Genomic DNA, 72,089 nt, shown 5'->3' with positions numbered 1-72,089 from the left:
GACGTATTAGCTTGAAAGTATGAAAATGAGCTTTTTCTGCTTCTGTTAGTTCTTTGGCATGCCACCGGCCTGTTCGCAGGCACTCCTTTACTATGGGTATCAGCATGTCCGCAGCTGTGGCGTCCACAAGTTGAGCGAGGGAGACATGCTTTGGAAGTGCATTGTTGACTAAGAAATTAACGTATTGGTTTGCTTTTATGGACTGTCTTTCTATTTGAGCTGGTAGTGGATATCTGGAAAGAAAGTCAGCAGGGTTGTTTTCCTTCCCGGGGCGGTGTATGATCTTGAAGGAATATTCTTGTAGACGCAGGCCCCATCTGGCGATTCGGGGTGGCATTTTGGCAGTAGGTTTGCCGTATATTGTGGTCAGGGCTTGGTGATCAGTTACGACTGTGAAAGGGCGGCCATATAGGAAAAGGTGGTAGTGCTCACACGCCCATACCACTGCGAGACTTTCCTTTTCAGGTTGTGAGTACGCGCATTCTGCCTTTGATAGGCTCCGACTGGCATATGCTACAATACGCTTGGGTGAGTTGGGTGGTGCTCCTGGTCTGGATTGAGCTAAAATGGCACCCAGGCCTACGGGACTGGCGTCCACTGTGAGTTCCGTGTCGTAATCGGGGTCATAGTATGCCATGGATGAAGCTGATGATATGCGTCTTTTAATTTCCTGGAATGCTGTTTCGCATTCTGTTGTCCATTCAAATTCTTGGTTTTTGCCGGTGAGGACTCTTAGTGGGGTGCTCACTGACGCGAAGTCTTGAATATATCTCGTGCAGTAGCTCGCCATGCCCAGAAATGATCGTATGCCCGATGATGAGGTGGGAGTGGGTGGATTCCACCAGGGCCTGTACCTTCTCTAGATCTGGACGCATGCCCTTGTTGGAAAATATATGTCCAAAGAACTTGAGTGTGGACTTGTTGATCTCACATTTTTCCGAATTGAGCGTGAGGTTTGCATTTTCTAGCGCCATGCAGACCCTTCTTAATGTGTCATCATGGCTTTCTTGGGATGTGCCGAAGATGAGAATGTCATCACTGTAATTTAAACAGTGTGGAATGTGTTTGATTATCTGATGTATCTCATTTTGAAAAATCTCGGCCGCAGACGATACTCCGAAACTTAGTCTCTTGTATCTGAAGAGTCCTAGGTGGGTCGAGAATGTGGTTATATAGCGTGATGACGGGTGAAGTTCGAGCTGATGATAGCCTTTATTCAGGTCAAGTTTCGAGAAGATGGTGGCACCATGCAGAAGGTGTATCATGTCCGTCATGCGTGGAGCTAGATGTCGCTCTCTTTCAATAGCTACATTCGGGGCACGCATGTCTACGCAGATGCGTATTTTGGAGGTGCCATCTTTCTTGGGTACTGGGACTATTGGTGAAACCCATGGAGTCGGGCCTGACGCTGGTTCGATTATGTCTTGTTGGAGTAGTGAGTGAATCTCATCTTCTACTTGCCGTTGTATGTTGAGGGGAATGCCCCGGTAATGTTGTGCGATGGGTTTTATTTGTTGGTTGATATGTAGTTTGATTTGCTTGCCCTTTAGGCACCCCAATCCTTTGAAGAGTGAGGGAAATATCTTCTGTATCATGTCTTTGGCGCTGGAGGTATATGCAGACATGATCTGATACATGATGCTAATGAGACCCATTTGTATTGCCGTGCGGAAGCTTAGGATGCTCCCACCTGGAACTTCCCCTTTGATTACATATATTTTTACTTTCTGGCTCTTCTCCTTGTATTGACAGCGAGCGTTGAACATTCCTATGCAGTCTAGTGGTCTGTTGGACCCATAAGGGTATATCAGCGTGTCAGCTTTCTTCAAGTCTTTCTTGACTTCTAGCGACTTGTATATTATGTCGTTGATGACATTCACAGTGGCACCTGTGTCAATCAGAAATTCTAGATTCTGGCCGTTTAGTTGGAGTAGCAGGGTCGGACTGTATTCCGCCGCTGTGGCATTCCCAATAGCATGTACGTATGCCCGTTTTCTGTCTCCACTGGAGGAGGATGACCTGGTTGTCTGTCTGTCGTGAGGCGAATCATCCACGTATCTGATCCTTTGTCTTGTTTTGCGGTGTGGGGAGTGGCGCCTGCTTTCTCGGTGGCCAGACGTTTCTCTCTCTCTCCTCTCTTCTCGCCTCCTCGAGGATGGCGCATATTCCTTGGCTGAGCTGTGAGAGCGCCTCCTCTCATGCGTGGAGACTCGATGTGAGTATTTGCGCGGGCTTTCCCGCCTGGAGCGTCCACCTTCTTGTCTTCCGGCTTCTCTTGTGCTTCCTGAGCCTTGGAGGAATTTGATGTTTCGGCATACGGACTGGAAGTGGTTTTCCCCTCCGCATTTGTCACACTGATGTCCAATAGCAGGGCATGGGCCTACATGGGGAAAACGGAACCCGCAACGGTAGCATTTCTTCTGTTCAGACGGGCCAACGGGCGTGCGGATGGGGCAGAGGGACGCTGACTTGGCATTTTGCGTGATGGAGATGTTGCCCAAAGACTCAGTTTGTAGGGTTAGTGCAGCGTCTGCTCTTGCAATTTGAAGGATCTCTTCCAACGTCCTGCTCTTTTGTAACAATTTTCTGCGAAAGTCCGGGGAACCGCACCCAGCAATGGCCTGCGATTTTAGTGCTTCTTCAGTGGAGTATTTGTCAAAGTCGCAATATTTGGCTCTTTTCCTTAGCCTCATGATAAAATTATCCATACTTTCGTCTTTGTCTTGTGTGGTTGCGTGGAAGACGTGTCTCTCGTAGTCGACATTCCGTAGGGGTGCGAAGTACGCATTTAATGAGTCAATTATGCCTTGAAATGAGTTAGTGTTGGCCTCAGGCATTTCGAATACGATGTCCCGCACCATGGGACCCAGGGAGTGAAGCAGGATGGCTCTCAAGCGGCGTTCTTCTCTCACGCCAGAGGCATCGATATAGATGTGGAGTTCTTGTAACCAGCGAGCCCACCGGGGTGCCAGGCTGTTGGTGTCAGTCATGTCAAAGTGCGGGACTGCTTGTAGCTGCAAAGATTCAGAGGAGTTATCTTCTGCCTTGTTGGCTGCTCTCGGTGTGGAGCTGGCTTGGGGGCTCTGTAGGCCGCTATCCGTATTGTCTGCCGACATGTTTGGTGAAGCGGCTGGGCTGCGCTGTTCATGAGTGCGTGCGGAGGCGCTGCGCTGTTGTGGGTCTCTACTCAATGGAGTGTCATGTGCTGAGGGTCCACCTCCACTTCCTTCACCAATGCGGCCTCGCCGGCTGAAGTTAGGGGCTAACGGTGACCTGGCCTGCATGGAGCTTCAATGAACGGTAGGTGGCCCTTAGCTGTTGCACTGCGGGGCTTTCTCCTGCAGCGTGTGGTGAAACGGGAGCTTTCTTTCCCCCGCCTTTGATGTTGGACGCGGCGCCGTTGATCCAGATGATGTGCGGCCGTGTCAGCTGCTGCAGCGTATTATCACGGCCCGCACGCGACGCTGGGGCTGCCAGCGGGTGGGTCGTCCTCGTCGCCAATGTTGAGTTCTTACGAACTCGTAGCTCAATCAAATGAGCTCGGCAGTGATTAGCCCTGCGCGTAATATAAACATGGGAGCGCAATCGATGTCAAGTAAATGAGACGCGGGAGCCGGGGTCAGGAGAAACTACTTTCTTTATTCCCGGCGCCAAACTAAACTACGGAGGCGGTAACCCCGCCTCCTCATTCCGTGTCCCAACGTCACCACGTTCACTAACACAGAGAACGGACATGAAACAACGAATAAACAAAACAGGTGCATAGAAAGAGGACGCAACATCGTTGTCACGGAATCCTAGTAAAATACAGTATTTAATGCTAGCGCTTCAGTGCGCATGTTTTTGAGACTAGTGTTTTCGCTGTAATTAGATTGGATCCTTTAAAACAGTCGTGACGACCGTCTTGGAGAAGTGTCTGCGGCCGTCATGCGCATGCTCAGGATCTAGTGACGTGTTCCCAAACGATTTTGTTTCCTTGCGCTTTCAAAAAGCACACGATTACCTAATTCTTTATATGTGATTCCCATGGACAGAAATGAAAAGGTAACTTTGTTCAATCTGGTTCAAGTTGTTAGTAAGAAACAAGGAAGGAAAAGTTCAAGGGGAAATTTTATGAACTCATTTGCAAAAAGTCACTAATGAACTCAGTTTCAGAGGAGTATTAGAAACTATTAAATCTGAATGAAAATCTTTCTGCTCCGCAGACAGAGACTGCTTTAGGTGCTCTGAAAAGAGAGTTACAAATTCCCTGAGGAGTGATAAAACTGCTTCTTTGTTCAGTGAGACTTTCAGTACCACAGAAAGAGACTTATTCAACTGTTTTGGGGTAAGAGAGTCTTTCATCAACCATAGAGGGATAACTTCTTCCTTTTGAACTGAGTTGTTGATATGGAGAAGAAAAAGGGACTAAAACTCTCATTCCTTACATCACCACAGATGTCACATATGAAGAACTAAGCAATAAAGTTACCAGCTAAAAGGAGTTTGGAATTTCATCCTGTCTTCCAGATTCTCAGGAAGACTGTACAGGTATTTTTGACTACAAGATTTAGGTGGTTGGGGTTTCCGGTAAGGGGGGCGCTGTTGAGCAGCCGACAAGATGGCTGCCTAGCTACAGAGCTCTGCGACCCACTGACTCCCATCTGCAAACAACGGCGGAATCCGCTCATTTCCACCCCGAAAAACCACACCGGATGGCTCCCCTATCCACGGGACTCACATTGTGAAAAAACCGCTGCCCGCGGTTCAGTTGCAGCTGAGATAGACTCGACCACGCGGCCGGCCCTGCGCGCCCACTGTGCCTGCCTTCTGAATCCTCGAACGCCGCCGAGCCGGGGAGAGAAACCTGCGGGTGGGCCTAACGTGCTGACGCCGTGGGACCGTACTGCCGCCTCAGGACACTTGCTGGCGCTCCCTATAATTGCCGCGAACGAGCCTCCCGAGATACCGTCGCCGTGGGCCTGTGCTGCCACCACAGGACACCAGCTGGAGCTTCTCCAATCTGCCACCGCGGGCTCTGCCGACTGCGGGCGGCAACGGTGAGTGCCCTGGGGGGTGTGCTGGTGCGCTTCCGCCCCTCTGCTGCCTTGCCGGTGCTCCCGCGGCCCGGCTTCATCCTCGGGGCAGCTTCGGCCTGCTCCCCTTCCCCCCTCTTCCCCGGTGCACTTGCCGGCCCCCCGTGGGCGCGGCAGAGATCTACGGCGGATGGCGCCTGGGCCCCGGACCGTTGAGGCGGCACTGACCGCGGCCTGCCCCCTGTCCCAGCGCGGTTCGCCGCTCTTGCACGGGCCGGGCCCTCAACTCCTGTTCCGCTCACAGGGACGGTGGCTGCGCTCAGGCCCCGTCGCCGGTGAGTGTGGAGTGAGACACAAGGGCAACAAAGTCTCCTCAGCCCTCCCCCACTAGTGGGGTGGGAGCACCAAAACTTTCCAAAATAAAGGAGGGAGAAAGAAAAAGAATAAAATAAAACAAATAAACTAAAATAAATAAAGAGAAGGGGAAAACCGAAGGCACAGCTGGCAGTCCCATGCCATCCCAAGTGGCTGTTTCATACACCAGAAGGCTACTCTCTTGCGGGGACTCCATGAGGGGGCACCATGAGGGGTGAGACACCCTGCTCCATCAGCGCCTGAAGCTTGCTGCAACAACGTTTCTTTGCACTGGTGGCCCCCCTACACCCACCCCATCCACTGCTATTAGCCCAGAGAGTCCAAATACCATCAAATGCGGTCCTGCTGCACAGGAACCCACCTGACTCCCCCCAGCTATCTCCACCCATTGTGCCTACGTCTGTCACGGAGCACCTGCTGATCCCAGTATCACACAGCCCCCCCATGGGCCAGCCCCTCCACACAGCGCATCCGGTACTACTGCCCAGCCCTGCGCTGGCGACTACCAACTGGTTGGGGCAAATACCTGTAAGACCAGGCGCTAATTGCCTGCATGCCAAAGCCACTGGCCTGCTGCCAACCCACACTGCTGTACTCCGGTACCACATTCACCACTAAACCTGCCCAGCTGGGAGCTTCTCCCCATTATAACAATGTCAAACAAAGCACGGGGAGCTAACAAGGTAGGCGCCATGGATACATTCACCAAGGTGGCGCCCAGGGCAGACCATGCGTCGCTCTCCATAGTACACGAAGATGGCGATACCCTGCCGGACCCACCTCAGCCCGACCTAACCATAATGATTGAGTCCATGGCCAAAAAACTTTGCAGCCTTTCATGAAAAACTGGACGATATAAACGCTAATGTAGCCTCCCTGAGAGCCAAACTGGACCAACATGGGGCAAAATCACAGAGGGAGAGCAAAGGATAGGAGCCAACGAAGATAGTGTTCACACCTTACAGAGCACGGTCGCTAAGCTCGTCCGCGACATGAAATAGGTCAAAGTTAAGTGCGGTGACCTCGAATCGAGGTCGCAAAGAAACACCATTTGCATAGTAGGGGTTCCCGAATCTGCTCTAAAGGGTCGCATTGAACCCGCGGTCGAACAACTTCTTAGAGACCTCCTTGATAACCCTGCACTATCACCGTTCTTCACTGTGGAGAGGGCACATCGCTCACTGGCACCCCGACCTAAACCAGGAGACTTCCCCAGACCAATAATTGCGAAACTGCTCAGCTACAAGGACGGAGACCATATACTTTGCTTGGCCAGAGATAAGGGGGAACTTAGGCTGGACTCATAAACCATTAGGATCTTCCCTGACCTCTCTGTGGGGGTACAGATGGAGCGTCGTCAGTTTGGAGGAGTTAAAAAGATGTTAAGAGAAAGGAAAATCGAGTACGCAATGCTCTTCCCGGCTCACCTAAAATTCACCCACCGCAACAAGCTATACTTCTTTACGGTCCCGGACGAGGCAGTCAAATTCATCGAGGCACATATCCCGCTAGCGGATCCTACGGATGAACCAATGAACGTCGACTGAAATCTTGCCTGCACGACCCTACTTGAGGCCGCGCCAGCTATGCCGCATCCACAGACTGCCCCCCTTGGGGGCGAACTGGCCCCCCCTCCTCTGCACTATTCGGGGCCTATCACAGCCCCATCCGCTATATCCAAGAGCATGATATGTAGCGGGGGGTACATCTCTAAAGTGCCTGGCGGGAATGGCACACACTGCGCCAGAACCTTGATACCTTAGCCTATCTGTTAGACACCAGACTATCCAATAATTGTGCATTTCCTATGATCTAATAACATACTTGCCTTTTTTGTAACCCTAAGTTTCATCAGCCGTTCAAAATATCAATGATGAACCAGCATAACATGCGTTAACAATGTGGGTCAGAGGCAGCGGTAGCCCCCAATGCAGCTGCAATGCCTTCTAAGGCGAAGTGTTTAGGGTTAAGCCCCTGTTGGGCTATTAGTCTAGCGTTGCCAAGTTGGGAATGGCACGCAGTTGGTTGCTTAGGGGGTGGGTATTATTACACTGCTAGTTTTTTCCGGGCGGTGAGGGTGTGGGGTGGTGAAGTTGGGGAATGTTATATAGAAATCGGCAGGGAAGGAATGACAGGTTTCGAAGTGAGATGTATCCACGCCACAGCAGCACATGTGTTGGTGAACAGTCACAAATCCGCTTGCTCCTTCAGTTGGGATGTCCCATAAAAATGTCAGCATGGCTATTAAAATGATGACATGGAATATTCGGGGGTTGACGAATTTCACAAAGTCCCGTAGGATCACAGCATATGCACAAAGACACGGGATCAAGGTGCTCCTGTTGCAAGAGACACACGCTCAAACTCCTGTCATCCAACATTGCACAGTCCTGGGGTCCCAACAGATTTTATACCCAATTCTCCACTCAATCCAGAGGAGTCCTGACTCTCATCCACAAATCGGTAAAATTCACACTCTACACAGCCCACATCGACACAGAGGGCAGATATGTGATCCTCCACTGCACCCTGGCTAACGAGGAATGCTTACTCTTGAATTCATACGGCCCTAACACCGATTCCCCCGAATGTATTGATGCCGTGACCGCCATCCTCATGCGATATGTGGAAGTTCCCACTATATGGGGGGGATATGAATCTCATACTTGACAATGTCCTAGATAGAACAACCACGACCCGCAGGGTCGCGTCCCGAGCCGCCAAACGACTCCTCACACATATGAACTCCCTGAATCTACATGATGTGTGGAGAACGCTTCATCCCCAAGACAGAGATTACACCTTCTACTCCACAGTACATGACAGCTCTTCAAGAATAGACATGTTCTTACTGTCGGGGAGCCAAGTGGGCAGGGTGTTAGATGTTAAGATACTCGCACACACGCTCTCTGATCATTCCCCCGTGCTGTTACAGATCCAACTGGGTAATACCCTGGCTGCTCGCCCCGCCTGCGCTTTAAGTCCGAGGCTCTGTCTGACATTGCTTTTAAAGCTGATATACTATCAGACATAAACACCTTTTTCGAGAATAACAACACGCAGGACACACCCTAGGAGACACGTTGGGAGGCATTTAAAGTGTACATCAGGGGGATGTGCATCTCGAGGGAGGCCGGGGTTCTCAAAGCCATAAGACAGGACCTACACTGCTCCGAAACAAAGCTCAAAATTCTAGAACAGCAGCATGCTTCCGTGCCAGCCCCGGCAATCCTAGCAAAAATCAGAACAGAACTGGAAGCGTTTGAATCCCACGCCCTGAGCGAGGCGTGATACCTCACTTGCCCAGTGGCTGCTCGATGGTATGGTGAGGGGGACAGACCCAGTAGAACCCTAGCCAAATTAGTACGAGTGGAGGGAGGCAGGTCCAGAATAGATAGTATCCTAGACGAACAGGGCTAACAACACTGGTCTGATCAAGCCATAATTGACACTTTCACTGGCTTCTATGCCAGTCTCTATGGCCCCCAACCAGAACACGATGCTCACGACCTAGACGACCTGCTAGAACGCATCCCCATGACCCTCATTTCCCAGAACACCAAAGAACAACTTAATGCTCTGTTCACCCTGGAGGAGATAGTCCAGGTAATCTCTGACCTTCCAAAAAATAAAGCTCCGGGTCCTGATGGGCTCACGGCGGAGTTCTATCGGGAACACGTTGCCATTCTAGCTCCCATATTGCACGGGGTCTGGACTGAATCTCTCTGGTTAGCCTCCCTTCCCCCCCTCCTTCAGGGAAGCCCTGATCACTGTCCTCCCCAAGCCAGGGAAACCCCTAGACGAATGTGGTTCCTATAGGCCCTTATCGCTTATAAACACGGACATGAAAATCTTGGCTAAAATAATTGCGAATAGATTCCTTCCATTTATGCCCCACCTGATCCACGCAGATCAAAGTGGATTTGTTCCAGGCCGTTCTACTACACTCAATATCCGCCGATTATTCAATGTAATGTCCAGAATTGACCCGAAGGCGAATGCAGTGGTGGTCATGCTAGATGCCCAGAAGGCGTTTGACATGGTTTCATGGAAATACCTATGGGCCGTGCTGGAAAAAATGGGAATAGGTCCAAACATGATTTCTTACATAAAACTGATATACACTGATCCAATGGCCAGGGTGCTTGTCAACTCCATCGTCTCCTCTCCCTTTGCGCTACAAAGGGGTACCCGCCAGGGATGCCCATTCTCCCCCATCCTTTTTGCACTCGCCATCGAACCCATGGCAGACCACGTTAGGGACCAACACACCCGCAAAGGTATTTGTCTACAGGATACGCCTGAAATCATCTAATTGTATGCTGATGACGTACTCCTATATGTCAGAAACCCCTCCACAAATCTGGACCCGATCATCCGAGACATTACAAAAATAGGGACGTACTCTGGCTTAACCATCAACTACTCTAAATCCGAAATATTCCCCCTCACTCCGGCGACCCAGCAACCAAGCTGTGAATTCTCCCTACGTTGATCCCCAGGGGGCATCAAATACCTGGGGGTACAAGTATCACTAACCAAATCCTCCCTACTGGCGGATAATTACGAGACAGCAGCACAGCACATTGAATCCAAGTTGCTCAAATGGTGCACTCTCCCTCTGTCCCTGGCGGGCAGACTGTCACTAATAAGAATGATTCCGGTCCCTAAGCTTCTCTATATCTTTGGAAACGTTCCAGTGTGGCCCGGGAAGCAATATTTTAAGAGGCTCCACGCGGCGTGTGCCCAATTCCTTTGGCATTCCGGTGCAGTATGCAAAAAGTGGCTACATATGACCCCTCCCTACGAAAAAGGGGGTTTCGCAGCCCCAGACCTAACCCTGTACTGGTTTGTGGCACAGGCCCAACACGCCACGCACTGGTACGCACACTTGAACCCTCCTCCTCACGTCAAATTGGAGAAATTGGCAAGGGATGGGACCAACATCATGAACCTGTTGCTACACCACACGTTCCAGACAGATGCCCCAGCAGACCCCATAGCCACCACGATTAGAGCATGGAACAGAATTTTGAGCCCGACACAAGGGCACTACCCATACTATAAATGGCTACCCATTCGACAATTCCCAGGACTCTCCCCTACGCACGACCATCATTTAATTCAACATTCGGAGGCCCCGGGGTATCGAGCACTGACTGACCTATACCCCGACGGTAAATTCATCACCCCCCAAACATGGCGGCCCGAGCACTCTAACTCGGCGATTGAGCTACAACAATACTTCAGACTTAGAGCGGGGGTCCGTGCACTATGGGCATCCTACCCAGACGAGCCCCCAGACTCACCTGAACTCCAGTACATAGCAAACTCCACAGGTGGCAGGGGCATAGTGTCCTCTTTATACAAAATGCAGCTGGTAAACGTGAGGATGCATCCCTCAAACCACGGGAAGCTTGGGCCAGAGACCTGGAAATGGAAATCACTGATGGTATGTGGAACAAAATGTGTGCGCATACGCGCAAAGTCTCCCTTAGTGCCAGATTCTGCTGCATACAATATAAACTACTCAACAGACTCTATTACACCCCGCACAGAGTAGCGAACTTTACACACACCCTGAACCACACATGCCCGAAATGTACCTCTGAAGAGGCAGATCACATGTATATGTTTTGGTCCTGTACGGCGCTGAGGGCGTTCTGGCTGGCAGTAGCGAAAGCGCTCACAGAGATAATTGGGTCCCCAGTAGACCTTGACTCGTTGGCCCCACTATTTGGTATATGGTCTGGTGAAAATGAAAAAAAAGTCTAAATTTTTAAATGTAAGTGCTATTGTTGCAAAAAGATGTATTTTACAAGGTTGGAAGTGCCGCTCCCCCCCCCCACCTTCGAGATGTGGTTGAAAGCCCTTACCTGGGTACAAAGGAGTATATCGGATCCCTGCCCACGCCATCTCGTCCAAAGAATGTATGGACAGAATTCTGCAGTTATTTGAACAACAGAGACTAAACTGAGTGGAGCTCCACCCCCCGGCCGGGTCCACCCAGCGTATCACCATAAGTACCAAGCACCTTGGCCTCCCCTCGTGTTGTCAACACCCCCCCCGCTCTTGAGATCTCACTAAAACTACATGATGTAATGCCCAAATGCGACATTTTGATTGCTATGTATGCCCATGCAAGATGTGATATACATGTCTTAACTTTTCTGCCAATAAACAAAAGTTAAAAAAAAAAAAAAGATTTAGGTGCTTGGGAACATAGAAGAAGGAAGACATTCATTTCTTGTTTTCTATCCTATGCAGGTGGAGCTAGGCTGATTGGAGAGGAAGCGGCGACCAATGTTGTGTTGTTTATTTTATCCACTTTCCCCTTTCCCTTTGGGATGTGGTGATTCCTGCAGTGACATTTAGTGGGGAACTGCACATTATGGAGGGACTGTGGGGCTCAGCAGCTTCTGCGGATCAAGCAACAGGACCGGATAAGTTCTCCAAAAGAATCCACGATGTCAGCATCCAAAATCATCCAGAGCAGCACCCATTACGCCTTTGACCATGCACACAAGAGTCTAGGCTTGCCCACACCGAACACAACATAATGGAGCCATGCATGCGAACATTTGACCAGATACCACAATCCACAAACATAACATAACCAGCTGCACTTCTACCCAACTCCTGCACCATAACACAGTAATACATGGAAACATGTAACAGTTAGCAGAATACACAAACATACCACAGCCTCGAGCACCCCTACCCATTTCCATTCAGTAAGTATTGTCACTGCCAACCAAACCGCAAAATGTTCACAACATTGGCCCCACTCCCACCAATCTGCACAAAGCAGAGTATCCAAGCACCTAGAAGATCCACTTCAACCCTACCCTCTTCAATACTGACAGTATTCCAACACTGCGCCTAGTCGCCACACTGCAGGACTTATCACTGCACCATCTCCAGCCATACACCGAAAACTGCAGGCTGTTCTAACAATGACCACACCCATGGAACCAACAATGTACGCAGGTAAGCACACGTCTGGTGCTCTATCAAGTCTAAAATGTGCTCCACAACCATTCTTTATAGGTCACCACCCTCGGACTGATGCAGAGTCCAAACTGCATTGCTGCGGTGGGTGTGTTCACAGCCTTGCCTCTTGGGTGCATGGCCTACAGCCTTTGGCCATGCACCCAAGAGTCTAGGCCTTGGACACACCCACTGCAACCTAATGCAACCATGCATGCCAACATGCGACCAAGTACCACAATCCACAATCCACAAACGTACCACAGCCACCGGCACTCCTACCCAACCTCTGCACTGTGATACAGCTATACATGGAAACATGCAACAGTTAGAAGAATCTACAAACATAACACAGCCTCTGGCACCCCTACCCACTTTCATTCACATACTATGTTGTTACTGCAAATTGAACCAAAAACATTTTCACAACAGTGGCCCTGGTCCCTACACTCTATTCAGTGCACAAAAACAATACTTCACAGTGCAATACAGAGCACTCCGCGCAATGGACACTACCCAAGCCCATAAAATATTCAGTTCAACCCTATCAACTGCTATGCACACACTATTAGAACATTGCACCCAGTTCATACACTGCAGTATCCAAGCCCATAGAAGATGCACTTGACCCCTACCCTCTTCTATACTGACAGCATTCCAACACTGCACCCAGTGGGCACACTACAGGACTTGTCACTGCACCATCTCCAGCCATACACCGAAAACTGTAGGATGTTCTAACAATGACCACACCCATGGAACCAACAATATTACCATGTCCGCTCACTTCTGGTGCTCCCATCGAACCAACAATGTATGCAATGCTGACAAACCACACACATAAGGCAACAATGTCAAACCTACTTGCAACCAGGGCCCATAGTTGTCGGTGCAAGATCTCCAGCCATGCATGAAAGGGGCTACGGCTTACCACACGCAACACAACATAGGACACGCTATGTTACAATTTTTGTAATGTTCAATGCACTCCCCTTCTGCAATTGAGCTAGCACCAGTCACCACGGTAAGAGGTCGCGGCACGAGCTACCGTGCTGTAACGAAGGCTGCCTGCATTCCCCACACATGGTAGCCACCTGTGGAGTGACCCGCGAATTGCCTCAGTACACACGGATACTGCAGGCACACCACCGTCTTCTTCCACCTAATAACGTATCTCAGATTAACCAATTCTCATTCCCCCACCCTTTCTATCCCTTCTTCCCACCACCACATGGCGTAAAGTATGTTTGCCAGGCCCTTTCGCCACTGCAATGTCCTCCGATACACCATGGCAGCGTTTCCCATAAATGTTTACGCACAGCATGCTTCCCTTCAGCCAACCACCAGTCGCGTCCAATGTTTGCTGACGACATGGCGTACTGCAAGCCAATGAGACTTTTGTCTGCGCAGCGAACAGGAAAATGGGTCCGCGGAGCGGAGCCAGATATCACTGCTTTTTTTATACGTACATTTCAATTCTTTTCAAGAAAAGTACTGGTCGAATTTCCACCAAACACACAAAAGCACGCTTTCGGAACCAAGCCCCCACTCCTGCCGCACATTTGGTTAAAATCCGTCCAGCCGTTCGGCCTGTAGGCGTGCACAAAATATTTGCCCATTCAGTCTATTGAAAAAATAAATGTTTGGGACCACCCCTATAACTTTTCCCCCCCTCCACGAAACCTCTCCCAACTTTCCCAAAAAATTCAGAGCGGGCCATATACTGCATAGTTTGGTAATGCTTGGTCCAGGGGGAGCAAAATTATAAGCCGCCCAAAAAGTCGTCTTCCTATGGGTTTAGCAACTTAACCATAACTGCACAGCCGCTACCGCGGGCTGTGTGATATATGTGTATACATATATTGTGATGAACCAGGAATGTCCCTGCTATAGGAAGTATTTACCTTCCTCAACTAAACCTAATGGTCTGTCTGATGTCAAGCTGTCCAAAGCAAAATGTCCTGTGTCCGAAATCCTATTCTGGCCCTCACATTCTAAAAGTAACTCTAATGTGCTAAGACCATTGTCCTTGGCTTGAAAAGTGCACAAATGTTCAAGTTCAGCAAAACGTACAACTCCAACAATAAGGCTTCCACTGAGATGGTGTTCAAAGTTCCTGGGAATATCTCTCTTCCCTAGGTTTCTTTCCAGCAAAACAAAAGTTCTGAAAATATAACCAAGTTCTTTCTAGCTCAAGAAGATAGCTCTCTCTTCCTGATATTTACAATTTGACTTTGCCTGGTATACTCTGCTGCCAGGACTTTGTTACATAGTTCACTCAATTCACAATCCCGAAGGGCATGGATCTTCCTTAGGATTCTTTGTCTCATGAAACACCTTGTGTACTCCCCTGCCAGGTTCTTTAGTCACACAATTTAGGTGTGAGTCCCAGTCTCGCAAATGCCGGGACTTAGTTACAAAGGATTCACAAGTCTCTTAATTTCAGGTATGGATCTTAGACTTTGTCATGCTTTTAATATCCAGTTCAACCCTTTCTTAATAACTTCTGTACGGCTTGCCGCTCGCTCCCATGGTGCGCATCACTTGCCATGAAGAGCCCCGGCATGCCACCTTTCCCAGCTGGTCTCACCGGTAATGCGCAGCAGCTTCGGTGTCCTTCGCAAGCTTCCGTGGTATCTGCAACACTCTGGTAGTTCAGGGGAGCATTCCATCCCTTCTCTGGTCTTTGCTTGGCTTCCGTGGTCCAAAGGCAGTGTTCTGCTATCACTGCCCGTGCAATGCAAGGGCTCCAGTTCTCCCATTTCTCCTTCTTGGCGGGACCGGCAGACCTTCTGCGTCACGCAGCTCTGTCTGCTCCTCTTTCTTTTGCGTGCCTCGCATGCAGCTGAGCTCTCAGCAAGCCGTTTCTCCTTCCAACAGGAGCTGCCTGCTCCTGTCAGCTTCTGCGGCTACATCAGCTGTTGGGGATTTAAACATCCCGCCACAGTGCCACTCCTTCCACCAACTAGAGAGCAGTGTGGGCTTCTGTGCTTTAATTATCATCATAAATCCGTTCCTCCTCCTCGTCCCAGTATCTTTAAAGGAGTTATGTATATGAGATTGATGGTCAGTCTTTGTCATTACAACATATTGTGGGATGCCATCAGCAAGTCTTGTGGGAGGTTGAAGGGGGTCACCACAATATGCCATTAAGGAATGGAGGAGACATCACTAAAAGGGGCAGAGGTCAAAACAAAAAAGGGGAATCCCACCTGGATTATTGCGGATGTTAAACGTACTTCACGAGAATACCAACATTCAAGTCCGACTAAACCAGAGTGGGGTTTTGTCTCGCCGTATTGGAACAACACGTGACGTCAGGCAGGGGTGCGTTTTAGCACCTTGCCTTTTTAATCTCTATATGGCAGTCATAGGAGACTACTTGGAGCCTGTTGCTTTTGTTACTCCAAAGATTAACAATGTTAGGCATGTTTGTATGGCATATGCTGATGATTTTCTTATTTTTGATGGTACCCAGATAGGTCTCCAGCGTCTGACTGCATGATTTATACCTTTTGTTAACACACATGCCAACAAAATTAGACCAAAATTATACAGTCTACTAGACTGAAGAAAGGTACCACATTCTTTGTTGGTGGGTGAGGCGTGTCCCGCTATAGAAGGTAGTAAGTCTCATATTTGGTTTTTTGTCATCACCTCGAAACCTAGGAAAAAGCAACTCGGGGAGTGGATGAAAGAGCGCACCTTTGCCCGGTCAAATCAACTAATCTGAGTAGACACCAGATATGGCAAATATTCGGGGGTGCTGTTGCGCGGCTGTAGAAATGGCCACCTGAGAGAGCTCGATCTCTGTGACACTGCATATCCTGCGTTATCCTGCTCCATTCAGCCCGCCGAACTGTGTGAATACCTGCCTTGTACGGGTGAGATTGCGCCGCCCACGAGGATACATTTCCCATGCCTCCCTCTTGCCAATTTCTGTATGAGTGCTCTTGTGGCCTGAGCTCCCGGCAACGACGACGGGCGTGGGGCTGCTTGCTGCTTGGAACTGGTGCTCCTACGTCATCATGCCCAGGACTCTGTGGCGGCCAGACCTCCGGGACGCATAGGACCACCACCTGCAGAGGGACTTCTGTGACAGCGGAGGGGTCTCCTCCCTGCCGACATCTTGACTTGTGCGTTGCAGTTCCGGACCTGAGGTGAAAGAGTGACGCAGGAAGCACAACTTTACTGCTCCTGTTCTGGTGGTTTGGCGATGGCCCCGGCCCCTGCAGGCAGCCATTCCGGAGCATAGGCAGCCCGCCCTTGAGGACCCCTGTGGCACGATATGGCCTCCAGCTGTCGCCCCACAGAGGACTACAGTAGTACATCAGCCCGTGAGTCCCCTCTGCAGCTGCTGGCTTCCCCCCCCCCCGCCAGCCCTCCTCAGCGCTTATACATTGGCCTGATAGGGCACTGCGCCCCAGCCCTAGATTGCATGACCTGGCTTCTCCTTGTGGGAGCTATTTCGTCTGACCTGTTCAGCCCCCGGCTTCGGCTGCAATGCTGTTCCTAGTCCTCGTTCCAGTATCTGTAAGGGAGTTATGTATATGAGATTGATGGTCAATCTTTGTCATTACAACATATTGTGGGATGCCATCAGCAAGTCTTGTGGGAGGTTTAAGGGGGTCACCACAATATGCCATTAAGGAATGGAGGAGACATCACTAAAAGAGGCAGAGGTCAAAACAAAAAAGGGTAATCCCACCTGGATTATTGCGGATGTTAATCAGACTTCACGAGAATACCAACATTCAAGTCCGACTAAACCAGAGTGGGGTTTTGTCTCGCCGTATTGGAACAACGCATGCATTGAGAAGTGAATTGCCTTAAACAACAGGCTGCACCTGGATGCACAGCGCTGCTGGCCTTGGGTGCACTGTGCTGGACTGTCCGGAGCTGAGCACAATCTCTGATGCTTCCTCGTCCCATATCTGTTGGAAACTGAATCTCTGGCTGCACAACCCACACGACTTCAGATCCCTTCAGTGCCCTCCTCGACCACCTGGTCTGCGGGACCTGGGTCTTCCACTTGGGGACCCATCAACTGGCCTGCTCCACCCGTGACTTCACGACATATCACCTGAGACTCCTGCATTGGGAAGGGATCTGGACAGAAACTATGTGCTATGAGGAGACACACGGCTTCCCAGGTCTGTGGCACAGTGGACGAAGACATCAGAAGCAGAGCCTGTCCACTGACATTCCCCCACTTCAGGGGTACTGGAACATTTGTCGCCCCTAGATCTGGCTCCCTTCAGCACCCCCTGTCCCCCTGGGAATGGCCCCGGACCACGCAGCTACACGCAGAAGGATGCAGATCCTCCAAATTTGAATATTACACTGTCCAGGCACAGCCTGCTACAAACAAGCCTTCGTACACCATTCTTCTTGATCCTGACATGACACCACAGGATCGGGGACAGGCTCTGGCTTTTCCTGTACCACCTCCATATCTGTGAGTTTCAAAGACTGATAGAGGCTCAACTCCCAAGTCGACTGCCACTGAGGAGAGCGTCCGGCAGCACCTTGGGCAGTGTTACCTCCTCTGTGTGTGAAACTGATGCCCCTTGATACAATACGATATACCACGCCATCCTGAGCAGTAGGTGCAGAACTGGTGCACCCTGACAGCAGTCCCTACATCACAGGAAACCACAGGAAACGAGCAAAGATGGACCAGTTCACAAGGCAGAAGCAGCCATCCGATGCCCCACCCTCCACCTCGGCTCCAGCTGCGGTCAATATGGCTACACTAAATCAGTCATTATTGGTCCTTAAGAACAGCACAGACTCCCTTGGATCGAAAATTGATACACTGACCTGCAAGGTGGAGACCTCCGCTATACAGATTGATGAGCTCTGCAGGCATATATCGGAGGTGGAACAATGGATTGGAGACACAGAGGACAGGGTCACATCCCTATAGAGGGAGGTGGTATGATTGCAACAATCAATGAGACGAGTGGAAGCAAAGAATGATGACCTGAAGGGGAGATCCAGGTGTAACAACATCTGAATCTTGGGGGTCCCGGAGACCACACACATTGACAATATGGAACAATTTGTTGAAAAACACCTGGTGGAGATACTCGATCACCCACCGCTGTCCTCCATGTTTCTGGTGGAAAGGGCACATCGTTCCCTGGCGGCCAGGCCACCCCGAGGAGCTCCAGAAAAACCCATTATCGTCCAGATTTTAAATTACAGGGATAGGGATACCCTCCTACGGACCGCCAGGGACAAGGGTGAGCTCCGATATGTAGCCTCTTTTAGACTTTTCCCAGACTTTAGCCAACAAGTCCAGGAACAGAGGAAAACCTGCCAAGCTGTGAAAAATAACCGGAGGAAGAAGAATACACGTTATGCCATGTTGTTTCTTGCTAAGCTACGAGTAGTCCACAAGGGAAAAACACTGGTTTTCACCACTCTTGCCTCAGCTGACTGATTTGTGTTGGGGCTGCCTCCAGTGAGGAGCCCACGATGACCCGGGTTGACTGCTGGCATAAGGTGTCTCTTCTTATGGCGGGTTGCCCCCTCCTCAGAGGTCCCCTTCCCTCACCTAATGACGGGTTGGCACTGTGATGGAGAGCTCACAATGGTGTCATTGAATTGAGCGAATACTCCGGCCGTGTTAGGCACCCCATCAACGCGGTTACCGCGTTTAGTTTAGTAGGTGTTGCTTAGCTGGGATGGGGATTGAGCCGGCATGTTTGTTTCTGGCGTGGGTGGCAAGGAGTTGGGGTTGTTATTCACTGGGTATGTGCACAAGTAATCTAGGCTATTTGCTACAATGTCAGTGTCAATGAACATGGAAGGTATAGATACCATGAGTAGACAATGAATATAAAGGTAATTGTAGTTGGACTCTTAAAAACCAAATCTCTACGTCCTGTAATTCTCTAACTGTAATGTTCTGGAATATCAGGGTGGGGCGAGGTCACTAATAACAAGAAGTTGAGATTGGTGCTAAATTATGCTGAACTACACTGATTCCATGAACCTCAGTTTGCAAGAAACACATCTTCCCGCAGACGGCCCTCTCCCCACAGCTAGAGGTTGGGGGGTACATCGTATGGGGCTTCTTACTCATCACAATCCAGAGGGGTCGCGATCTACATTCACCAGTCCTTACAGTTCTGTCTACATGAACAACTGTCGATATAGTCGCTTGATACTTGTTCGCAGCGGGGGAATGCCTTGGCATGAGCGTTCTGTTTATTAATATATGTGCCCCTTACACCGATTCGCCAGACTTCTTCCAGAATTGTGCAGCACTAATCCACACATTTCTCTCCTATGAGATCATATTGGTGGGGGACTTTAACATGGCCCTGATGCTGGACATGGTCAATCCCTCACCACACAAACAACTCCCCCCAGAGCTGCCTTGCTTGGCACGACATAGGACGAGTGGGACGAGTGGATATATGGAGGCACACATATCCAGGCGTACGCAAATTCTCATTCTATTCCGGTGCTCGTGGCTCAGCCTCAAGGATTGATTACATAATGCTCACCCCTCCCCTTGCCCGTACCACACAGTTACCAAAATGTTACCTAGGACCCTATCCAATCACTCCCCTGTCTTGGCAGTCATACAGATACCTGCTTCGGCGCGCTGCCCCCCACGGTGGCACTTTTGCCCTCGAGGATGGCGATTTCCGTCATGGGCTACGTAACAACATTGACAAATATTTTATGTCAATGTGGGCTTCGTCCTGGACCCTTGTAAGATCTGGGAGGCCTTCAAGGTGGTTATTAGGGGAGGCTGCATCTCCAGGGAGGGTGAGGTTCTCAAGACCCTGAGGACGACTCTCCGGGGACTCGAGAGGGAGATACGGGAATTGGAACACATACAAAATGTAGACACAGACCCGTGGGTCACTGAGATGCTGGGAGATAAATGCCTTGAATTCTCGGCGGCGGCGCAAAGTGAGGATACATTCCTAGTGGATACTGTGTTGAATTCCAGCTATGCAGAGGGTGGTAGACCTGGCCACATAGACCTAGCCACACCCTAGCTTGGGTGATATGAAGGGAAAGAGCGCAGGGTGAAATACTTGAGATAGCAGACCCCAATGGGGTACTACTTCGTGACATTTCCGAAATCAATGTAAGGTTTTAGAATTATTATGGACACTTCTACTCAACCCAACTATCTGCACCTCCTGAGGATATCAAGCTATACTTAGATCATATCAGCCTGGGCTGGCTTTACCCCCTTCAAGCTGACCTATTGAATGCCCACTCTCAGTTGAGGAAATATGCATGGTCATATGTGATCTTCCCAGCAGTAAAGCCCCCGGTCAGGATGGCATCTCCAGAGTTCTATAAGGAATATGCAGAGATTCTCGCCCCTCACTTGTGTAGCATGTTTGAGGCAGTCTTGTCCGCCGGTGGTCTGCCCGAATCTACTAGAACTGCTGTCATCACCCTACTGATCAAGCCTAATAAACATTCCCAAAACTGCACCTCAAACAGACCTCTCTCTTAGATCAATACAGACAATAAGGTATTGGCTAAATTACTGGTGGACAGGCTTCTTCCTCACATGGGCGCACTGCTCCTCCCGGATCAGGTGGGATTTATCGCTGGCAGATCCTCGCAGAACAATGTACGGTGCCTTTTCTCTTTAATACACAACATCAACGAAGAGGTCCCTATAGTGGTTGCGGCGCTCAACGCTGAGAAGGCCTTTGACTGTCGAGTGGCCATTCCTCTTCGAGGTACTGCGCAAGTCGGGGTTGGGATTACAATATATAAGGTTGATCCACCTACTATATAGCTCCCCGCAAGCAGTAATCCTTACGAATCAGCAGACGTCTGAGACTTTATTTTCCACAAGAGGTATGCTGCAGGGATACCCGCTCTCCCCTATCCTCTTCGCCCTCTCAATCGAACCCCTCGCCTGTGCTATCAGAGAATCTCGCTCACACATGGTTGTACAGTGACATTCACATGTCTCCATTATCTCCCTCTAAGCAGATGACATGTTACTGTACGTTAAACATCCAAAACAGAATCTCCAAACTTTGGTGCAGTAGAACACCAAATTTGGGGGCTTCTCCGGCCTGTGCATTAATTGGACCAAACCCGAGATCCTACTGTTAACCCCTTCGGTCATCCCAGCGGATGTCGGCACAGACTTTCGTTGGTCCCCCACTGGCATTTAGATATTTAGGGATTGTTGTCTCCACATCATCATACCCGACTGCTTGAAGACAATTGCGTAGCAGCCCTTTCATAATTGGAGTACAAGCTGGTGGTGTGGATCCGGCTGCCCCTATCCAAGGCTGCCCATCTGGCCCTGGCTAATGTGGTGGTGGTACCCAACATGCTATACATATTCAACACTGCTCCATTGGCCCCCCCTCCAGGATATTGGAGACGTATGCGCTCTATGGTGACCAAATTGGTTTGGGTGGGTAAACCCGCACGGGTCGCCCTCAACACTTTAACTCTCCCCTATGAATCAGGGGGACTACCCGGACATGCACACCTATTACCTGGCTGCTCAGTTACAATATGTGATCTGGTGGTGGCACCCCTCAGGGGACTTCCCTCCCCCCCACATCAAGCTTGAAAAAGCAATTGCTCACCCAAACAAGTTAAAGGGCTTACTCTGGGGGGTTCCCAAACGCATACCTAGAGATGAGATTCAGCCTCTGGAGGTAACTTGCTGGACATGGGATTGAGTGAACGCGGAGGCCGGTGTCCCTGGTCAATTTCCATGCAGATTTTGCAATAGTTGAGGTTTACAGGGTCCCCCTCACCTCAGAAAAATCCTTTAAGAATGCAGACACTCGAGGTTCGTTCGCTGGGTGACATTGCACATAATGGGCAATTTATAAACTGGGATTAGAACCTGATTCCAGAAATCCTTACTAGGGTCTATTTATACCACATGAAGGAAAGAATTATGAGGGCAGCAAGGAAGCAGGAGCTAATAACAATTTTGCAACACTCCTATAGTGTCATTCCAAGACTTGGCACAGGCAACATTGCTAAAAAAGCAAAAGGCTTTGGATGGTGACCAGTTGGTTGCAGTCTAAGGGGATTCACTACAGGTGTAAATGTCCATGTGGCTTGAGATTCAAATTTCAGGGCAAGGCCTGTAACATTTCAAAGGAAGAGGAGATGGCGGACATAATGGGAGGCAATGAGGCCCTGTGATCTGCCGAAACTTCACCGGACTGAGGTCCCAGGCAATGTGTGTCAAGCCTGACGAAAAGGGAGGGGTGGTTACTAGGGCGCCCCTTTGCTGAAGGGAGGAGCCATGGGGCCTGCACAGCGGCCGTTACTTGAATGAGAGGGGACTTTGGTAGCTCGGGTTTGGAAGGGTGAGGGAACCTAATGGGGGTGGATGCTCTTGAGGAGCGGCGTGGAGGTAGGGAGGAAGTGAGTTCCGACAAAAGGTCATGGTTATAATCTACTCGCTGTCTTGGGTATTGCAGGGGGAGGGATGGATTCCGTCACAAGACTAAATGAAGGGGGGTTTGGGTGGGGGGTTGGATTTGCGTCCCACAAAACTTGGCTGCTCTGTAGATCCTGGGAGGAAACGATGTAGGACAAGTTGAGTTTCATTGAAAGTTGGGGGGGGGGGGGGGCCGGGAGGACTTGTTGATTGGTTCTGTTTGTGGCACGATGTTGGAACCATAGGTTGTGCTAGTATATTTGGGGTTCGGGAAAGGCAAGGCATTTTGGATGTGGGAATACCACCTGAAATGGGATGACTGGATTAAATATGATCTCCCTGAACGTTCAGGGTCTAAATTGATTGATTGATTTATTTATAGAGCGCTTTACACGAAGGCGCTGTACAATGGAACAACAAAATACAAAAAACCAACAACACTTAACAATGGGAGCAAAATTTACATCTTGAATCATTCAACAATTCACTGGTAAAGAGGTGGTCCATCCTGAGGTGCTTGGTAGAGTTGAAGGCCTCGATTGTATTCCTCCTGGAAACACATTTGATCCCGGTAGATTAAGTTCGAATGAAGCATAGAGAGTTTCCTCTACAGTATTGGGCCTCTAGTGGGACAAAAACGAGGGGGATGGTGATTTTATTAGGCAAGTCACTAAGTTTCACTAAGAGGTTTCTCTATAATGATACTGAAGGGAGATTTATAGTGCTCAAAGGAACACTTAGAGGACAAATGTTTACATTGGTAGCCGTGTACGTCCCCAATGAGAGGCAGGACCAGTTCATTATTTCACTGCTGGGCAAATTGGGAGGGTAGTGTGTAGGACAGGTAGTGGTGGGACGGGGTTTACACTGTGAAATGGATCCAATTCTGGATAAGTAACTGGCCCCGACGACCAATGACAACAGGAATCAACAGGCTTTGGGGAAACTCTTTAGGGATCTGGGATTAATAGAGATATGGAGGTTCTTTCATCACAATGAGAGGGACTACATGCATTTCTCAGCAGCACACAGTGGCTACTCTAGGATCGATATGATCTTGGTATCATCGACACTCATTCCGCAGGTCTTTGCGATAGATTCATAAGTGAGATACCTCACTGAATATGTTCCCGTTGTGCTTAGGTTTGAAGGTTGTTAGTCCTCCATTGAAGGAACAGCGGCAATGGAGGCTGAAGACATTGATACTGAGGGATGGGGCACTTGGGGCTCACATTGTAACAGTGATCTGTAACTATTTCCAATAGAACGACACAGGTGAAATTGACTGGAGGGTGATCTGGGACGTAGGCAAAAGAGTAATCCTAAGGGAATTCATAGCCCAGACAGAGCCTTTCTGCAGGAGAAGGAATTGCAGCGTTTTCAATTGGAGCGGGCGGTGCCAGAGGCGGAAACAATCCATAAGAATCGAAAATGTTGACGGCCCTTCAGAAAGGTAGAGTACAATTAGAAGCCATTTAGCAGAACGCCCGGCGCAACTGCTGATTCAAACCAAACAGTACTATTATCTGAAAGGTGGGAAAGTCAACTGCTTTCTGGTTGCGAAGTTGCGGAAGCAGAAGTCCAGGAACTTCATAGCGCAATCGCAGGATGGGGAGGGAGTTCTGAAATGTGTGGAGACAGACAAAATGAAAATAATGGAATCTTTTCATACAGGCCTACTAAAAGTGGAGGGTCGAGACCCTGGGGCACAACAGGGCTTCTGGAAAAATATAGGGCTACCCCAGATATCTGAGGAAGACGGGAAGCTCTGATCATGCCAGAGAAAGTGGGGCTCGCTACAGGATCCCTCAAGTGCGACAAGGTGCTGGGCCCAGATGGTTTTGGGAATGGCTATTATAAAACGTTTCAGACTTGGCTAATCCCACCCCTTACTAAACTGTTCAATAAGATAAGGGAACAAGGAGTAATATCACAAGACTTCGGCCTGTTGGTGACTTCGCTGATATTGAAACCAGGGAAGGACCCCAATGACGGTGCCAGCTATCACCTGATATCCCTGCTCAATGGAGATGCCAAACTATACACATAAATACTAGCAAGGAGATTGATGGGGGTGCTTCCCAAGATAATTCAACGGATCAGACAGGGTTTATTCTCAAAAGGCAGACACAGGATAACATTAGATGGGTGGTGAATGTGATTAACTGGGGGACGAAATTGTGACAAAGATTTTCTTTATTGGCCCTAGATGCCACGTGGGTATTCGATAGCCTCAACTGTGGCTTTTTGAGACAAACACTAAAGGCGTTTGGGTGTGGGCCAGAGTTCATTTGTTTGGTGATGGTGAATTTTAAAAATGTCCTCAATGAGGTTGGTTCTAAATGGGAGGCTCCCTAATTCAAATAAGGCGGGGGACGCGACGGGGTGCCCCCTCTCTGCGCTGATCTTCGCGATGGTAATGGAGCCCCAGGCTCCCGCAATTAGAAGTGACCAAGGGATACTTGGAGTGGTAAGCAAGGCGGAATTGCACAAAGTTGGGTTGTATGCAGACAATGTGATGTTAATCCTGCAGAAACCTGTTACAAGATTTTGTGGAGGTCTCAGGGATTGCGATTAATTACACAAAATCAAAAGGCTACAATGTAACAGAGGACCCCGGGGAGGTGGAGGAATGGAGTGAAATTTTCCCCCTCCTCTGGGAACCAAAGGAAATAGACTATCTGGGGATTACACTGACTAGGGACTATGCAGACTTTTACAAGCTAATATACTCCCTCTCTGGAGGAAGCTGACAGAAAATCTTAAAAGATGGGATTTACAGGAACTATTGTGGTTCTCATGGATAGAAACAGTGAAGATGGTGCTGCTGCCTAGACTCCTGCATGTGGTCAGCTCCCTTCTGATCAGCGTTCTGGCCCGTAAGATCAAGAATTTACTAAAGGAGGCTCTCTCCTTCATATGGAACGGGAAGAGGTCCAGGATTCTCGGGAAGGTCCTTTTCTGACAACCACTGATGGGGTGTGGGAGGGTGATTCAGCGGTTCCTGAGATTGCAAGATATCTAATTGTGGCTCAGGTAGCCCAAATGTTAAATTGGTTCGAAATGGAAAGGATGGTGAAAAATGGAGCAGGGGGTGACAAACATACCATTGGGCGCATTGCTATTCCTTGGAGCGTCGCCCGTGGGGCTGGCGGCTCCTTGCTAGAGGCAACTAAATAAACCCTGAGCTATTGGGGTCAGGCGTTGCAGTGGAAGGGGATACATCTGGGATTGGCTCTCTTCACCCCAATGGGGCGCACAACTGAGTTCACCCTGGGACGGAATAACACTTTCTGAGAGAGTTTGGGCGGTCACAAGGCACTGCCATTATCAGATTTCTATCGGGAGGGAGTCCGCCTACTGTTCAAGGAATGCAACACCAGATTCCAGGTGGGAGAGCAGAAGAGATTCCGATATATTCAAATTATGTACTGGATCTCCCAGAGAGCAGTCAAAGAGACTGGTACGAGAGCGCCTTTAGGTCTCGAGGCTACTACGTTGGAGGGAGTCCCACGGAACGGGGTATGAGGGTTATACTGGCTACTAGACAGGGCATTGCTGAAAGAGAAACTCCCGTAAATGTCTAGATGGGAACGGGATCTGGGAATCGCACTCGCAGAAGAGGACCGGGGCCAGATATGAGGGAAGGCCTCGAAATGCGCAGCCATCAAAGAGTCGGCCTATAAAGTGTGCTGGAGAGGGTACTTGACCACGCAAAGGATTCTTAGGATGAATAAGCAATTCTCACCCCTGTGCTGGAGGATGTGTGGCAGGTTGGAGATCTGGGGCACATGTGGCAGTTCTGTCCAAAGGTCCTGATATTCTGGAACGAGATCCTGGAACATATCAGGGATATAGTGGGGGTGCAGTTGCTGAACTCCCGAAGGTGTTAATACTGGGGGGCGTTGAGGATACATATGACAGGTGGCGCACATGCGGCCCTTCTGATCCACTTGTTGACTGCAGCGTGAATGTCCCTTGCTCATGGGTGGAAAAGGGAGAAAGGCTCGGTCGTAGCCCTGTGGTGGATTACAATCTGGGGGGTTGTGGCGATGGAGAAGGTATGCGCTTTGGTGAACGGATCGTACCAGAAACTTCTTAGGGTATGGTCCCCCTTCCATTAAATTTCAGGGACAGAGGGCACCACTTTCGCGAACCTGTTTGCTTAAATGCTTAAAAGTTTTTCCATACTCTGAAGCGGGAGGCTCCTGAACTAGGAGAGGAAGGGATTTAAGGACTGAAAGTCATCTATGCTATGGACTGATATTGTGCCACAGTTGCTACTTGATGTTACCAAAGATGGGGGAAGGGAAGGAGGGTTAAATGAATCACTATTGCTGGACATTTATAAAAAGAAGTGGGTATGGAGGCATTGCTGTCACGGTATAAACCTGCACAAGTAACAGAAATGCGAATAATGTGTTTGGAATGGTGTTCAAATATATAAAGCTTTAGAAAAACAACATACGTTTTTTCCCTTTAAGAAACTGAGTAACATTTCCGGGTCACTGGGAAACTCCATTGCAGGTTGCTCCTTCACAGCTGTTAATGATACACGTAGAACTGGTTTTGCTTTGCTGTTGGATGACGAGGCAAAATTGTCAGCCATAAAGTTAATAATGAAGCGTCCATCAAAACGTGAGAAAGAGATACTCCTGCAAGAAGCCGGAATGGTTCTGCCCAACTATCATAAAGTGTTATTCTCCTAGACTGTGAAGGCAACCAATGGCGTGGTAAAAATAAAGACCAGTCACCGGGGGAAGTACGGTTGCCAGGTATTGACTATTGTCAAGACTGCAATAGGGACATGTTTTGTGCCAAGCTGCTGGGGCCAGGGAACTGCTCACCTTCATACGTTCACAGAACAGAGCAGTCAACCATAGGACACATTGAGAACAGGCTCTATCTACTTTTCAAAATCACTGACATTGGGCAACATGAAGTTGAATTTGTTTGCCCCACACCTACAGCTGTTGTGCTATCGAAAATTGCAAAACGAAACTGCTGGCCAAAGGATTCCAAGTGATTTTAAAAGAGACACTGCTCCTCTCCACCCCTTTCAGTGCACAGGGTCCTGCAACTACACTGAACGCATGGAGATTAGGCACATCAAGATCATATACTATGCTGGCGGTAGGCAAAGGGGGGCACTGCCAAAGAACAACAAGACAAACTTGAAATGGAAATGTTCAAACCACATCCCACGCCTACCTGACCAACGGAGCCAATGAAAGGCAGACTGTCAAATCAAGACTTCCCGCTTACCATACATGGACTAACAAAGAACAAGACAAAAGGGGTGTCCAGACATTTGGTCGACCTAAAAGGCATATGCAAACCAGGTGCTTTGTAAAAAAAAAAAATGTATCAGAATGGCTTAAAAAGATAAGCAAAGACACCCATCATAGAAACAGGAGAGAGTATCCTGGTCAAAAAAGATATTATCGAGGAAAAACAAGATTGTAATTTGAAGCAGCACCTCTAACAGTTGCTTAAAGACCGGTTATGATGGTGATGGCATGCATACTAAACAGACGAGGCACCCAAAATTTTGCACATTTCAAGAAGAGCTTTGATTGAAGCCTGGAAGAAAAAGAGTTGAAACAGCCTGTAAGGAAACTGATATTCAAAACTTTTGATCAGAAAACCTAACCAATCCTGATCACGCCAGTGACACCAGCAAGCAAGCAACAGCAAAAACCAAACCAGCTGGTGTCGATACCACACCAGACATTCTCAGTGAAGAATTAAGGTACAATTTCGGCAAACATCACTACACACGAGTAAAGTGGCAAAATTATGATGACGAATCCCAGGGTATTGTTTCTAATTCCTCGGGGGAAGCACCCTCCCCATTTTGTCAGGGAGGTGAGACTGCTACTAGATAGTCCCCCTGGGGGTGGTACTCAGCGGGTGGATCTGATGGGAAGGGAAATCTTTCATGGGATCAGTGACTGTGGCCCAGGGAGAACATGGTATTCACCTACTCCTTTGGTGTCCCTGCTCCCCTTATACCCCACTCAGTCACCTCTGGCTCTTCCATACGTCTGTGTTATGGTAGAGTAGAGGGTTTCATCAACCATACTGGTATGGGGAAGAGTGAGACTTACCCAGGCTTAATACAAAATGCCACTGAGACAAAGAAGATGGAACAAGGAGGCAAAGGCCCACTGTGCAACCAGCACACCCAGTACAGCTTTCAAGAGGCAGCCTCAATCATAAAAAGGAAAGGAGGACTGGATAGAGTGTCAAGCCAGCCCTGGAGGAGTAAGATACAAGACCCCCGTTCCATGGCAAGGGACCTGAAGGCTGGAAGCCGGGATGTAGAGAGACGTGACTTTCCAAGAGGTCCAAACAACACGGACCTGGGCTATGCCAGAGAGAAGAGAAGCCAGACTGGCAAAAGCAGATCGAGAACAAGGACACAAGCAGCCAGAGACGTGAGGGACAGTCTGGATCTGCAGAGCCACGAGAGACAGAACCCTGAGCGCAGAAGCAACACAGAAGCGCTGCCCCACCTCCAGAAGAGACCGGAGACTGTCCAGAGACTTCCCAAAGGTAGGGAAAGGGTCAAACTGGTTATTGGGGCACTGAGGGAGCTGATTAGCTTGGAAAGGCAAAGGGGGATAACAGAGGAATTATAAATTTGATACGAACTTTGAAAACCAAGTAATTACATCCTGACAGCAAGAGGGGATAACAAAGGAATAATACAAGTTGATACAAACGTTGTAAATCATATATCAGATAAAAACATCCAGAAAAGCAAAAGAGGATACCAGTGGAACAGGGCCTGGCAGGCGAGTACACCAGGTCTGTCCAAGTGGACAATAGGTGAAGCAGCGACAGGGATCCCACAAGCAGAACAGGGTCTGGCACCCATATAAAAGTGGGAAGCCCTGCCAGTGTACATCAGGGTCTGGGACCCATATGGAAATGGGCAAAGCTCATCAGTGAAGTATATAAGGATCAAAGAACCCACTTCAGTGAGAAGATACCTCTAACCAGTGGGCTGTAGCCCAGAATATGTCGGGGAGAGCCTGAGAAAGTATAAAAGAATTTAAAGAGAAAGAAACGACAGAACAATTGTTTTGGAACTCAGATTTATGTAATCAAGTCTGGCAGGGTTGTGAACCAGACTTGATACCCCATTGGTAATTACAATAATGAGTAATTTCGTAAAGTCTACGGTCAGGTCTGGCAGGTTGGTGAACCGGGCCTGATAAACGATTGGCGTACTACATTTGGTTTCACAGACCGAGTAAGAGGATTCATCCAGAAGATTTGGGGAACTGTGTTTTGTTTATGAGCTAAAGCAAGGACCAAGAAAGAGGTTGCCTACAGAAAATTGGGGAACAGTTTTTTCCTTAAGTTAGATTGAACAATCACGAAGTGGACATTGGAACGTATTATTATTTCACAAGAACTGAGCCTTGGACTCTATATCCAGAATGTGAGGGACCTCCTTCTGGATTAATGATACACCCAGTTTTCTTTAGTTAGTTTGAAAGTGTAAGGGACGGAAATGGGTTTAGACATGGGACGGTGGACATTGTACTTTACGGACATCCTGACGGGGTCCTTAGTATTTTTATTGAGGTTGGGCGACCACTCTTAGTAAATAGGGTAAGATAGGCTTTTCTTTTCTGTTTGCGGTTATTAATAAAAGTCTATGCCACCTCTGTTTCGGACTCATACTTCTGCATCCTTTCAGTACATAATGAAAGACATTTACAAGCTGCCATCATTCCATACCAACCAAAGAAGAAAATTGCATTGCTTTAAACATTTTCTGAAAATGTTGGGATGCATATACAGTGTCCCAGCCAGACAAAAAGGTTGTGGTTGAGGAAAACCTATCAGAACGTATTATCGTGGGAGCAGACTGAGGTTGGTGCAGCAGAAGGCGCATGTATTGTTTTAGTTAGGTTTGATACATATTAGACACTCGCATATAGCAACACAGAAAGAGCAACACATCCATGAATGTGGTGGTTGCAGAGGTTATATATAGGGCTTTACAGGCCATGTGTTGTGTTGCCCTATCACTAGTTATGGTTTGTAGTGAGGTGTGCGGGAAGAGCTGAAACAGGTGGAAGATGGAGTCAGACAGTTACTGTGGTAAAAGCTACGTCAGTGTGTTAAAATGGCAGAAGTGTTGTCATATTGGATGTTAAGGCCTAGTATACCATGAGCAGAATGGAACGCAGGCCCTGATGTGGAGCTGCAGCTCTGTGTAGCTCAGCTCCAAAATCAAATCCCCTTTCCCTTTCCCCAGCAGAAAAGCTGTGGTCAGAGGCACCCGCGATACATAGATAAACGCTCATTGTAACCAGCTGCAGGGCCTGAACATGGTGGTAATGGAATGTTTACTGTGGGGAGAGCAGGAAGGAATGCACCCTTCGAGGGACACATTAATGGGAATAGGGCATACGGTTTTGTGATGCCAATGGGCAAGGAGAAGATTTAGAGCGCTACTGCCATCACCCTAGTGTGGTCATCCCATTTGAATTACAAGCACACGTACAACCAAAATAAATCCCTGAAATTCACATTCAAGAGCGGTGCCCCTGTCACGTCATTATTAGGCACCTAAGGTTTGAAAGAGATAAGGGGGAGCAGTGTCTGGAACCTTCTGTGATTTGGGATAGGAGGAGCAGAGGTGATGCCAAATATATTTAGCACAAGGTCGGGGAGGCAGCTTGTGTGCACCATGGCGTCTGGTATAATGAAAAGACTTATTGCCTTCTCAAAGCAGAGTTGGCCTTGCCAGTTTATTTTGATCATGTCTGAATCGGAGGTGTCCATATCACGTGGCAGTCTCAATTTATGAATATGTCAATAAATTCAAACCACCAATCCCGTACCTGGATTAAATAGTGACGACGCAGTGGACCATGTGTCTAGGGCAATAGGTTTAGATAAGGTTTGGCCAATCGGTCCAGAGACCATAGGGGCGTATTGACATGTTCTATAGGCGGTAGCCAATGGGGGTGGTGGGATAACATTGTAACCTATGTATTCAAATTCTGCGGTTTACTGCTATTTAATCTGTGGGAAGTGACAAGCTCCGTACCAGCTCGGTTCTAGGGGACCGTCTGAGACCTTTTGCATGTAATAAACCTTGTTTTACCTTGCAAAGAAGTGCAGTGATTATTTCGCATTTTGGGTTATTTCCTTTACAAAAGTAATGTTTTGTATTCACACTACTTAGCCCTGTGCAGCGCCTGGTGAAACTGACACACACTCACCCTCATGAGTAGTGACACATATATGTCACTGCATGCTTAATAAAAATCCCATCAACTGCCACAAGTCATGCCTGAGCATGTAATGTACTTGATGTTAAACTGAGCGACTTAATGTGAGCTTTATACTTTTTTGTGTAAAGTCTAAGAGTATGTCATAGTTTTGTGCTGTACATCAGAATAGAGGCAAGGCTTCGTCCACTATGCCCTACTAGCAAGCTACTAACAAACACACATACAAATAAACTTCCAAACTGTGCCTCTAATCTCTATCTGGATGTACCATTGAAAACAATCAGTACAAATTTAATTTCACTTTTTTTCATGGTTGTTTATATTCTAAAACAATTTCAAATGTAATGCCAATCAGCTGCACATGTTTAGTTCAATTGAGTGCCTTTTCGATACTGCAATGTGCGCCAAAGAGGCTGACACACTGGTGCAGTTAGCACCAGATAATTTTATTGACAAAACCAAAACAGGAGTTGATGGTTATTTGTGATTGTATCGAGGGAAAATTCAGAGTGGTACATTTAATCGTGACCAAAATACTGAAAAACTGCATTTTTTTGTTATTTTAAATTTGGGTTGGGGGGTCCCTCCCCAAATCCCCCCAAACCCCTAATTTTCTACCCTTATAACGCCAGCCCAACCCCATCCCCACTCATTTTAACCCCTTAACCCACTAACCTATATATATTTATTTAAAACATGTTTATTGGTTACACTTAAACAAATAAGTACATTTACCCTTTACATTAAAACACAATCCATATCCATTTTCAGCTCATCACACAACACAAATTCTAATGGAAGACATCAACAAACAATTTCCAATAAAAATCAAGATGAAAGAAAATTACCAACAGAAAAGTTTCCAGTCAGATTTTTCCTAACTTTATCACTAGTTTCAATAGTCCTTCTAACCGTCTTGACATGCGGATAGGACCTCGCATTTTTTAAAAATCAGTTAGTCATTTCAAATTGATTTACAATTACTTTGATTCTTTATTTAATATTTTCATTGTTTTTCGTTATTATGTTCTTTGGTGAAATGTACCACTCTGAATTATTTACGGTAAATTGACTGGGTACTGAGTTGAACTCATCAATGATGAATTGTGAAAGAAATATCTCTTACAATCCTGGCCACAGTTCAATATCATCTTGTTCCTCTGGTTTTTGTCTTCGTGTTGTGGGTATTCGAGGTTCTCCCCTCTAAGGCCCCCATGACACAGCTTTGTCAATGTCTCGGGTTTTCCTCCCATGGTTTCAGACAGAGGCGGATCTTCTCTTTCATGGATCTGCTCCTCCAGGTACTTGTGTCAGTCTAGAAAAATGGATACCTCTACTTTGTGACAGCAAACGTATTTTGGTGGCCGTGGGCCAACCGTCTCATGCACGATATGACAGAATATAGGTTTTCGAGTTTGCCAACGAACGGCCATTTTGATGTAACAAGAATCGCCATTTTGTTTTCTAACCATTGCTCATTGCTTTCTGTTCCTATTGCTTCGCAGTATATTTTACGCTTACACTGCTCGACTGTAAAACATTATTGTCTGTATGTGAAAAGGACAAGGCCACAGGGCCGAGAGGATAACAAGAGTTTGTTGAAACACAAACGTAGGCAGCGCCAGGAAGAATGCCCGGCTCCCTCCCGAATGTAGCCTTGAAGCAGAGCTGCAGGGCATTTAATCATTTCGCAGCTGCCAGCCAGTCTCGTTATATGGTAGAATATGTTAGAATAATACCGCTAAAGGCTTGAATTATGCTTTTCTTACAGCCCCCCTTTGCTGAGCCCGCTAGAGTATGTCGGCTCCCAAGACACGAATAGCACCTAATAAATAGCAAGGTCTGGAATGCAACTCTTCCCCCCCCCCCGTATGTAGCTCGTTTTCAAGAACAGAAGCGCTGTGTTCTATTCAACAACTGAAAGATGCCTTCGCACTCACAAATTGCAAATTGTTACTAGAATAGATGTTTGAAGGTGTCATAGTTGTCGGAGATGTCCATCATCACACCAAGTTCAAAGAAACCCAATAAAAGGGGGGGTGTTAAACATGTCATAGCTGATTGTTTGATATGCATTTTGTATATATGTAACTGATGTACGTAATTCACTCTCTTGTGTCCCTCGAGGTCTAGAGATACATGTCGCGGGGCGTGAGACCGAGTTGGCCAACTGAGACTTTTGCTTTGCAATAAACCCTAGCTTTGGGAATACAACCTTGTGTCTGGTGTATCTATTGTGTGTGGTGACTCACCTTGTTTCCATAGATGTCAGGGTTTTCAAGGGCTTTCAAGATGGCGCCCGAATAGGGACCCTCCCACACTTGTTCCATCGCATAACGTTGTAATTGAGCAAGGCGGATAACGGCGAGGACGGGACGATCGAGCTGGGATCAAGAGGTGTTCGGGGCACCCTGTAAAAGTGATGAGAGACTCCTTTGCAGAGCTGCACACATCTGATCCCTGATCGACGTGCCTGGCTAGAGAACAAGGAGACGGGGTCCCGAAACGAGGCGGAAGCCAAGAAACACAGACACGACGTCCTTTGGTGCGTCAGTATACAGACGACTTGATTTATCAGGTGAGTCATTCCCTGATTCAAAGTAATCCTGATATTGGTTGAGAGTTGACTTTGCAAAATCAAACGCCCTAGGTAAGGTTGATTAACCAGGGGGAAGGTTGAAACATGCCTGGGGTATTGTCCACCTTAGCAGGGTTTTTCCGCTGTGGTAGACAATCTTTGGAAGATGGCCAAATTGTACCACCTGGGGGAACGCCGGCGTATGAGATGTATGTGAAGTATGGAGTGGGTGCGATAATATTCTGTGAGACTTGGCATAAGCAAACCAGAAAGCAACAAGACCATCAGTGGCCGATTAATGGTAGTTTTGAGATAGCGAGGATAGATAACCTGGAAAGGGTGTTGATAAGAAAGAAAGTGCGTCCTGCAGCATTTGAGACTATTAAAGACTGGAGAAAGGAAGCAATGCTCTGATTTAAAAGCAGAGCGAAGCATGCGCACAGGCATAAATCAAAAGGTGAAGTAGCGGACGAGAAAGAAGAGGAGGAGTGGACGGAGAGTCTAAGAAGGGCAGGTAGGCGAGACCAGTTGAATATAGAAAAGATATATCCACAACGGGAATTACATATAGCAGATGAATTAATAGAAAATATATTGACACATACAAAACAAGGCCCAAGATCAGAAGTAAGACCAGACAAGTCAGTAGCTATTGCCCAGACAACGCCCGTAGCCCAAGCTCCCCCTCCGGTAGCTCAAGCCCTCCCACAGCCACAGACCGCGCGCGTAACACTTCCTATTGGCCGCCAACCAGGCCCACAACAGACACTCCCTGTTCCCATTGTCCCATCCGCACCTCCCGCCTTAGACACAGACTCGGTACCGTCCGTTCCTCCTGGGGTTGAAATTAAAACCACGGGGGCAAGAGGCGGGACTGACCAACGGGGATGCACGAGGGTAACTCGCAGCGCAATCAGCAAAGAAAGAAAGGTGGAATTGCACCAACAGGCAGAGATGTATATAGACGGGAATGATGGGACGGCAGCATTGGCTTCGATGTATGACTTCCGAAGAAGCAACGAAAGGCAGGTAGTGTTGGAATGCATGGGTGAATATTTGGTGGAGAAATGGAAACAGTTAATTAGGAAATTACCACTGTAGCGATTGTTAGATTTGAATGCATTAGCACACTGTAGGGAGAGGGATGAAGAAGTGAGAGAACATGTATATGGACTTTTTGAACTCAAAGATGAATTAGATAATGATTATGCCGAAGTGTTTGCTACACCTGGGTACAGGAGTAGGGATATCGGGAGAAATAGGAAGGAAACTGTCGAGCCATGTATACAACGACGACATTCAATGTCGTCAGTGCAAAGGGGCGACGAATTAAAAGTATGTATACGAGAAGTGTTTAGATGGATGTCGGATCCCAGTATTCCCACAATGGAGATACACGAGATATTTGATGAATATTCCATGCCCATGAAAAGAAAAGCACTACAGTCGATGGCTGAACCTTTATTAGACAAAGATATAAAAAACGATAAGGCCAGCCCACCCGAAATAATGGCAGTATATAGAAGAGCACTAGAGCGAGGGACAGGAGAAACAGCCCTATCGTTGGATCTGGGAATATTGTTACATCTAAGAGAGGGGGGGGGGCGGTAAGTGGAGCATTTCCTAAGAGAGAGGTCCCACCTACCTTTGTGCCCAAAGTGGAGGTTCCCGCAGTGGGCGGTGCAGCGGCGCAGGTAACACCAGCCTATTACACAGGCCAATATGTGCATGTCCCCTTTTCCAGACAGGAGGTGAGCAACATAAAGCAGACGATTCCTGATATAAGAAAGAATCCTGCAGGGTTTTACAAGGAAGTAGAGTCCTGCCTACAATCATCCGTGCTTACCATGGGTGATATAGACCTAATATTCCCGGTGATCCTGCCAGCAGACATATGGAAACAAATAAGGAAGGTAGATGACACAACGGCCTTTGGCGCCACATGGGCGGACTTGATAATAGAAGACAGGAATGAAGCGGTTGGAGGTACACCAGGAACGAACCTGGTGGCATTACCAGCACGTATAGTGCAGAAGTTAAAAGAAATTGTCCCAGAGAAAAGAATTCAATGGGACAAATTGACTGCATGTGTACAAGGCAAGGATGAGTTGGCTACAGATTATTTTAATAGATTTGAAGAAGTATTCACAGACTTCAGTGGGCAGGATGTGGGCTCGGAAGCGGGAAAGAGGTTATTTATTGACAAATATGTGAGGGGGTTAAAACTTCCAATTCAGGATCTAATAATGACATCAGAGAGTGCATGGCAAGTAAAAACTTTGTGCAAAGTATTACATATGGCCCAATATTATGAGTACAGAGTGACTGCGGGAAAAGAAAAAGAAGAGAGGGATAGGGTAAATCTGAAAACACGGGTATTAATGCAGCAAGTAGTTGGACATAGTAGAGGGCGAGGGAACGCACAAGCAAGGAGTAATTTGAATATGTATGGGGGAACAGTGGGACCGAATCAGTGTGCATATTGTAAGGAGGAAGGACATTGGCGAGCGCAATGTCCGCATCTACACAATAGAAATGGGTCTGGTCAGAGGAGACAGCATCGAGGACACCCAGGAGCGAATGGACCAAATAGGAATAGTATGCAGCAGCATCACAATAATGGAGGTAATCAAAACCAAGGCCAAAACCAAAATGCCCCAAACCAGAGTCAGGGACAGCAAAATCAACAATATGGAAACCAGAGTGGGGGAAATGGAGGAAAGAGGGGGAATGTTTTCAATACACAGCCAAACACGTATTACAGTAATAGTAATGATTACACATCGGACGATGTGTTATTTCCCCAATAGGACAGCCCAGGACAGGGGTCGGAACCAGTGTCTATTCCCGTGAATCAGAGAGGACCCTACGTAGAAATGAGAGTCGGGAATGAGGAGCACCGTTTTCTTGTAGATACGCGAGCACAGAAGTGTTCAATAGACCACCACTTGGTTCCGGATATACCACTGTCAGGGCAAAAGAATGTTTCCGTAGGGTTCGCAGGTAGACCAGTCATAAACCCAGTGTCCAAACCAGTCCCAGTTACAATAGGACCATTTACTGAACAGTGTCCTTTCCTTTTAACAGAAAATTGTGGGGAGAATTTGTTGGGATTAGATTTGTTGAAGAAGCTAGGTTCCGTTATACATTGCACGGCGGACGGAGTGTTTCTAACGATTTGGCCACACGATGCCCCTGTGTCAGAATTCATGTCTGAAGCGTTACCAGGGGGACTAAGTAAAGTACCAACCTGTATATGGTAGAGCATTAAAAGAGCAGCTAGCCATGCTGGAATTACCCGTGGGTTGTGTACTCTTGCAATACATAGACGATCTATTGCTAGCTGCAGACACAGAGGAGATTTGTAAAGAAAGCACTGTATTACTACTGTCACACCTAGTGGCACATGGCCATAAAGCTAGTTTGAAGAAATTTCAATATAATCGAAAGGAGGTGGCCTATTTGGGCTACCTACTTTCGAAAGGAGGGAGAAGACTAACGCCGGAACGCATAGAAAGTATTTCTTGTATGCCTATTCCAAAGACACAAAAAGGAGTCAGAGCCATAATAGGCATGGCTTCATATTCCGACAATGGATTGGTAATTTTGTGTTAATTGTGAAGCCGTTGGTGAATTTAACTAGAAAGAATGCGGTTATGCCTTTGCAGTGGGATGAGGAATGTCAGAAAGCATTTGATGGATTGAAAACTGCATTATGCTCGGCTCCAGTTTTGGGTACGCCGAATTATGAGAACATTTTTAGACTATTTGTGTGAAAGTGAAGGATGTGCATTGGCGGTTTTGACACAGGAACAAGGTGGAAGAAATAGGCTGTGCTCTATTTTTCTTCTGCGCTGGACCCTGTAGCGCGCGCACTACCACGATATTTGCGATCTGTCGCAGCGGCTGCTGCGTCAGTGAAACAAACTGAAGGGATGGTATTGGGGCACACTTTACTTTTGATGGTGCCACATGCCATAGACTTTCTATTAAATAGGACACAGACGCAACACCTCACCTCTGCTAGATTGACAAGATATGAGATTATCTTGTTCGCGCCCCATATCCAAATTATGAGGTGTAGCGCTTTGAATCCTGCAGAATTAATGTCACCAACCATAAAAGAAATTGGGAAGAATGAATCACCCCCCCACGATTGCTTAATGGTCACTGAGGAAGAAACCAAGGGGAGAGTTGATTTAAGTTATATCCCACAGAAAGAGCCAGATGGAGAGTTATTTTGTGACGGCTCATGTTTTAAATTACAAGATGGCACGACAACTGCCACATATGCTATCACTACCCTAGAGAGCGTTGTAGAAAGCAAAAGAATTCCCTATAATTCAGCACAAGCCGCAGAAATAATAGCATTATCCAGAGCCTGCGAGATTTCTGAAAATTTGAATGTGAATATATATACTGATAGTCAGTATGCTTTTGGAATGGTTCATAACTTTGGTCGACTCTGGGCTGAGAGAGGGTTTTTGACATCGCATGGCGCCAGAATTCAACATGGCCCTTTGATTGTACGATTGCTGTCTGCACTCACGTTTCCAAAGCGCCTAGCAATAGTGAAATGCGAGGCACATAAAAAAGTAACATGCAAAGTAGGAGAGGGAAACGCGTTTGCAGACAGAATTGCGTAACAAACTGCCACTGATTTGAATACCAAAATGATGACGGTTCAGACTGAGGAAGTACCCTGTATGATAGAAAATGGAGTTGCCACTGTCAAAGAAATGCAGGCCAAAGCTACGGCCGATGAAATACAGGGGTGGGCAGAGGGATCTGCTGAGTTGGATCTGGAGGGTTGTTGGGTGGATGTCAAGACTTGATGGTCGTGTAGACGATGATACCTCCGTCCCCAAGTACCAACCGAGCAAACAAGAAATTACTGCCCGAGCGATCCTTGAAGCCACAGGTGGTGAATTTCGTCAGCCGGAACCAGGAATGCTGGAATATGCCCCCCACGACCACTGTAAGGCAAACACAGGGTTAGATAATAAACACAGAACCCTAGACTTGAATATGAATACGTAAGAAATCTACAATGGGGCTTACCCTTAGGAGTTGGTCGATACCCAATATTGGTGTAGGGATGTTATCGGAGGCAGCCGGCAAGGTTGACGACAGGATGGCAGCCTGGCAATGCACTTGGGAGGATGTAATCACCGTCTGACGTAGAAGCCAGAAACTGTGAGCCAATCAGGTATGGAAGTCCTGAAAGGTACGTGATCCAAGAACAGAGTTTGTAACAAAAGGGCAATCCAATAGCAGTCCGGGGACAAAACCATGGTTGAGTCCAGTAGAAACAGTTCCAGCAAGGGAAATCCAAAAATCTATCCGAGGGAGGAGCCGAGGTCGTAACCAGAAGGGAGTAAGTTCCAGGCAAAGATACCGTGATGGGAGGAACCAAATCAGAGTCCAAGATCAATCCAAGGTAAAAAATAGCCAAGTGGTAGTCTGTAATCCGTAATCCGCCCAACAGGATCAGCTGTGAAGCGCTGGATGGCAGTCAGCGTGTCGCTTTTGAACGCTGACTAGCGATCACGTGACTCTCGTCATCCGTCACGTGATCGAACGTGCTGAGGAGGAGCTCCCAGGCGCCGGCAACGGAGATGTTGTAGAATGCCCGTGGTGCGTCTCCACGGCAACTGCCAACGCCGGAATGGAAACCAACGCCGGGATGGGAAATGAGGCAGAAACCGGCGTCGCTGACCTTGTCCCACCCCTTGCCGGCAGGCCTGCAGGTGAGAGTATGTCCTGGCACATTTTTTGGTGGTGGTAGTGGGGGCTGGTTTATGGGGTGTGTCCACGGGACGCGTGGATGATGATGGGGGCTTGACAAAGCCCCCCCCCTCAAGGGCCCATGACCCCGTGGGCTTGAAGGGTGTTCCTTGTGGAACCGAGCCACCAACAACGTAGCATGGACATCAGAAGACGGAACCCAGGACCTTTCCTCAGGACCATATCCCAACCAGTCCACCAAGTATTGCAACCGCCCTCTAACAACCCGGGACCCCAGAACAGCGCTAACCTCGTACTCCTCTTGGGAAACCACAGGGACAGGACCAGGAGTGGGAGCAATGCGTGTGGTATCAGGACAAGGCTTGAGGAGAGATGTATGAAAAACGGGGTGCAGCTTCCATGAAGCGGGGACGTTGAGTCGGTAGGCCACCGGATTCAGGACCTTGGAGACCCTATACGGGCCGACAAAACGGGGCAGCAGTTTACGACAACCCGGTATATGTAGGTGTCGTGTAGACAACCATACCCGGTCGCCTTGTTTGTATGACGGGGCATCTTTCCTTCTTCTGTTAGCGGCAGTTCTCATAGACACCTGGGCCTCCTGGAGATGGACAAGGGTTTGGGCATGTACGGATGCGAGATCTCTGGCACAATCAATTGCCGCAGGGGTACCGGTACACAATACAGGGGCACTGGCAAGATACGAATCAGAAAAGGGTAGAGTACGTGGATGCTGGCCATAGAGGGAGAAAAAAGGAGAAAAACCAGTGGACGAGTGCAAAGCCTTGTTATATGCAAATTCCGCAAGATGAAGTGAGTCAAGCCAGGTATGTTGGAATTGCAAAGTCAAACACCATAAGTACTGTTCCAAGGCCTGGTTTACTCTCTCGGTTTGGCCGTCGCTTTCTGGATGGTAAGCTGAAGAGAAGCGGGCATCTATACCTAGTAGTTTGGTAAGAGCCACCCAGAAACGTGACGTGAACTGAGACCCCCGATCTGACACAATGACACTTGGCAAACCGAACAGACAGAAAACGGATTTAAAGAACATTCGAGCCAATGAGGGAGCAGTAGGAATGCCTTTGCATGGTACAAAACGGGCCATTTTTGTGTACGAGTCTACTACCACCCAAACCGTATCGTAGCCTTGTATACATGGTAGATCAGTTATTAGGTCCATGGACACTGTATGCCAGGGTTTCGGGGGTATGGGCAACGGTTGTAGCAGTCCCAGTGGACGACCCCTCTGAGTCTTGCATTGTGCACATGTAGAGCAGGTGTTGACATATGTCTCCACGTCTTGCCGCATCGATGGCCACCAGCACCAGCGTTTTAACAATTCCAAGGTACGTCGCTGACCTGGGTGGCCATTGATAGGAGCATTGTGGGACCACTCTAAAGCCTGGTTGCGAGTGTCACTGGTGGGTAGGAACAGTTTTCCTTGAACAAAAGGCAACCCATCCTGCATAACGGGATCCCAATCATCCAATACCTGGGGATGTTGTGTAACCCATTGGCGTATAGCCGTTAACATAGGTGGAGACGGAGTGCAGGTACAAACAACATGGCCTTTACCCAGGAGAGTTTCGGGATATGACGGGAGAGGAACCCCCCCAGGTGAACGGGACAGGGCATCTGCTTTACCATGGTCTGTGTTTGACAAGGAAGTCATAGGCAGCAAAAAAGAGGTGCCACCGAACTTGTCTACTATTGACGCATTTCAGTGATGCTAGGTCCTGTAGGTTTTTGTGGTCTGTGTAGACGGTGGTCTGATGTTTTGCCCCCAGAAGATGGTGTCTCCAGACCAAAAAAGCGTCTCTGATGGCCAGGAGCTCCTTTTCAGTGACCGTATAGTGAGTTTCGGTCGGTGTGAATTTCCTGGAATGGTAGGCCACCGGGTGTAGTGCTACGGTGGTGGGACATGGTTGAGACAGGACGGCACCTAAGGCAAACGAAGAAGCATCCGCTTCTACGATATACGGAAGCTCTGGATCAGGATGCTGCAGGACTGGGGCCGTGGTGAACGAGGTCTTAAGGGAGTCGAAGGCTGCTTGATGTGCAGCGGTCCAGACAAACGATACTGCGGGACTGGTCAATGCGGTTAAGGGCGCCACAATGGAGGAGAAGTTCGCGATGAACCTCCGGTAAAAGTTCGCGAACCCTAAAAAGGATTGTAATTGTTTCAATGTAACAGGTAACGGCCAATCTGTAATAGCCTGGACTTTGGACCTGTTCATTGTTAGCCCCCCAGATGAGATATGGAAACCCAGGAATTCAACTTCAGCTGTGTGAAACAGACATTTCTCAGGTTTAGCATATAGCGAGTTCTTCCTGAGCCTTGTGAGTACCTCCCTGACATGAAGGACGTGTTCGGCCAATGTTTGGGAGAATATCAATATGTCGTCCAGATACACCACGACATAGACATCCAGAATATCACTAAATGGATCGTTTACCAATCGTTGGAATGTGGCAGGGGCATTACAGAGGCCAAAAGGCATCACCATGTACTCATACAATCCTTGGCGAGAGCAGAAGGCAGTCTTCCACTCATCACCAGGGCGCATGCGAACTAGATTGTATGCTCCCCGGAGATCCAGCTTGGTATAGATGGAAGCATTGGTCAAATTGTCTAGTAGGATAGAGATGAGTGGAATGGGGTAACGGTTCTTTATGGTGATCGCATTCAGGCGCCTGTAATCTACACAGGGGCGGAGATCTCCCTCTTTTTTCGGGACAAAAAAAATGGGACTGGCCACGGGTGAAGAAGAAGGCCTGATATGACCTAAGTGTAGGGCGTGGCGAATGTATTCTTTAAGGGCCGTTTCTTCTGACGGTGACAGTGAATATATGCGTCCCTTGGGAAGCGACGCCCCATCAATCAGATCAATGGGACAATCATATGGTCGGTGAGGGGGCAGTATCTCGGCAGATGTTTTATCGAAAACCGAATGGAAATCATGGTATTCTGGGGGCACTCCTGACAAAGTGTCTCCCACCGTATGTGTTGCTTCGGGTGGGCCGTTCTCCCCTACAGGGACTAAGTGTAGCCCCCCGAGTGCCCTCGCAGGGTTGTTAAAGTCTTCTTCCAGTAGACAAAAATGTTGGCAAACGTCTGATTCAAAGGAAACCTGACCCGTACCCCAGTCGATGAGTGGGTTATGCCTTTTCAACCAGGGGAGGCCTAGGATTATCCCGAACTGTGGTGTTGATATCAGGTCAAAGGACAGTTGTTCTTTATGGTTACCCTGGATAATCACGTCCATCTGGGCGTTTTGTTGTTTGATCGGACCAGAAATGAGAGAGGACCCGTCCACAGTTTGGACTGGCTCGGGATGTGTCTTGGTCACTAGTGGAAGGTTCAATGCTTTGGCCAGGGATATATCAATAAAGCAACCGGTAGCCCCTGAATCAATAACGATATGGACCGTGTGTCAACACTCCCTATCAGGGAGAAGCACTACCTGAACGACTACTGGTCTTACTGGGCCGAAGGTAGGAACCCTGGGGTTGTGAATCGAGCTCGTCTTGTCCCCCGTACTCAAGCACGAGCTTTCTGAAAACCCGAAGACTTGTTCTTCGGGCGTCGTGGGCACTCTTTGACGAAATGACCACTGAGGCCACAGTAGAAGCATGCGTTGTCGGCTCTCCGATGCTCTCTTTCGGTCTGAGTGATGGGACTTCGTAGACCTCCTATTTGAATGGGTTCACTTGCGCCATCCGGCGGAGATGGCAAGGGTTTTCCTGAAAAACCAGATTCCGCTCGACGTTCGGTCTTCCAAGCGTCTACTTGGAGGGCTAGGTCTACTAGGTCGGGATATGCATCAGGGAGGGAAGGGATGACAGAAAGAGCGTCCTTCATAGCGTTACACAGACCTTTGTAGAATACCATAGCTTTCTTGTTTTCGGGCCATGAAGTCTCAGCTGACAATTGGTTGAACCGTGTGATGTATTCTATTGAGGTTTGTCTACCTTGGGATAGTTCTAGGAGTTCTAGATCCCGGGACTGGGCTTTGTACTTGGTATCAAATACTTTGGCCAACTCGCTCACCAGGAGATCAAAATCATAAAGAGCTGGGTGGTTATTCTCAAGAAAAGGATTAGCCCAAGTAGCAGCAACCCCGGTCAAGTGGGAGAGCAAAAAGGCAGCTTTTGTGGTTGAATCATGGAACACCAGTGGTCGACAAAGAAAATGAAGCTTACACTGATTTATAAAGGTGCGATATTTCCTGGGGTCTCCCTGGAACTTCTCAGGGGGTGCCAATGGAAACTGGGTAGGTAATACCACGGGAGTAGGTGGTGTAGGGGGTACAGAGGGACCCTGGGTTGGGGTTGCCTGATCGCCAAATTCGGCATCAGCCGGTAACGGGTTGCGGGTACTTTGGATGTTATTTAAGCGATGATGTATCGCGGTTGTGGCAGCCGCCACTTCGGTTCTAAGGGATGCAACAGCTTGCATTAGAGCGGCCACAGGGTCCCCGGCAGCGGGTTCCATCATCTGGACGACCAAAAGGGCTTCACAGTCTGTCAAGACTTGATGGTCGTGTAGACGATGATACCTCCGTCCCCAAGTACCACCTGAGCAAACAAGAAATTACTGCCCGAGCGATCCTTGAGGCCACAGGTGGTGAATTTCGTCAGCCGGAACCAGGAATGCCGGAAGATGCCCCCCACGACCACTGTAAGGCAAACACGGGGTTAAATAATAAACACAGAACCCTAGACTTGAATATGAATACGTAAGAAATCTACAATGGGGCTTACCCTTAGGAGTTGGTCGGTACCCAATATTGGTGTAGGGATGTTATCGGAGGCAGCCGGCAAGGTTGACGACAGCATGGCAGCCTGGCAATGCACTTGGGAGGATTTAATCACCACCTGAAGTAGAAGCCAGAAACTGTGAGCCAATCAGGTATGGAAGTCCTGAAAGGTACGTGATCCAAGAACAGAGTTTGTAACAAAAGGGCAATCCAATAGCAGTCCGGGGACAAAACCGTGGTCGAGTCCAGTAGAAACAGTTCCAGCAAGGTACAGCAAGGGAAGTCCAAAAATCAATCTGAGGGAGGAGCCGAGGTCGTAACCACAAGGGAGTGTAGTTCCAGGCAAAGGTACCGTGATGGGCGGAACCAAATCAGAGTCCAAGATCAATCCGAGGTCAAAAATAGCCAAGTGGTAGTCTGTAATCCGTAATCCGTAATGCGCCCAACAGGATCAGCTGTGAAGCACTGGATGGCAGTCAGCGCGTCACTTTTGAACGCTGACTAGCGATCACGTGACTCTCGTCATCCGTCACGTGATCGAACGTGCTGAGGAGGAGCTCCCAGGCGCCGGCAACGGAGACCTTGTAGAATGCCCGTGGCGCGTCTCCACGGCAACTGCCAACGCCGGGATGGGAAATGAGGCAGAAACCGGCGTTGCTGACCTTGTCCCATCCCTTGCCGGCAGGCCTGCAGGTGAGAGTATGTCCTGGCATGTTTTTTGGTGGTGGTAGTGGGGGCTGGTTTATGGGGTGTGTCCACGGGATGTGTGGATGATGATGGGGTGTGACAGTGGACAAGGGAACTAGAAACTGGATGTTGCCAAATTTGTACGTGACTGCAATGGTCACAATGGCCCACAGCCCTACGCACATCTGTGCAAAGAAGATAATACAGCACCTTTCTACAGTTTGGCAGAATGCAAACATAAAAAAGAATGCAGAGAGGTTGGTGCAGAACTGTATCACGTGTTTGCAACACAATGTAGGGAAGGGAACAGTGACTCCAACGGGCAGTTTTGGCACGCCCTCTATGCCATTTGAGGTGATCCATTTTGATTTCATAGAGATGGAGCGGTGCCAAAACTTAAAATACGTCTTGATGGTGATCTGTGCATTCAGTAAGTGGGTGGAGGCATATCGCTTGAAGGACTGCACAGCAATGAGCACGGTAAAAGTAATGTTGAAGGAGTACTTTTCCAGATTTGGCTTGCCCCGTGTCCTATGGTCTGATAATGGACCACATTTTGTGAGTGCAGTGGTATTACAGATATGTGCTGGTCTTCAGATTGATAAGAGATTCCATAGTTCAAGGCATCCGAGTTCTGCCAGTCTTGTGGAGAGGCACAACGGGATTCTCAAATCAAAGATTAGCAAGATTTGTGCGGGAAGCAAGTTAAGTTGGGTGGATGCATTACCAATAGCACTATTATGCATGCGTACGTCTGTACAGGCTAAAACTGGACTCTCCCCGTACGAGATCGTGATGGGGAGGCCGGCAAATGTATGGTGCGCACCACAGCCAAAACGACTTAGTGAGGTAGAACATCCTGTGCTTAGTACTTATTGTGGCCTTTTAATGCAGAAATTGTGTTTGATTCATCAGCAGGTGCAGGAGGTGTTACCAGTGAGATACACCGGTCCAGGGCACGCGCTGGAGCCAGGCGACTGGATGCTGCTAACATTTTTTGAAAGAAAGTCATCATTAGCACCCAGGTGGCGCGGGCCCTATCAAGTACTCTTGGTGACGCAGACGGCAATACGGGTGGATGGAAGGAAGTCGTGGATCCATGCCAAGAAGATTCCAACTGCACTGAAAGACTTGCCTGACACTGATGACCGGAAAGAGACAGCGGTCCCAGAAACGAAAGAAACTGTTGCCAGTAAGCAGCCACCTAATCTGCCAAAACGAGAAGTGAAACTCGAAACAAAGCCTGAGACGATTGCCAAAGAGGGGGAAGGGCAAAGAGTGCCCCAACGTTGCCCAGCAGAATTGACATCACTGCTGGCCGACACAAAATCTGCCTTGCAAATACCAGCAGAAACAAATCGTGTACCCCTTTGGCGCCCACCAGCATTTGCCAGCACGCCAAAGAACGGATCTTCATCATTGGCGCGGCGCACACCAGCACCTGCAGTACCGCCACAGGCTGAATTTGAGCCTGAATCTGGAAGTGCACCGGCACTGCTCACGGATCACACGATACCAGGAGTGAGGCGATAAAACTTGCGGCCTCGAAAGACAAAGTGATCCGCAGTTCTTTTTGGTGTTTATGTCAACCTCTTGTTCAGCTCATGGACGGAAAAGGAACTAGAGGTGTAGAGGAGAGAAGCGTGAGAATTGTGCAAGTCGGACAATTCGACTCGCGGCTCCTCGGTGCGATCATAAAAGTACACATGTCAGGAACCAGAGCAGATAAGCTGGGCGTGCATGGTACTAAGGCAATGAGATAACTGATTAAACGTACATGTGTCAGGAACCAGAGAGGACAAGCTGGGCGCACATGATACTACGGCGATAAGATAACTGATCAAAGGTCCTCTGAGCAGTATAAGAAAGGACAAGTGATCTTGCCTAAAAACAAATAATCGAATCCGGGCTAAAAAGGACAGGCAGAACTGAACTGTGACAATTCCGTTGAACTTAATGACATCAGAGCAAGCGCGACGAAGAGAGATATCCACAACGAACTGTGATAAGAAAGAAGAAGGACGACAAGAAACATGCCGGGACCGGTTCCAGCCTCCTCCTGCACCACCACCGCTGAGAATGAGTCAATTATAAAGACTGTAAGCTTAAGAAAAACGCATGGTAAAACTAGTTGTATGCTGGTACTGACAATAATAATGTGCTTCATGAGCATGGTAGCACCAATATCGACAGCCCTAATATTATGGTGGGTGGAAACATTACACCCATTAGAAATGTTTTTACCAATAATTAATATATCCACTACTGAAAGCCTGGTTCAGGTGATCACTTATACCCTGCCACCAATGGAAGAAAGACACAGGGAAGGTTTTGGAAATAATACTTTGCTATTGATCATGAACATGACACATGCAATTCTGAAGAAAACAAATTGCTGAGTATGTGCCCACTTACCACAGCATGCTGGGAAAGGAATAGGGTGGTATGTGCAACCACTACCATTAAGTTCTGCATGTAGTGCATCTTTAGGTGCAATGTTCTATGGGAAATGGAATGAGAGTAATACAGGTCAGACAGAACCAACATGAATGAGTTTGAGGAGATAATAATGAAGCCTGTGGGTTGTTCCATTTTCCATAAAGCACAAGTAATAGCCCCAGAGCCCACGAAGAAAAGTACACGAAAGATAACACGACAAAATAGACGAGATAGATTGTCCCCACCAGAAAAAATATCTGTAATGATGTTTCGTGTAAGAACAGAAGGGGACAAATATGCAATTCCCACATCTTACACGGTGCATTATAGCCCAAGAACTGTCCATTTTTGTCTAAAAAAGAAAGGCTCTTTATCAGTCGGAACATATACTGGTTGCATGAATACAGTGGTATTAAAATGGGAAATAGAACCAGTATATGTAGGTGATCCAGTTTATTTTATATGTGGAGAGAAAGCATATCCTTGGTTGCCCAGAAACTGTGGAGGTACATGTTACCTAGGGCTACTGTTCCCAGGAGTATTCCTCTTAGAAACAGCAGCCATGGCCAGATTATCCAGAACTAGAGTCAAAAGGACTGACAAGGGTGTTTTAATAGCAACTGATGTAGTAAAATCATTCATTCCTTTCTTAGGGCAGATAGTGAACTCCTATAATATAAGGCAACTGTCCAGAATCCTAAAAAATACAATAAACACAACAACAGATATACTATTTAACATGACGTTGGAAGAAAGAGGAATCATGTTAATGACGCTGCAAAATAGAATGGCTCTCGATGTGATCCTGGTTGATCGTGGGGGAATTTGCAAAATAGTGGGATCAGCGTGTTGCGTTTATGTCGATGACTATTCCCCCACGATCTTTGAAGCAATAAAGAAAATGCACGTCCTAAGCTCTGAACTCCCTACTGGAGAAGGGAATGGGGAATAGGATCTTGGTTTTGGGGAATAATATGTTCTTGGGGATGGAAGTTGATCTCAATATTAGTAGTGGTGTTTGGAATATTCCTAACGTGCTGTTGTTGTATACATTGTCTACCCATAGTTTGCGCTGAGGTAACTGAGGGATGTACGGAAGGATGCATGCATATGATGACAAAGAAAAAACAACCTCATGGTCGAACTGACCCAGACCCAAATGAGATGAGAGCAGTAAAAGAGTTGATGGCAATAGATATATTGATGAAGACGATGATGTTTACGATAGCATGCAAAATTCATACATAAGTACTTCAGACTCATCATCACTAGAGGAGGTTTCAATAAATAGATGAGACGTTTGGCATACAGCCAAAGGAGGATTTGTCAGTCTAGAAAAATGGATACCTCTACTTTGTGACCGCAAACGTATTTTGGTGGCCGTGGGCCAACCGTCTCATGCACGATATGACAGAATATAGGTTTTCGAGTTTGCCAATGAACGGCCATTTTGATGTAACAAGAATCGCCATTTTGTTTTCTAACCATTGCTCATTGCTTTCTGTTCCTATTGCTTCGCAGAATATTTTCCACTTACACTGCTCGACTGTAAAGCATTGTTGTCTGTATGTGAAAAGGACAAGGCCGCAGGGCCGAGAGGATAACAAGAGTTCGTTGAAACACAAACGTAGGCAGCGCCAGGAAGAATGCCCGGCTCCCTCCCGAATGTAGCCTTGAAGCAGAGCTGCAGGGCATTTAATCATTTCGCAGCTGCCAGCCAGTCTCGTTATATGGTAGAATATGTTAGAATAATACTGCTAAAGGCTTGAATTATGCTTTTCTTACGGCCCCCCTTTGCTGAGCCCGCTAGAGCGTGTCGGCTCCCAGGACACGAATAGCACCTAATAGATAGCAAGGTCCGGAATGTAACTCTTCCCCCCTGTATGTAGCTCGCTTCCAAGAACAGAAGCACTGTGTTCTATTCAACAACTGAAAGATACCTTCGCACTCACAAATTGCAAATTGTTACTAGAATAGATGTTTGAAGGTGTCATAGTTGTCGGAGATGTCCATCATCACACCAAGTTCAAAGAAACCCAATAAAAGGGGGGGTGTTAAACATGTCATAGCTGATTGTTTGATATGCATTTTGTATATATGTAACTGATGTACGTAATTCACTCTCTTGCGTCCCTCGAGGTCTAGAGATGCACGTCGCGGGGCGTGAGACCAAGTTGGCCAACTGAGACTTTTGCTTTGCAATAAACCCTAGCTTTGGGAATACAACCTCGTGTCTGGCGTATCTATCGTGTGTGGTGACTCGCCTTGTTTCCATAGATGTCAGGGTCCCCTAGGGGCCCCTTTCACTTGGGCAGGTCTCTTTCAGATGACTACCTCTCTGCTTCTAGGGTCGTGGTCCCTGGGACACTCCTCTGCTTGCTACCCCTGTCATAGCTCGCCTGCCCCTCAGTGAGATTGCACTGCCTCATTCTCCTCATGCCTTTTGTGACGGATTCAGTCACTTCTCCCCAGGGGTGAGCCTTTCATTGTGAGGCTAGGGAGGTGAGCACGCTACTCGATATTCCCCTAGGGGTGGTGGCAAACGGGACCTCGCAGGGAGAGACTTCCCCCATGGTGACAAGATCTCCCTTTTCACCTCACTCAGAAACCCACCAATAACGTGCCAGTGGGCAGAACACCAGACTCCTTTAATATCTGCTGTAATACTGAAAGCAGTAAGATCACAAGAAACACGAGGAGCCAATACCATCTAACTACTAGGATGAAGGAACTCAAAGGAGTTATAATTAATATAGCTCAGAAAGAAAAGTCACGACGAACAGGGGAAGCCCAGGAGCTCTGTCAAAAAATGGGGAAGGGCAAGAGAACGTCAAAGCAGCAGAAGCTTCAAATCAGCTATGAGAGGGATGTTGGTTCACACAGAGAAATGCTGTTCCCCGAACTGCAAATAGACGTAAGGAAACTGAGGAATGGATTTCCCTGGTCAGTCGACGCAGTAATGAGCAGCTGGGAAGTTAACTACAGTCTCAATGTGGACACGCAAGGAGGAAGAGGTGGTAAAGCCGGGAAGAGAGTGAGATCCCCAGCCCACGCCGATACCGCACACCACACCACATGCCGAAGCGTGTTGGAGAAGGAAAAGGAACAGAAAGTTAATGCTGTCCTGACAATTGTGAAATCTGAAGAGGAGGAATAATAATAATCAAATAATAATAATAATAATTATTATAATTTAGCAGACCCAGTGACGCAGCCCAATTACAAACAAGGTAAATGGGAGAGCAGGTGACCCGGGGAGAGTGGCATATTTGTATGCCTAAAGGAAGCTAATATAATGATTGGGGCGGTCCTCTTAGTCCCAGTGAAAGGGGCGAGTATAGGAAATGGAATAAGTACAATTCATTAAATGCTAATAACAAATATAATGATTACTCCTAGCAGTCTACTCGTCCCAGTGATTGCCAAAAGTGTAAGAATAGTGTGGATCACTCAGGGACCCTCATACTCATCCCAGTGATTGGCAAATGTATAAGAAGAGGGAAGATCACTCAGAAACTCCTCATACTCATCCCAGGGACTGTGAATACTTGGTGAAGAGTGAAAATCACAAAAGGACACTGCCTACTCAGCCCAGTGAGTGCGTATACTTGGTGAAAAGTGAGAACAAAAAGGGATTCAGTCTACTCGCACTAGGGAGTGTGAATATATTAAGAAGAGTGAGAATCATAAGGAGATTCAACCTAATGGTCATAGGGAATGGAAAACCTATGAAAGGGATCAAATAGGTCACTGGATACAGTACACAGATCCCAATGTGAAGATACATGTACCATAATGGATAACTAGTAATATACCAAGAGCTCCTGAACTGAAAGAACTGATATCAGGAAAAGAGCAGTTTCCTACAAAATGTGGGGAGATCCCAATAAGTAAAGGTGTGAAGGTTCGAGTGGCTAGAGAGAGAAACCAGAAAGTTTCAACAGACGTTACGTGTGAGAAGAGGAGTAATCCTTGGAAAGAACTGAATAGACTGGTAGAGTAATAGCAAGAAGCTATTGGAAAATAGTATGCTGAGAGACATTCTCCTGGTCTTTAGTTATTTAGGACTTACTTTGGATTATAGACAATACAGCGCGCACCCTAGTTTAGTTCTGCTTGGTAGTGCAACCCTTAGAATAGGGAAAGTTAGTCATTCTTCTTTTGTTTTCAATAAAGATCTCTTTAAATATGGAAAACAACAATCTGCCTCCTTCTTCTGACCTACCACACTCTATAAACTGCCCTGAATCAACCTGGTCCGCTAGAAACTCCCTTATCTGATTGGCTAGTTGGGGTACCTGCTCTCTGCCCGCTGACTCGGGTAGTGCATCTCTAACTCCCCTGTTAGCCAGAAGATATACAACAAAACATCTTCTCTCCCAGTGAGGATGGTTTTCAACCTTCCACCAACCCCAGTACAATCCTCCAGAGGATCACCCTCCTCCACCAATATTTGGACATACACTTTTTCTCGCTGCAGATGGTAACGCTCCTCCAATATCTCCCTTCCAGATTGTACCCCTCCTCTTCCGATGAAATTCCCTCCCAACCACAGCATCCTCGTCCAGATGACAACCTTCCTACTCCTGTACAGCTCTCGCTTGACGACAACCTTCCTCCTCCAGTACAGCTGTCTTGAGGACCGTCTTCCTCCACCCACCTCCTTCAAATCATTCTGCTCTTAATACACCTCTTGCGTGCCAATAATCTCCAAACGTCTTCCTCTAGTTCTTCTCTAGCACCCCACCCCTTTAGACTGAGCAGGCTTGCTTTTATAATCTGATTTTCTAGTTCTTTGAGTTATGCCAAAGCATACGCCATAGTACCTGTATATTCTGGGCTGGGTTGATCTGTAATTGGGTCATATGGGGTGATAAGGGATTAGCTTCAGGTTAAATTAAGGAATGCCATCATTCTGGTTTTTAGAACTACTCAGGACATGTGGCGGACCTCCTGTCCATCCCTTGTGATCTCTGCTTTAAACATGGGCGTCTCTGTCTTTCTAGCATGTGAATCCGAAGTTAGAGAAACCTTCAGTAAGCATGGGGAGCATCTTACTGCAAATGGAATGCTTTTATCATAGAGAAACAGTAATCTTTCATCTGTTGCCAGCCGAGTGGGAGCATTTGTTATGACGTTTCCCCGGGAACATCAAGTGACACTGTATCCACAGGACTCCCGCAGGCTAGATCAATGTGGTTTAATTTGCAGCATAGTTTCCCAGGTAGGTATACCAAAGGGAAAAATGTATGAGAGTACTCACTGGTGATCCCAGGGGAACACAACCCTTTTCCTTTAAAGGGAGAGGTAATAATCCCTAAACTGGGTTGGAATAATTCTCCTGAGTGCTAATGCTACATTTATTCTTAAGAATGCATTTCTGTGTCTGTCTATGACACCCTGATAGTGGTGCTCCAAAAGAGCTGCAGGTATTAGTGTTCTTGTGACAGCCTTCTGCTTTAGCGGGTAGACACAGAGGCTCAGCATCCAGTAACTTCGGGATGGCCCCATGCCCCTTTGACTAACCTAATGTTGTCCCCCAAGGTTCATTGGTAGACATTGTCAAACATGAAACAAACAAGCTGTAAATGTAATGTACAAACTGAGGCAATCATACATTAGAACAGATTAAAAGTAAATCAAAGTGAATCTTAAAATAACCGTCAAGCTGGTTGGTGTATAATTGTCAAGATCCAAAGATTATTTCATATTTCAAAGCTAAAAAGACTCAATCCTAGTTAGCGGCTACCCAAAAAAACATCTTCGATTCACATATCTAACTAATTAAATCACTTATCACATTTTTGATTTAATGCAATTACCGATTATTTTGCAATTTCATATTAAATATTGGAAACTCTGGTGTATGCTTCTTTTTCTAAACATTTCTCTCAGACTGGGAGAAAGAGGGAAAACTTGGACTGGATCTGTAAGCATTGACTATATATTCAGGGGGGAAAGAAGACTATTCAGAACCTCTAACTGGGTCCCCAAGGTCAGGAAGGCTGCTGTTGAACTTCTCTCTAGCACAAGTTACCCAGACTCTGCCAACAAACACAAGAAAAGCAGAGCTACATCGCCCATAATCACTCTCTGCAGAACGAAAATTCAGAATGGATCTGGAAAATGCAGTTCCAAATTTGTGTTTTATATATCAAACAAATGATCAGGGCGAGCCCGGATAGTCAAAGGCCAAATATTTAATGATTTTGTAAACAAGAAGAATAATGTTAAATACAGGTTTACAATTGGCACAGGTGAGTGAACAGGCGTTCCCAACAAATAATAGACATTTAATTTTACAAGCGCTCACACAGCCAGTGGGCATCGAGGCGCTGATACAGAAATAGTTTGTTTTTAGTTGCGTAATTATTTTTATCTTAGTTGCGTATCGCGCCTAAACACCCAGAGGTTTCTAAGCGCGGACCCGGGGATCGAACCTGTGTTGCTTCGTGTCGTCTTGCTTCCAGGGCGCGCACGTTGCCGCTGAGCTATCCTCCCGGGTATGTATACAAAGCAGACATCCGATCAGTAAATCCCCTTACAGATTACACAGGGTATTATGTTGTCATAGGTCAAAATCATAAATTTAGTGACCAGTGTTCAAGACACTGTGTGGTAGTAAAAAGTTGACACAACTGTGTTTTGGTCATTCAGTGAACATGGATGGCTGTAAATATAACAGCCTTTATCTGGACACGGAGTTGTGGTGTAGGCGCTGTCAAGAGTTTCCCGTGGTGATGATCTACAACAACAAATAATTTGTACTAAGTTATGGTCTGTATCTGGGAATATAATAATATAATTTAAAAAGAGCTCAAGATATCCCCTGACGAGGAACTTACCGTGCCTGCCTGAATGCAGCACGTGGAATATGCAATATGCGCTTTCAGGCAGTGTGTGGAACACGAAATGATCGGTCCCAGTCCCCTCAAAATGAACTTTGTAGTGGAATGCTTGCAATGCACTGTCCCATGGTTGTACACAAAATTACACAAGGATGGGTGTAAGAACCCGAAATTCTGAAACATCTAATAGAGGCCAATACACATGTGCGGTGAAAAAACACATGCTTCGGCATTGGGTCGTGGCGAGTGTGGCCGTGTAGTGACCGCCATGCTTGCCCATGCTACAATCAACTGCGGCAGGTGATGCTTGTCCACCTCCCAATTTATCATGGTCCCTGCTCCCCGCTGGGTGCACCAGACGGCCAAGTTCGCGTGATTTGAATACAAGTCCCAACCGCGGCTCTAAGGAAGGGATCCTGTGATCCATAGGGCTGGGAACATTGATGGAAGTGTATATTAAGCCCCTCCCTGTGGGTCCCGGTGGTCATTCGATCGGGTCAACAAGGATATAATACGCTCACACAGTGAAAGTTACCTTACTGGGAGTGGTCATATTCCTGTGATTTAAATTTTTATTATCACAACAGCAAGTACAGGAGCGGAAACAAGGCTAATGGTGAACAATTAATCATATAAAAAGTCAATTAAAGGCAAAACATATTAAACAGCTCATCAGTAACTAGCCGGATACATCATACAGAAATGAGAAAGCAAAGGAAAAAGAAAGAAAGAGAAAAAAGAGGAAAAGAAGAACTACCAAAAGCCAGTACTGAAATCAACATTCACAACAAACCATACAGCAGACATAGGAACTCATCAAGTCCATGGCAGAAAGATACAGGCTAGCAAACATAACATCAAGTATCCTCAGTAGGGATGCACAGTTCTTGAGGCAAAGTTCAAAGTTAACCATACACATCAAGAAAATAGCTCCAAATGTCCCAACATTTGTCTAGTTAATTTTTTTGTTTGTAAATGGCTTTTTCATACGTTGAAACTGTAAGAAGTTCTTCCACCCAATCATCAATATTAAAGGAAGAATTCGATTTCCAGGACCTCAGTACAAACTTCTTAGCAACCATGCAGCAGCCAAACTTTCTTACCAAAGTCAATGTCCTCCAGCTGAGAAACATCACCCAGAATGAGCAGAGAGGCATTCATCGGAATGGCAATTTGCAAAACTAAGCTCAATCTTTCACAGACCTTTTCCCAGAACTGCTTTGTCTTGAGACAAGACCATAGCAGGTGACCAAGAGAGCGTCTCAAACATTTACACTTCCAGCAGAGATCGTCATCCAGAAGTCCCCTCCTAAACAATTTCACGCCCTGAACAGTATCTTTGTGATGCACGGAGGCCCCAGTCCAAGGTTACCAGGCGAGTGTTGGGAGTGATCATATTCCTGCGACTGACGGCGATCAGAGTATTAGCCCCGCTGGGAATGCCAGAGTGTTTGTATCAAGGGTTGTCATGGTAACCTTGGAAACGGCACTAACAAACTGGTGGCTATCTTGGAACGGCTAATTCAAAACTGAACTAAACCCGGTGGTGAATCTAAACCTGGTTCTTTGAGTGTCTAAATAGTGCTACGGTCATGAGAATTAAACGAAAGCACGAAAGAAGAAAAATAGTGAAAAGGAGAACTACGAACAGTGCGTGGGTAAATGCCAATTCACTTGTTCTTCTACATATGATATATGCTCAATGCAGTGGCAGTAGACAATGCACTTCTATACAACATCACTCAATTTTCTTTGACCCAGTTACATGAGCCCTGTGTGGCTGGTCACTAAGTCTGCCAGTACCATGCTTATGATATGCATAGGTGGTTGAAAAAACATCTGGACTAATATGCCCCCTCATACAATTTCTCCTGTGGGGTCCAGACAACCAGAACCCACTTGCTCTCACAAGATGGTGCTGGCATACTTTTACATGAACCCCGGAAGCTGGGCTGTAATTATACATATGACTGTATAGCGTGTGTACAGAGTTATTAATATCTGTGTTTGAATGTGACAAGGAGAATAGGGCCCAGTGTGGTGTTTTTATCTATGACTTGCTCTCATTCGAACTGTACGATCTGTGCTGGTAAATGGCACCTGTGTGTGGAATTATTGGTTCAAAGAATTGCTCCATTCGACTGCCACATTCAGACCTTTTTGGGCTCTATCAAGGCGATATATCCATCTTTGTTCTAATTCTCCAAGATGTTCAGCCCTGTCTCCTCCTCTCAAATCAGGGGTGACGGTCTGTAGGATAAACGACTTCAAATCTCTGTCGGTGTGTTTTTTTGAATTACTATAATGGTCCACAAGTGGTTTGTCCGCAACCTTGTGTATAATACAGGAGCAGTGTACCGAGATCAGTTGCTTGACTGGTCTCTTTGTCTTACCACATACAGTTAATTGCACAGGCATTGGATGACGTATATCACCATTCAGCTATTACAACTGGTATGTGTGTTAAGGTTCAGTGGATATTCCCATTGTCAAAATAATGTTTGGTCTCAGTAAATTGACATGCCACACACTTCCCTCATTTGTGATGTCCTTGAACAGGTGGCAAACCTCATGTTTTCTCCAGTGATGGTTGGACCACAGGATATCGATATGTGTGGACTAGATGTTCTCTTAGGTTATGATTTTTCTTGAATGCAAAAAACATTTTTTTGGACTGAGTTAAAGTGTTTTTTATCAGATGCCAGTGCTCGTTTATTGTGCGTGCTCTTCATAATGTTGCTGACTGGGCTAAATGTGGTGTCTGTAGAGGTTCCTTCACTTTGGGCATAAGGCATACCTCCCCTATGGGTATTGGCTGCCCGCTTACGGGTATGTTTTACAGCTTTCTTTGGATAACCCCTCTGTAGCCGTCTACGTTTTAGACCCTCTGAATGTTTCTGGAAGTTGTCATGATCCGTACAGTTCCTCCAGATCAAGAATTGTCCCTACGGTCGATTGTTCTTGCAACCAGCCGGGTGGTAGCTCCTAAAAATGTAGTAAACTATTCTGGTCTGTTTTTTTGAAGAACAGTTCAGTTTTTAAACCAAGGCCAGATTTATATACATGCAGATCTAAAAAAATCTATAGCTTGTTGATCCCCATTCATGGTAAATTTGATGTGTCCATCGCGCAGGTTAAGCCAAGAATGGAATGCCTTCAATTGGTCCTCAGAGCCAGTCCATATTAAAAGCACTTCATCAATGTACTGTCGCCAGGTATTGATGAAGGGCTTCAATGGATTGGTATCTGCATACATGTGGTGGATCTCATAATGGGCCATGGACAGATTGGCAACATCGAGGGCGAGCGTGGCACCCATACTCACACCTTTGATTTGTTTGCACAGGTTTTTCTTAAATAGAAAAAAGTTCTCTGAAATGGCATGCTTGATGCATTTAAGGATGAAATTAGTAGGGACTGTTGTGGTATCTGACCTTTTCTCTAGAATACCCGGCAGATCCTCAAGGTATTTTGTCTGGGCAACAAACACACTGCTTTTCTTGTGCTGCAGGTGTAGAGAGCTTCTACATCAAGAGTATCCAAGATGCAAGGTCCACCCAAGAGAGTGGATTCTAGTATGGTTAGGGCTTGAGTAGTATCCTTGATGTTTGATGCCATTTACGTAACAAATGGTTTCAGGAAAAAATTAGTGTAAAGGGTTCAAGTAACAAGTTGCATGCCGACACAATCGGGCATCCAGGTGGATGGGTGGGATCTTTATGAACCTTGGGGAGAATATTGAATGCCGGTATCCTTGGGTTGGTTTTGTTAAGAAAAGCCTTCTCGTCGGCGCATATCCAACCTTCTTGTTCAGCATCTGCCATAAGATTGTTGATTCCTTCTTGAAACCCGTTTGTTGCCTGTATGTCCAATTCCTTATAGGCACTCTTATCCGATAGTAACCGTAAACATTCTGCTTCATAATCCTTTGTGTTCTGAACCACTATCCTTTATCCTCTGGTTTTATGGTTAGCGTCAGATTGGTACTAGTGTCTTTAATGCTGTCCTTTCCTCTCTTGTCAAATTGTCTTGATGGTAGTTCTTTTTTTCAATGGTTTCTAAGACTTTTTTAGTCACTATACTTTCAAAAGTGATGAAGTCCGTGGGTATAGTATACATTTGTTATGCTGTAAAGTGCGCTGTGCATCGTCGATTCGAAGTCCATTGACCGCTTCCTCCCCTATCAAGGTTGACGTCATCACGTGCTGCCGACGCCACTTCAGTTAAATTTTTCCACTAAAGCTTTCACTTCAGATACAGTGCTATAGTTTCCTGCCAAAACCTTGAACAATTATCAAAAATGTCTACATCTTCTACCCCGAAGACTGGGTTCAAGATATTTCAGCTAAGGGTTAGAAATGTCCATAACCAACCCCCATCGCATCTGTTTGTGGTGTCTTGGCACCGACCACCGGACGGCGGATTGAGGTTCCTGTCAGTCCATGACGGGGAAGGCACTCAAGGAGAAAAAAGGGAAGCTCGCTGCCGGTAGGCCCCCTTAAAAATCCGCTTCCACGACACTGTCCAAAAGACGTTCGTCGGATGAATCGAGGGGTGAGTCACCACCGAGGAAACGTTCAAAGAAGCATTCACGTTCTCGAAGCAGTTCTCACCATTCCTCTTCATCTTCCAGCAAATCAAAGAAACAACATCACAGGTCTCTGTCCTCATCCTCCTACTCCTTGCCTGAGCACAGAGTAGCCTGCCCAGGTAAGGCAGCTTCAAAAGCTGAATGGGAGGCCTTTAAGCTTCAAATGATAAATATTTTCGAGAAGGCGGCCCGACCCCCTCGAAAGAAAAGATGAAAGGCCACAAACCTGTCGAGCCTGCTAAGGCAGAAAAAGAGGCAAAAAAGGCAAAAATGTGCAGGCCCTTGAGCCTGGGTGAAAAGCCACCAACCCATCGAGAGCCCTCGAGGAGAGGGCCAGTCCTCGACTCTCAAAGACTCCTTCGAGTGCGGGTTGAGCCAATCGAGGCCAATACCATCGATGTCAATGGTGTCAAAACCTTAGACGCCCCCGAAGGTAAACAAAAAGCCTTTTTCGAGGAACATGAACCTTCGGATCAAGGCACTCCACCTTTTGGTCTGGAGTATGGAACCTAAAATGTTCCTGAGGGCTTAGTATCTGAAGAGTCGAGAATGAGGGATATATATGAAAATCTTCAGAGTGCTAGTGGCCTTGACAATGCCACTGAAATTGAATTTGGGAAAGCTGACCCGTCTGAGCATGCTGAGGCATCTTACAGACAGCTTATGACTAAGGTAACTGGGTACCTGAGTTGGGGAGACCAGCTGCACCCTTTGAGCAGGATAATCTGACTGACATTTTGGATAAGGGTGCGCAAAAGTACCCTGTTTTACCTTTTCATTCAGCTCTTCAGAAAACGGTCACAGTTAACTGGGTGTCTCCAGATACAAACCCAGCCGTCAGTAAAAATCTGACCAAAAAGTATAGATCCTCAAGCATTGATCCAGAATATCTTAACATGCACCTGACCATGGAAAGCGTTCTTTTGCATTTATTTTTTCAATCTTTATTTCATTCTCGGCCATATAACAATACAAGATAATGCAATAAATGCAACAGTAGATATCTAGTGACAGTTTTCCTGAATCTACAACCCTCTTCCCCCAAAGCCCCACCCCGGGGGAAAAAAACTAAACATAAATTGTCAGCAAGCTAAGAAACAAGAAATATATAGAGGGTAATATTGGGCTTCGGATTTGTAAGCTCCGGTCGCCAGCCCCAAACAAAACACTAACAAGTTTCTCGTCCGGCTTCAGTTCAGAGGCCAGACATGCCTGGGGTTGTGGTTTAAGTCCCCATGATGCTTCCATGCTTTCCTCTCCCTGGAGGTCCAAATCCCCAGCCCTGCCTTCCAGGCGAGGGACGACAAGCGCTACGACGAGGTATTTTCAGGCAATAGTATGGCTTCAGAATCGATCAATGCCACTTGCACTCTTGCGAGATTTACCCACACCTTGTGGGATTGTATTTCTATGGAAGTTGAACACATCCCTGAAGGAGAAGAAAGAGAAGGATTCTTGAACATTGTGAAGGATGGAAAAGATATGCGTGAGTCTCCAGTCCGGTCTGGACTCTGCTGATAGTGGTAGCAGAGCCATGGTGGTGAGTACAGTTATGCACAGATTTGCGTGGTTGAGGGAGTCGAGGTTTGCACCTGATGTGCAGTCCGTATTGTTCAACATGCCCTTCGATGACACTCAGTTGTTTGGCTGCAAGGCTAATGAGAGCCTTGAGAAATTACAGACCTCAAAAGCTGCAAGCAAGTCACTTAGTGTCGCTATCAGGCATCCACAACCATCATACCCCACAACTCAGGCTTGGAGGGGTAGGTCCTTTCGCTATTATTCCTAATTCGGAAGAGTGAGAAGGCTGGCCAATCAAAGAGGTCAGAGAAGATTCCCTCATGGTGGATGAGGAAGAGATAGTAAGTCTGCCCAAGCAGCGGCTTCTTTACCCTCAGCCGCTGCTTCAGCTGCCTCAAAACCAACCATTGTGAGGTTTTAATCCACAAGACCCCGGTAGGAGGCAGGCTCACTCAGCATTTGGAAAAATGCGAGGCATTACTTTCGATGCTTGGGCCGTGCAAAAAGTAGCCCATGGTTACTGACCCCCTTTTTAAGAAGGCCTCCGGATCATCCACCGGGGTGTCACTCCCGCAAAATTCCAGTTCCGTTCCTCTTGCAGGAGATTTCCAGCCTGATAGAGAAGGATGCTATAGAACAGGGGGTGGTACTCCCCTTACTTTTTTATCCCCCAGAAAGTACGGAGGATTGAGACTAATTTTGGACTTGAGATACTTGAATAAGTTCCTCAAGAAGGACATGTTCATAAAGGTTACCCTTTCTCAGATCCTTCAAGCCCTCCAGCTTCAGGATTGGATGGTGTCATGGGATCTTCAGGATGTTTTCTTTCATGTGAATATCCATCACAAGCACAGAAAGTACCAGAGGTTCGCCGTTGGCGGTCATCATTTTCAGTTTTGACTTCTGTAATTCGGGCTGACGTCCGCCCCAAGGGTTTTCACTAAGTTGATGGTGGTGGCAGCGAGTCTTAGGAGTGGGGGGATTCACATCTACCCCTACCTGGACGATTGGCTGGTTAGGGCCGTTCTCCGAACAGGTTCTGGAACATCTCAGCATAACCTGCCACTCTCTCCACAGCCTGGCCTTCTCCCTCAAATTCAAGAAGTCCCACATGATACCTTCCTCAAAAGCTCCAGTTCATTGTAGTGGTCCGGCATGCATCCTCGGGAAAAGCCTCACCACCCAAGGTGAGAGCTAAACACATTCAGAAGATGGCCACCAAATTCCAGTATTCCCTGTGTCTTCCCGCCTTTGACATTTTGAGGTTGCTCGGCCTCATGGCATCCTGCATTTTTCTGGTTCCAGAGGCTCGCCTGAGAGTGTCAACCGGAAGTGCAAGCTGTTCTGCTCCAGGGAATTTCCCCCGAGAGGAGCTCTAGGGGATGTGTTCGTGGTGGACTGGGAGTTTCCACTACTGTACGCTTTTCTGCCAGTCCCCGTCAATCCTCACGTGATCAAGCGGTTGCGAAAGTTTGGGAAATACATAATCCTAATTGCTCCACATTGGGCTAGAAGGACGTGATATCCAGACCTTCTAGACATGTCCAACTGCCCTCCAATTCATCTTCCACAAAGAGAGGACCTTCTCTCCCAAGAGGAGGGTTGGGTGCTAGATCCGGGGTACCAGGATAGAACCACGCTCACGCTCTTGTGCACACAGCTCACCTTTGCAAGTCAGGTACTCGCTCACTTCCTCCAATCCTGTGTGTAAATCACATAAAGCGTCAAGCACACAGCGTGGGAATCTGTCTTGCAAAGGTAAAACCCCTACCCGCCGCGTCTTGTTCTGGGAACGCTGGGGATTGTCTTGGAAACGCTGGCAGCCTATCCATAGACTCCCATCGGTTCGTGCACGGCGAGATGCTGTGAGTCAAGTCAGCTGATGCCTTAAAAACTCCGCCCAGGATTCAGAACGCTGCTTCTGAATCTCGTTTCCAGTGGCGTTTTCATTGTTACTCGTTTTGCTCTTGTTTACCTCGACCCTGTTTTTGCATCTGGACTGCTCTCTTCTGTGTCCTCCTCGGCTCATCTAGAGCGACAGATTTCGACCCAGAACGTTCAACTGACTTCTTTGCATGCTGTTTTGTCATTATTGCTTTCGGATTACGACCTCGGATTGTCCCATCGGATTGCCTTTGTCTTATTCTCAAACTGTCACCTTGTATCTCAGAACTTTTCAAGGACTTTCTTTGAACCTTGCTTGGATTAAGGACTTGGTTACAGGCGTCCTCGTTTCGTCAGTGTTGGGTGGAATTCAGGACTCTTGTAGGCGTCCTCGTTCCGTCGGGAATAGTCTGTTACGGGACTTTGCTATTTGGATTCACCTCCACAGTACAGAATAAGGACACCTGAACATTCTCCAGGAAATATCGCTCTGTTAAACACTGGTAAGATTGGTGCTAAACTCTAGTGTATTTTCCTTTTGAAACCGGGAAAGCCGAATGTGGATTGTGGGTCATATAGGCTGCTATCAATGCTTAACCAAGATAGCAAAATTCTCACGGCGGTGCTGGCAAATAGGCTAAAGCGAGTAATTGGCAAACTAATACACCCAGATCAGACAGGTTATGTTCCAGGCAAGAATATCACTGACAACCACAGGAGGCTGCACCATATCATGGACCAAACAGAGAATGACCCGGGCGAGTTGGCCATAGTGTCATTGGATGCGGTCAAGGCGTTTGATTCGGTGAGGTGGCCATGGCTGATAGTGACCCTGAAAGGATACGGGATAGGACCGGGATATATTACATGGGTCAAGATGTTATATAGTTCCCCGACTGCAAGAGTCAGAACAGGCGCTATAATTTCGGATAAATGGCAACTCAGTAGAGGGACCAGACAGGGATGTCCCTGTTCGCCCATGTTATATATACTTGCATTGGAGCCGTTGGCTATTAGCCTCAGGCAACAATATGGGTAGGTGGGGGTGCGCACTATAGGGAACACACATCTAATATCACTGTATGCGGATGACATGCTCCAGTATCTGCGCTTCCCAGAGGGGAACTTGCAATATGTGTTGGAGGTGATGGACCGCTATGCCGCCCTTTCGGGCATACGAGTGAACCCCGAGAAGTTCAGTGTATTCCCCCTGGGAAGGTACAAGAACGTTCCACTAAAAAACGTGCCCATTTTAAAAATACCCAGAGACGTTCAGATACTTAGGCATAAATATATACCACAAGTTAGAAGCGGAACACAAACACAATACAGAGGAAGCTGTTGCAGGTATAAGAAATAGCATGGTATTTTGGGCCAGATTACCCCTGGCCATGATGGGAAGGGCAGCGCTGCTCAAAATGGTGGTCTTGCCTAGACTACTGCACTTCTTCGTAAACATACCTTATCTGCTCCCCAGACACTTTTTTGCTAAGCTCCACAGCCTGTGCAGGGGCTTCATATGGCACAATTCTAGAAATAGGGTGGCCCTGTGGAAATTACAAAACTCGTGTAACAAGGGGGGCATAAACCTGCCGAATTTTGAACTATACTACTTGGCGGGACAGCTATCATATGTAGCGAGATGGTTGTCGGAAGAGGAATCGGCAGAGACCAGGCTCCTACGGGGCGTCCCCACTCCATACTTCTTAAAAGAAACAGTGTGGTTGTGTAAAACGAAAGTGGCAGAGATGGGGAGACTGCTGGTGCTGGGCTGGGAGGTTTGGCACAGAGCATGGAGAACGGTGGGTGACGGTGGAATTCGAGAGGTTGCTGGAGGAGACAGGGGTACATAGAGGCTGTTAGGGAGAATTCTCTGTAAAGGCTAATTTCCCAAACCTAGTGAGTCCCTCAGCAGCTTTGCTGGATTTTTGGGGTTTATTTTTTTCTCCTGCTAAAAGTGAGACTCTTTTCCTCCCACTCTTAGTCATGATTTGAGGTGTTCCTTTGACTTTGTATGTGTTCTATGGGCTATGGGGTCCTTTACCCCATAGGGCTTCATGTGTTTTTGGTATGTGGGTTACACAGCACCTTCCGTGCCGTAACCCAGGGGTGTCGTAGCGACCCCCAAACATAGACTCCATACCCTGGGACTGACTACTGTCTCCCAGAGCATGTAAAGTCACCATTGGCTTTACTAGTCTCAAATTGTGAGCAGAAGTTAGAACCAGTACAAACCATCCTATTGTGGACGTACTGGTCGGGGCAATTCGATTGCCCCGGGGTCTGTTGTTCGAGGGGGCACTGTCCACTCCCCCCCGACCGAGTTTTGGCTGGTGGCAGTGGATACTACTCTTTATATTCGACCGCAAATATATTCCTATGGGATTTTCCCATTGGTCGAGGCTACCACTTTTTAAAATAGCCTCGAACATACCGCCGGTTTATTAAATTAATATTAATTCACCGGTTGGTAATTTTTGCCGAAACTTGGTTCCAAAATGGCATTTGTGTTCGCTTCTGTGACTCCAACCCAAGTCGAGCCTTTTGTTCCACTTTTTGGCGGGCTTCTCCACAGAAGCCTCCAAAAGTGGTGCCACTCTGTCTGGGTACCACAGGAGGTGCGGGAGGGGGTTTAGGAACCCTGGACTGAGTTGCCTCAGCAACTCAAGTCGCACTCTTGTGTGATTGGCCCAAGTGGTGAGCCGGCAGGCTCACCACTTAGCATGTTTGATTGACAGCTAGGCTGAATGAATAGGAGTTTTCTGCATAAAAGCAGGGCTTTGGGGACTGGAACTTCAGAAGTCGCTACAGGACCTAAAGAATCCGAGGAGGGAGAAGCCGAGCTGACCTGCAACGACGACACCATTGGTGGAGCCCTGATGAACCTTCTCACCACTTTTCCCGACGACAGAGGAGATCTCCAGCCCGGAGAGTTTCCTTCCTTTGACTGGTGGGGATAACCAGTTTGCCCGTCTTTTCGCCTTCCTGGACCATCTCGTGGCCGCCTTGCCCGTGCCAAGCACCACTGCAACCGGAATACCACGGATCACCACTACCGCGGAAAAAAAGGGTGGTACCTTATAACCGGGAAACTCAGCAGCTGGTTTCTTCCCTGGCAGCGCAACAACCTTCAGCTTTCCTCCACGTCGAGACCTCCTCTTCCCCTGGACAAAACACTGACTTGCACCCGCTGCCAGGAACAACTGCCCCCACTGGAGCATTCTTCCCACTTTCAGGTACTGTGTGCCGCCTGGCTTCCCTGGCGACAGATCGTTCGGGGTGACAGTAAATCCTTGACTTTCTAACCTGGGCTAGCCTGGGACCTGTTAACTAACTTTTCCTGACTTGATCTCAATCTTTTGCAAACTTTCTACAAAGACTCTTTGGGCATAACCCCACTGTGTGATCCTGGACACATTTTGCTTGCTCTCTCTAAGAGTGGTTCTGGCATCTGAACTTCCTTGCTCCCCAGTAGACGTTGCCTAACCTGCCTCACTGTGATTCTTTGAAAAGTATTGAAATTTGTGTGCTTTCATAGCTCTTCCTTTTTCCCTCCCTTTTTAATAACTTATATGAGTGCCATCTTATGTTAAGCGCTCACCTCTGTCTTAAAATAAGTGGTGTTTCTCATTAAGACTTGTCTAATAAGTAATTAGGGTTGTATATATATAATAGTGACTGTGTGTTGAATTTATTTACCTCTCTTTGTGCTAGTGTAATTTACAAGTGTGTCTTTAAATAAATAATTATATACTTTTACACCAAAGCTCTGGTCAGTGTTTGCTTGTGCTACTGTGTCTCTGTACCTATTGTGTATACTCTATATACTGCCTAACTCATCTTAAGAGAAGTCTGACTGCTCAGCCACAGCTACCAGGTAAATCTGGGTGGTACAGACTGCTACCAATTGGGTTTACTGCCAACCACCTGTAGTCCTAAATCTTTTGCAGTGGTCCCTAAGGGAACTGCACAGGTTTCTGCCTAACAGAGGCCAATACATCACCTATACCAGGATCATGAAACGGGTGAGGTGGCCTGAGACGGTGCTGGCGGAATAACCTGACGCCTCTGTAGAAATGATGTATAATGTCTCGGAGGGCGGGCACGAAATAGCTCGGATATATGAGCTCTTGAGCGCAAAAGTGGGGAAGGAGTTACTCCAATTGAGGCTTGACTGGGAGGAGGAGGTGAGAGAACCTATGACAGAGGGATAGTGGGACAGAGCCCAAAGGTACCATAAGAAAGTGTCCCGGAACGCAAGACTTCAGCAGATCCAGCTGTATGTCACCTACAGAGCCTATTTGACCCCTGGCAGAATAGCCAGGTTTGGTGGCTCGACCATACAGAAATGCCCTAGGTGTGGGGAGGAAGAGGCTGGGTTGCTACACATGTTCTGGGCTTGCCCAGAGGTGGGGACATTCCGGGCAGAAGTGCAAACGAGATTGGCCAGCCGGGGGATGGTGCTGGACGTGGGGTCTGCTTCGGCATGCATGCTGGGGAGTTTCCCTAGGCCACGTAATTTAAAACATATCAATAAAATGAAAGACCTGGCCTATATCCTGGCCAAACTCAGAATTGCGATGAGCTGGAAAGCTGCCCACAGGCCTAGAGTGGAGATGTGGTGGGCGGACCTCCTGAAAAGGGCTGAAGCAGAAACCACGGTCTGGTATGAAGCAGTCACGAGTAAGGGAGAGGAAGAGGTAGTCCCCCTGATAGCCTAGAGACAGCTGGTGGCCTCAATGGCAAATCCCCACCAGGTAGATCAGGATGCGGAAAACCGGGAGGTGTTGGCAATAACCGAATCACCTGTAGATGCCCGAGGAGGTGGCACAGTTATGATGGCTCACGTTTGTGGGGTGGGAGGACAAAGGAGAGCAATAATATGATGTCTGAAAATTGATCATGAACGTCCTAAACAGTTGTAATGTTTGTAGTGTTGTTTGTTGAAATAATAAAAATAAATAAAAAAATAAATAACTAGTGTATTTTCTACTGTCTTAAAGTGAATTGTTAGCTTATAATTCTTGGCAGACATTCTAAACTCTTCTTTAGTGAGTATTACTACTGTTATTATTTTTGGTATACTCTGGTGTGTGTTGTTGGCTAACTTTTGTAATTTTCTTTGCAGCCAGCAGTGTACCAGGGCGCAACTCATTTTCGGGCAATACCTCAATCTGTCCTTTCGTACTCTTGAGGGGTATATTGTCAGAAAGACCCAATTACTTCACGACTTGTCAAAGACTGCCGCTCTCTTCTGTTTGTAGACGCTACGTCTAACATATTCAGAAGCCTTACCTTACAATGGAGCCAGCTGAGGACCCGTTAACGGTCCTGACTCAGCTGGTGGCAGATTTAAGAGCAGACGTGAGTCCAGCTCATGAGGCTACTCAACATTGTATCAATGAGTTACATGCTGGCATGCTATCCGGGGCAGAGGCTTCTCCCTCTGTTTCCGGTACAGCCTCAGGCGGGGTTCCACCTAGACGGGAGAACATCCCCGTCTACATGGCAGCAGTTTCCTTTGGCTCCAACTGAATGTTTTTTGGGTGATCCGAAATCCTTCAGGACATTTATCAACCAATGTTGTTTACACTTCTTGTGTAGACCCTCCTCGTTTCTGGATGCTGCTACTAAAGCAGCCTTTGTACTATCCTATTTGGGGGGTACGGCCACAGTTTAGGCTAGCCCTCTGTTGGAAGAAGGCAGTCATTTGCTTCACAATTGTGACGCGTTAATATCGGCTATGTCCCACATTTTCGACACACGTTACAAGTCTCAGGCTACTGATCTGGAACTGCTTTCCCTGCAACACGGGGATACACCTTTCTTGAGATACTTATCTAAGTTCAACCAGCTAGTAGTGGAAACCAGTTGGCCGGACGAAAAGAAAGGGGCATTGTTCTATAAAGGTTTATCTGATCCATTGAAGGATGTGCTAGCTACGGTACCAGTGGTCCCTACTGAGTTCCCTGAGCTTGTGGATCTTGTTCTACAAATAGACGCACACAAGGCTGAACGTAAAGGGGAGAGGCAAACACTATCATCAAACCCTCCTACTTTGATGCCCGCAACGCTTTCTGAACCCATGCAGATAGGGGCATTACGAGGTTCACTATCCACTGGGGAGCGGGAACACCGTAAAAGAAACAACTTATGTTTCTATTGTGGATCATCAGAACATTACCTACGATTGTGCCCCAAAAAAAGTAAGTAGGCGGGAAAGGCCAAAGCCCGACAATAGAAGGAGTCCAATTGTCGAGCCAGAGCATCCATGACTCCTCGGTTCTTGTGCCATTTTCTGTTCCTGCTACCCTTGCTTTTCCTTCAAGGGAATCATGGTCTTTTAAGGTTATCGTAGATTCCGGAGCCACAGGGAACTACATGGATGCACAATATATACGAGATAATGCTATACCTGTGGAACCCAAGTCATGTCCCGAGTTGGTCAATGCAGTGGATGGTACCACATTGCTCTCAGGCTTACTCACAGAACACACTGTTGACCTCACTATGACCCTTCCCTCGGGGTATACTGAGGTTATTACCTTTGATGTCATTACAGCCCCACAGTTCAAGATTATCCTTGGATTACCATGGTTAAAGCTACACAATCCTCTGATATATTGGTGCTCAGGTTCCATGGATTTCGGCTCTACCTTTTGTCGGAACGTATGTTTTTCTGCTCAGGCACCTACAACTGCTCCCAGAACTATGATATTGGAATCAGCTTCGGTAGTTGGAGCTATCAAAACCGTTTCCTTGCCCAAGGAATATGAGAAGTCCAGGGACGTTTTTGACAAGAAGGGAGCAGAAGTACTTCCTCCGCATAGATCATATGACTGTCATATCGACCTGGTCCATGATGCTTCTATACCTTCTGGGCGGATTTATTCCCTGACTCAAAAGGAAGATGCGGTACTAAAGGAATACTTGGATCAAGCATTGAGATCTGGGTTCATACGACCTTCTTGTTCACCAGCGGCCTCCCCCTTTTTTCCTTTTTCCTAAGAAGGAGGGGGACTTACGTCCCTGTATAGATTACAGAGCCTTGAATGCGGTCACTATCCGCAACCAGTACCCGCTTCCACTTATCTCGGTCCTATTAGACCAATTGGGCTCTTCTGTCCTTTTCACGAAACTGGATTTACGCGAGGCCTACAATCTGGTCGCATGAGAAAAGGAGATGAGTGGAAAACGGCATTTAAGACCAAATATGGACTCTATGAATACTTGGTCATGCCCTTTGGCCTGTGCAATGCCCCAGCCACATTTCAGTGTTTCATTAATGGTGTTTTCAGGGATCTACTGGATCGTTATATCATAGTATATTTGGACAACATCCTCATATATTCACCTTTGTATGAAACACATGTTCTGTACGTTTCCACAGTCTTAAAACGGTTACGGGAGAACAACCTCTACGCCAAACTAGAAAAATGCATCTTCCACGCTACCCAAGTGGAATTCCTTGGTTATGATATCACTAGCAAAGGGGTCCGAATGAGTAACACTAAAGTCAAAGCCATACTAGATTGGCCTGTACCTACCTCTGTTAAATCCCTTCAAACTTTCCTGGGTTTTTATAACTTTTACAGACGTTTCATCTGCTCTTTTTCAGCTACTGCTGCCCCTCTAACAGCCCTCACTAGCTCAAAGCGATCCTTCATCTGGACTGATGAAGCTCAAGGTGTCTTTGATACTCTCAAAACAGCTTTCACTTCAGCTCCTGTATTGCAACACCATGACCCTGGTCGACCATTTTTTGTTGAGGCCGATGCCTTGGATCAAGCCGTAGAGGCTGTCCTATCGCAGTTATCTGCTGATACGGGTTTCCTTCACCCTGTGGCCTATCATTCCAGGAAGTTAACGAAATATGAGACCAACTACACCATCACCAAGCGAGAACTGTTAGCAGTTCCGGATTCCTTTACAGTCTGGAGGTATCACCTTCTTGGTACTACAACTCCGGTGCAAGTATATGCAGACCACCAAAATCTGCTTGCCCTACAGTCAGTAAAATGTACCACAACTCTCCACGCCAGGTGGCACGAATTTTTTCATGTTTGATTTCGTGCTCACCTATCGTCCAGGTTCTCTACATTCAAAAGCAGACACCCTGTCTAGGATACATGGGGCAGAATGTTCACGTGCTTTGGTGGGAACTGTCTTGCAACCCTGCCATGTAGTCTGCTCTTGTACCCTTGAATCTTCCTTAAAGACTAAGCTGCTTAAATGGGTAGCGACTAACCCTCCTGAGATAGCAGACTACAACATGGGTCTAGTTCAATCTCTGCCTTAACTACAGGGACCTATCTACTTACCTGATGCAGAGACCCGGTTGGTAGCGTTGAAGTGGTGTCATGATGCGCTTATGGCCGCACACCCCGGTCGACACAAAAACATTGAGCAATTGAAACGGTGGTGTTGGTGGCCCTTCATGAATAAGGATGTGGCAGAATACATTGACACCTGTTCGGTGGTTGCCCAATGCAAGGGTTCCTCATCGAAGCCCATGGGACTGCTACAACCTCTACCCGTCCCTAAGAAACCCTGGGTCATGATCTCCATGGATTTTGTAGTCGAATTGCCATTGGTCCAGGGATACGATACCATCTGGGTGGTCATTGATTATTTCACCAAAATGGCCCTGTTTACCCCATCTAGAGGCCTACCCACAGCCCCAGTTCTGGCAGAGCTGTTCCTGAATAACGTTTTTAGACATTTTGGATTGCCAGACATAATCATTTCTGATTGAGGTGTGCAGTTCACCTCCCGTTTTTGGCGGCATCTGACAACTGCTTTGGGTATCGATGGAAGATACTCCACTGCTTATCATCCTGAAACCGATGGGCAGACCGAACATGCTAATGCTACTCTGGAACAATTTCTTCGGTGTTTGACTATCACATCAGGAGTCCTGGTTGTTGGTTTTGGGGGCTGCGGAGTTCGCCTACAACAACTCTGTTCACGCAT

Source organism: Ambystoma mexicanum, chromosome 7p (assembly GCF_040938575.1).
Source record: "Ambystoma mexicanum isolate Mex_15411 chromosome 7p, UKY_AmexF1_1, whole genome shotgun sequence".
Classification (NCBI taxonomy): Eukaryota; Metazoa; Chordata; class Amphibia; order Caudata; family Ambystomatidae; genus Ambystoma; species Ambystoma mexicanum.
The sequence above is the reverse complement of the archived record's forward strand: the minus strand, read 5'-3'. Positions refer to the sequence as shown.